The following is a 71839-nucleotide window of genomic DNA, read 5'->3' as shown; positions in this document are numbered from 1 at the left end:
CCAGCCAAGGAAATGCAAGTCTTTTCTTGGGAGGGTGGGTGGAGGGCAGCTGGGCTGACTGACTTTGATGTGTTTATATTTGGATCTGAGAACTTTGATTCCTCATACTTGCAAAAGGTGATACCAGGTGAGCACATCTGTAATCTTAGTACTTGGGAGGCTGAGATGGGAGGATAGCAGTTTTGAGGCCAGCCTTCACAACTCAGCAAAACCCTCAGTAACCTAACAAGATCCTGTTTCAAAACAAAAATAAAAAGTGCTAGAAGCGTAGCTCAGAGGTAGAATGCCCCGAAGTTCAATCCGCAGTACCAAATAAAAATAAAAATAGGGCCAGTGATGGAACTCAGAAGTAGAAGGGCCCTAGATTCAACTCCCCAGCACCCCAAAAATATTTTTAAAAAGCTGAAACACAAGAATTAAAAGGGAGGATTGGGCCAGGCATGGTGGCGCACGCTTGTAACCCCAGCATTCGGGAGGCTGAGACAGATTGAGGTTCGCGGACAGCCTCAGCTACTTACTGAGGCCCTCTGCAACTCAGTGAGACCCTGTTTCAAAGTAAGGAATAAAAAATAGGGCTCGGGGTGTAGCTCAAAGGTATAATTCCGCTGAGTTCCATCCCCAGTGCCTCAAAAAGAAAAAGAAAAAAAAAAAAACCTGTTAGGTTTGAGTTTGTGAGATTCAAAAGGGAGTGTCCAGGTGCAGGTGCCTGCGCGCATCTACAAGCCATCAATACGCTGGCGGGAGCTGGGACCTCTGGAGCCCTCAGCATCCAGGTGCCATTTAATGGCGGTGACGGGCTGAGTTAGAAGAGTGTGGATGATGAAGAAAGAAAGAAAATTTATTATTTAGAGGAAGGAGAGACTGATAGGCAGAAAGGGAGGCTTAGGGATGGTCACAGTCTCGTTACCTGTGATTGTCTTCGTTGCCCAGCTTAGTCATTATTTCAGTGTGGAACGTGAGCTTAGAAGCCAGTCTTGTTCTGCGGTCGTTCCTAGTACGTATTTCTTCAATTAGATTTGGGTTCCTTATACGCTACTGTTATACCCCGTGGTACCCAGCACAGAGCAGGTAGATAACCCCGCGTCTAGCTAAAATGATGGAGAACCCTTTATCAAGGTTCTTGCTAAAATCATGGATCCTGGGACCCACGGCTGACGGTGAGATGATTCCTCTCCTGGGCCAAGTGGCATCTGGTTTCTCTTTCATGCAGATGTGATTCTTGTATTTCCTTGTTGGCACTATCACACTTTTAAATAATCACAATTATATCTTCAAGGCCTTGTAGGCACCAAGTACAGTAGGAGCGAGAGAACCAACTAATCTTTGCTGTGGTGGGCTGACATTTCAAAACTAGCATTTAATTATTAATGCACCGTAGTATATTAAAAGTACATATCAGGGTGCATAAATAAATCTGTATGTATGTGCATAGAAAACTTTTTAATCACTCAGCTACCCACAGCTATTCTGGAGAGCTTTACCAAAGCCTAGGAGACCTTTTATAGTTTGAGAACAAAATACTTCACAGTAATCCATGCTTCCCCGAACCCGCATGCATTTTGCATACTGGTGCTGACTCGGTCTTTTGCAAGGTGCTGGGTTGAGTCCCTGGCTGCATCTGAAAAAGGACTGAGCAGCCTTAGCCAGTACTCGAGTCCTTGAAGCGCAGCAGAGAGCAGGTGCTCAGATCACAGGCCGGGCGGGCAGTGGTCTCCGGGGAGAGCGGCTCACAGGGTGGCCGTGGGACATGAGAATGAAAGCTCTGGAAGCTTGGTAAAGATGAGACGCCAGCACGGGCTCTGCAGAGGCTTCACCAGAAAAGCTTTGGCTGGACTAAATACATACATACATAGATGCACACAGCAGACAATCTTGGGAACTTAAATTCACCTTGACCATGAATCGATCTGACACTGTACCGCTGAGGTGCGTCAGCCATTTTGGCCTGTGTTCTAGCTCCGACTAGGGGAGGAAGGGAAATGGTAGCCAGCACACAGCTGTGGGCAGGGGCTGCTTCCCAAGTTCAAAACAAAAACCACCCTCCCCCCTTTTTTGTTTTGTTTGTTTGTTTTGCGGTAGTGGGGATGGAACCCAGGGGCATTGTACCGCCAAGCTAACAGATCTTACACCCAGCCTAACAGACAGATCTTAAGCTTAATTGCCAATTCCCCTAAATCTAACCTCCATGACCCTACCTCCCCACCACATACTCAGCACGTACCCATCTACCTCATTAGCCCAGCGGACACCTGGGGATCGTTCTTTGTGTGTGAGCACTGGGAATTCCACCGCCTAGCTACCTCCCCAGCCTGATTTTGAGCCAGGGTCTCCGGAGGTTGCAGCGGCTGGCCTTAACCCTGCGATCCTCCTGGCTCAGCCTCCCAAGTTCTGGGATTATAGGTGTGCACCGCTGGCTGGGAGTCGTTCTCAAATCTACCCCTCACATAGAACCATCAGCACCTCCCTTTATGTCTCATTCCCAAACATAAATCTCCCCACTTTTCTCCACCACAGCCATTGAAGTTACCATCTTCCACCTGGCCTATTACATTAATTTCTTTACGCCTATTTCCACTCTTGTTCAATCTATGTTCCACGTCGTAGACAGAGCGATTTTGCCAAGTCCAGTCATCTACATAACTTTCTTACTGAAAGCCCCTCAGCGTAAGCCCAGCGTAGTTGGTATGACATCTAAGATCTTGAACGTGGCACCTCGCTGATCTCTCACTAGCGACCTACACTCCAGCCAAACCACCCTGGTCTCGGCACCGCGTTGCCGCACACGCTGCCCGGCCCGGCCGGCGTGAGCCCCTCGGCCTGGCCGCCTGGCCTTTCCCCACGCCCTTCAACCTCAGCGAGTCTGCCGACCTCATCAAAGAGGCCTTCTCTAATTACGTATCAAAATCCCCACGCCCAACGCACGCACCTGGTCATTGGCATCGCAGCGTCTCTGCATCCAGCACAGACATGGTCTGGTACCCGTCCGCCTGTGAAGCCAGGAGCCCCGCTTTTCTTGCTCATGGCGTCCAGCACCGTGTCTGCTCTCAGAGGTCAGTAAATAGTTAAATGAGCTCGAGAAGAGAGGGATGGGTGTGAGCTCGGCGGGCAGGGAGGACTCCCTGGAACATGGGGCGGACTCTATGATAGGCTGGGATGGGGAGGGGGACAAAGAGGGTAGATAGCACAAAGAAGGGGACGGGCGGTGAAGAAAATCCAGCACACAAGAGTCAAAGTCAAGGTTCCACTTACGGGATGTGAGATAGGAAACGAAGCAAAGAACAAGGGAACCCAAACCAGGATCAGGAATTTCATCTTGCTGTGGGAAGTCACTGGGACCCATTCTGTAGTCTCCACCAAGGGAATCACATAAGCTTTTTATACATTTTATAAAATGGGTCCAGAGCCGGGCGTGGTGGTGCACACCTGTAATCCCTGCGCTTGGGAGGCTGAGACAGGAAGATCGCACAGGTTCGAAGCCAGCCTCAGCTACTTAGTGAGGCTCTCAGCAACTTAGTGAGACCCTGTTTCCAAATAAAATATGAAAAAGGTCTGGGAGTATAGCCCGGAGGTAGAAAGTCTCTGGGTTCCACCCCGTACCACCAAAATAAATAAATAAATAAATAAATAAATAAAATTAAATGGGTCCAGCAGAGATGTGCAGAGTAGACTGAAGCGGGAGTGCCAGATGTCTGGAAGAGCTGACCCATGGCTCTGGAGTTGAGGAGATGGGGCCCCAGAAAAGCCAAGAGAGCTGGGGAAAGACTTTGGGGGACTTTTAGACATTGGGGGGAAGCAAGGTAGGACTTAAACATGACACCAAGGTTTTTGTTTGTTTGTTTTGCAGATCTAGGGATGGAACCCAGGGGCGTTCTACCTCCGAGCTACACCCCCTGCCCTATTTTTTAGTCTTTATTTTGAAACAGGTCTCACTGAGTTGCGGAGGGCCTCAGTAAGTAGCTGAGTCTGTCCGCGAACCGTGATCCTCCGGTCTCGGCCTCCTGAATGCTGGGATTACAAGTGTGCGCCACCACGCCCAGCTGACACCAAGGTTTTGAGACTGAGCAACTAGATTTGAGGGGGAGCTCTCCAGGGCTGTGTGCACGTGTATCCTCATCACTCTGAACTTCATTAGGATGCATGGTTACTACGCAACAATAAAAGTATTTGATAATACAATAAAATACAGAGTATTCCTGAAAAAAAAAAGCTAGGACCAACCTCCTGCACCGCAGCGCACCTCTCCTTCAGCCACCCAGCAATGGACGGCTACTCCACTGGGTGTTCTAATATTTCAGACTCTGCTGCACCATGAATCAGGCCGCTTCTGGCCTTTTGTCCAAAATACTGGTCCCAATTCTTCTGCCCTTAGAAGCAGATACAGAATAAAGACAGCCCTATTCCACATGCCAGCCTTCCAGAGAGGTGAAAAGTTACTACGTCTCTCTTAATTATCTTTTCTCCAAGATGGGTCCCCTAGTCCATCAATCACAACCAGCTGAGATCAGCTTTTGAGTTTCCTAAGCACCCCCAGAGGTTTTAGTGTGTGTGTGGTGCTGGGGACTGAACCCAGGGGCATTCCACTTCTGAGCTACCACCCGGCCTTTTGATTTTTATTTGGAAACAGGGTCTTGCAAAGTTGCAAAGGGCCTAAGTCGCTGAGAGGCTGATGGAGAACCTGTCATCCTCCTGTCTCAGCCTCCCAAGCACTGGGATAATAAGCATGTCCCACCATGCCTGGCTAGGTTTATCTTGCTTGATCACAGTTTATGCATACATTGAATGAGGAACTAAAGAGAGTTTTTGGTGCACAGAGTACAATGAAATATTACCTCCTTTTATCCTTTTATCTGAATATGATTTTACTAATAAACAAAGGTTCCTCCTTTTTTAGGGATAGCTGTAGTGTTACACTGGAAATTTTGGAAATGAAAACCCCCAAAATCGTTTTCATTACTCAGCAGGATGCAGTGTCAATCTCCTATAATCCTAGTACTTGGGAGGCCGAGATAGGAGGATTGCACATGTAAGGTCAGCCTCAGCAATTTAGAAGACCCTCAGCAACTTAGTGAGACCCTGTTTAAAAAAATATATAAAGGGCTGGGGGTAGAATACTCCTGGGTTCAATCTACAGTACAAAAAAAAGTCCTTCCTTTTTTTTTTTTTTTTTTTTTGGTGGTACTGGGGATGGAACCCAGGGGCATTTTACCTCTGAGCTACACCCCAAGTCCTATTTTTTATACTTGATTTTGAAACAGGGTCTCACTAAGTTGTGGAGAGCCTCACTAAGTAGCTGAGGCTGGCCACAAACCATGATCCTCCTGTCTCAGCCTCCCAAATACTGGGATTACAAGCATGTGCCACCATGCCTGGCTCTTTACTTCTAATTTTATACTTTGTTTGGTTTGTTTTTTATTCTGTTTGGGGGGTTTTATAGTTATTTCTATTTAATTTCAATACTTATTTTCTGGTGTTCTAGATTTTTTTTGTGTGTGTGTGTATGGTACTGGGGATGGAACCCAGGAGCATTCTACCTCTGAGCTACACACCCAGCCCTGTTTTTTATTCTTTATTTTGAAACAGGGTCTCACTGAGTTACAAAGGGCCTCACTAAATAGCCGAAGATGTCCGCAAACCCAGATCCTTCTGTCTCAGCTTCCCGAATGCTGGAAGCATGCACCACCACGCCTGGCTTAGTGTTCTAGAATCTTTTTTTTTTTTTTTTTTGGTGGAACTGGGGTTCCTGGAAGCCCTTCTGCCTCTGGACTACACTCCCAGACCTATTTTATACTTTTTTTATTTGGAAACAGGGTCTCTTAAGCCACCGAGGCTGGCTTCGAACCTGCGCGATCCTCCTGTCTCTGCCTCCCAAGCGCGGGGATTACAAGCGTGCGCCACCACGCCTGGCCTTCTAGAATCTTAACATCTTAGAAACTTACTCTAACACGCTTTGCATTGGTTCTTCTAATTTTGTATCAAAAGCAAAGCTGTTAACAGTATTCATCCAAGTGACCAAAGAGCCTAGAATAAAGTTCTGAAGTTCACAATTAGAAGTACCTTTTTCACCTTTTTATTGTGGTTAAAAAAACTGCATATAATTTTCCATGTTAGCCATTTTTAAGCGTACATGAAGGTACCATGGCAGTAATTATTCACATTGTTGTGCAACCAGCACCACCATCCATCTCCAGAACCTTTTCATGATACTCAACTTCAGTTGAGTATCCATACGCATTAAAAAACTTCCTAAGCCAGGCGTAGTGGTGCACGCTTGTAAGCCTAGCACTTGGGAGGCTGAGACAGGAGAAATTGAAGGTTTGCACACAGCCAACCTCAGCAACTTAGCCAGGCCCTCAGCAACTTAGACTCTGTTTCAAAATAAAAAACAAACAAACAAAACACTGTACTGGTCGCCGGGCGTGGCGGCGCAGGCTTGTAATCCCCGCGCTTGGGAGGCCGAGACAGGAGGATCGCGCTGGTTCGAAGCCAGCCCTGCAGGCTTAAGAGACCCTGTTTCCAAATAAAAATATAAAAACTGTACTGGTGGTGTAGCTCAGAGGTAGAATGCCCCTGGGTTCAATCTCCAGCACCAAAACAAAACAAGACCCAGCTTCCCATTCTTTCCTCCCCAGACCCTGGCCACCACCTTCCTACTTCCTATGAATGTGACCACCCTGGGCACCTTGGCTGGGTTTGGCAGTTCAGGGCAAGGGAAGTAAGGTGGTAGTTAGAAGCAAGGCCAAAATAAGCAAAGGCTAAGACAACGGAAATACTAGTTTAAGACAGAGGAAGGAACTACTGGGTGGGAGAGGTTGGACACTAGAGAAGGCCCGCCCTCTATGGCAAGAATATTTCAAGAAGTGGGAAGGAATGGGAGCGGGCAAAGCGGCTTCGGGAGAGGAAGGGGCCTGGGGTGAAAGGACGCAGCTGCCACTGGGTGAGGAAGACCAAGGGGCCACGCCAGAGGAGGCCAGTGAGCAGCTGGGTCCGAGGCGGAGCCTCCTGCCTTTGACCCTGATCTCTGAGCATCACTTCAGGGGCCGCAGGTTCCAGTGAAAGCATTGCAGCTAACATACTGGTGCGTGCTTTGTAGGAGTTATCGGAGCCCTTTGGAGAGTCAGCTCGGTGCTCTCGATACAAGACAAGCGACTACTCTACTGAGTGGATTCAAAAGCGCTGGTGGTCCGGGCGTGGTGGCGCAGGCTTGTAATCCCAGCACTTGGGAGCCTGAGACAGGAGGATCACAGGTTCAAAGCCAGCCTCAGCTACTTACGCTCTCAGCAACTTAGTGAGACCCTGTTTCCAAATAAAGTATAAAATAGGTCTGGGAGTACAGCCTGGAGGTAGAAAAGCTCCTGGGCTCCATCCCCAGTACTACCATAAATAAAAAATAAAAGTGCTGGTGGTGCACGCTTGGGAGATTGAGACAGGAAGATTGCAGGTTGGCAACCAGTGGCAGCGACTTGGTAAGGCTCTCGGCAACTTAGTGAGATCCTGTTTCTAAATAGATCTTAAAATTAGGTCTGGGAGTGTAGCCCAGAGGTAGAAGGCCCCGGGGTTCCATCCCTAGTACAAAAACAAAACGAAACCTGACAAGATCCACTGGCTGGGTGTTGAGGGAAGAGGATCTAGCTGGAGTCAAAACTGTGTTTCTTGCTGGGTGTGGCAGCTCACGTGTAGTCCCAGTACTTAGGAGGCTGAGGCAGGAGGATCAGAGGTTCATGGCCACCCCCAGCAACTTAGTGAGGCCCTCAGCAACTTAGTGAGATCCTGTTTCCAAAGATATTTTTTAAAAAGGTCTGGGGGTGTAGCCCTGAGGTAGAAGGCCCCTGGGTTTCATCCCTTGTACCCAAAACAAACAAACAAACAAAACTTGACAAGATACACTGGCTGGGCATTGGGAAGGTCTAGCTGAAGTCAAAACTTGTGTTTCTTGCTGGGTGTGGTGGCTCATGTTTGTGTATTTGGGAGGCTGAGAGAGTAGGATCACAGGTTTGCAGCCAGCCTCAGCTACTAGGGCTGGGGGTATAGCTCAGAGGTAGAATGCCCCTGGGTTCAATCCCTAGTACAAAAAAAAACAAACAAAACAAAACTGCCTAGTATTTCTTCTCTCAGAAGGGAGACCCAGAGAGTTCTCTGGCTGCTCTCCTGGGGCTACGAGATGGCACAGAAAACCCTTACAGAAAGTGGTGACAGGGTGGAACTCCCAGATGGGATGGGGGCTGGGCGACAGGAAGTTTCCCCAGGCCACTGCTCCCCAGAGGCCCAGAGCCCGGTGCCCCAGGTGGGGATGGAGCCACGCTTTCAATAGGGTGACACTGGGGTCACCAGATTCCCAAGCAGCCCTCTCCTCCTCCTTTAAAGTTCAAACCATCAAATTAGAGGACCAAACCTCACTTCTGACCACATGAAACGCTAAATGAGGCCCTCCTCTGACTCAAACTGCTGAGAGGGAGAGAAGGGCGCTGGGGATCTCAGAACCCAGGCTCTTGGGTAGGCTGGGGCTGGCCGGGGCTTGACCCCACCTCGCTCGGGTTGGATGCCAGAGTAAGTTCATAGTCCACTGGCCACGGAGTCCCCGATTCATCCATACTCCACTCAGATCATTTCAAAGACCTTCCTTATATTGAACTCGAGGCTTCGTTTGCTCGTCACTTACACGTTCTGGCCCGAGTGTGGTCCTCGGGGCCCACATAAGTCAAGTGTTTGATATATCCGCTGTGCCCTCAGTCCCTTTGATCCCTCCCTTTGCATGGTTCTTCCGCAGCTGACGATTTGTCCATCTCTGCTATCATGGTCTGAACCCCGATCTGAGCACAGCTCCCCGGGTGGATCTGAGCTGTGCCCGTGAACAGGGCCATCGCGCCCAGCCTTCCAGGGGCCAGGACGGCCCCTGCACACTTAGGATTTTGAGTGACACGTCATGGTATTGATTCACCCTGAACAAATTGCTCCTTGAAACCCCTATCCAATTGTGGGCATTTGGAGGACCCAAGATTAGAGCCCTGCATTTATCTCTGTTAGGTTTCATCTTATACTATCTGGCCTAGGATCCAAAAACATCAGCACAAACGTATCTAATACACGGGTTGTCTATTCGTTCATTCATGGAGTTATCTGCTACACCCACCTGGGTGTAGTGGTGCACTCCTGTAATCCCAGCATTTGGGAGGCTGAAACGGGAGGATTGCAGGTTCAAAGACAACCTTAGCAACTTAGCAAGACCCTGTTTCAAAACAAAAAAATAAGCCAGGCGTGGTGGAGCACGCTTATAATCCCAGCATTTGGGAGGCTGAGACCGGAGGATCGCGGTTCACAGACAGCCTCAGCTACTTAGTGAGGCTCGTCGCAACTCAGTGAGACCCTGTTTCAAAATAAAGAATAAAAAATTGGGCAGAGGGTGTACTCGGAGGTCAAATGTCTCTGGGTTCCATCCCCAGACCCTAAAAAAATAATAAAAATAAAATAATAAAAATTAAAAATTAAAAATAATAAGCTACACACACACACACACACACACACACACACACACACACACACTTCTCGAAGTTCAGTGAATATGACCAGTCTGTACTTTATCTTTATTCAGTTATATTTAATACAAATCACTAAAAAAAATGGCAGAGGCATGAAACACCTCCCTGAAGAAACACGAACACCTTCATTAATTCATCAGATTTGTTCAGTAAGTATGTGTTGACCCCCTACCATGAGGCAGGTCATGGTGTCCATACACAGTGTGTCCACAGCTTACAACAATGACCAAACCAGACAGGGTGCCTGTATATCACAGAATGGGAGAGGATAATAAAAAATAAATAAGAGCTAACTAACATTTACTAAGCATTTCCGATGTGACAGGCATTGCTCTAAATACTTTATGTAGCCAGGTGTGGTGGCACACACCTATAATCCCAGTACTTGGGAGGCAGAGACAAGAGAATCACAGGTTCGAGGCCAGCCTCAGCAACTTAGAAAGACCCTGTTTAAAAATAAAAAATAAAGCCGGGTGTGGTGGTGCACGCTTGTAATCCCTGCGCTTGGGAGGCGGAGACAGGAGGATCGCGCTGGTTTGGAGCCAGCCTTGCTGGCTTAAGAGACCCTGCTTCCAAATAAAAAAATACAAAATCGGTCTGGGAGTGTAGCCCAGAGGTAGAAGGGCTTCCAGGAAGCCCAGTACCACCAAATAAACAAATAAATAAATAAACAAACAAACAAATAAATAGGTCTGGGAGTGTGGCCTGGAGATAGAAAGTCCCTGAGTTCAATCCTCATGACCATAAAAGCAAAAACAAAAGCACTTTATGTGTCTATTTTTCACAAAACCTTAAGTGGCGAATGCTATTAGCGTTCCCATTTTATAGATTCAGTGTACTGAAGCACAAGAGTAGTTAGTTCACATGCTCGACTCACATCTGTGTGGGCCTGAAGGATGGAGCCTCGGTATTCTGCCTCCAGAGCCGTGTGCTTACCACTGGGCGGATATTGTGTCTGCCTGAAAACAACTACTAAGTTAACCATGCACGTAACATTCCCATGTGAGAAAGAGCGATCTTTAAGTGGAGATCTGAATGCCATGGAAGGGTCAGCTTCCCAAGGTCTGGGAGAACAAAAGGGAATGTGATAGGGATGAGGTTGGAGAGGCCGCCGATCACGCGAGGCCCTTTATACACTAGGAATGTGGGCTATGGTATTCAATCAGTTCCCAGCATGCCTAATTTTTTCAGTATCCAGCCTACACATACCCATCTTGCCTAAATATACCATAAAAAGATTATTTTATGAGCTGGGCAGAGTGCCATATGCCTGTAAATCTTGGGAGGCTGAGACAGGAGGATCATAGGTTCGAGGATAGCCTCAGCAACTTAATGAGTCTCTCAGCAAACTAGTAAGACCCTGTTTCCACACAAAGAGAAGTTAAAAAAGAGCTGGGAATGCACCTGGGTTGAATCCTCAGTACCACACACACAAAATTATAGCATGAAATATTTCCTGCCGGGCGTGGTGGCGCACGCTTGTAATCCCAGCATTTGGGAGGCTGAGACAGAGGATGGCCAGCTTCAGCTACTTAGTGAGGGAGGCCCTTTACAACTCGGTGAGATCCTGTTTCAAAATAAAGAATAAGAAACAAGGCTGGGGGTGTAGTTCAGAGGTAGAATGGCCCTGGGTTCCATCTCTAGTACCGAAAAAAAAAAAAAATCCTGATTCCCACAGTAAAGGAAGGACACCCCCTTGACACTCCAAGTCCTTCTGGTCCTGGCCACCGATGGGATATAGCAGGACACACTGGCTTTATACCCACGCGGCAAAACTTTCAATCTCCATCCTGCTGTGTGGTCTTGGCCAAGTCACAGCCTCTCTGGTTTTCACTTTCCAGGGGGATTCTCCATTGCTCCTCTACTCCCTCCCTCCTAGGGCCTAGGCTCCAAACACTCCTCGGCCTCTCCCCTCCAGTCTCGGCCCTCCTCTTCGCAGGCCCAGGTGCGCCCGGTCTACCTTTTCACATTTGGCATCAGTTGCTAATAGCTGCGGGGGCCGCTCTGTCAACCCCCAGAAGCCCTGCTGGTTTGAGCCCATCAAGTTCTACTTACCCAAGTGTTATACAACCCTCCCCTTAATTACACACTCAATCGGTTCCTCCTGAGCTCGGCGATTTGTGGTCTCTGGGCGCCCGGCTGCTTTCGGAGGTGGCTCCAGGCTGGGCCGGTTCGGCAAGCCTCGGCAGCGCCGCCCGGGGCTCTCAGACCACGGGGCCGAGTTGAAAGCCTTAGTGCCATTTCATACTCTGTTTCCTTCCAAATTAATTCTCTGATGAATACTGCCCTCCGCAGTGATTCAGGGCGGCCCGTTTCCTTACATCTTTCCCTTACCTGTGAGACTTTGATTCTCTCTGTGTGAAAGGCTTCCTCAGAGAAAAACGCCCCACCGCCGGCCCGGCCGCACTCCTTCCCTTCTGCTTTAGTTGACTGTACCTTTGGTTTTAAAGCATCCACTCGCCTTCAGCATGTCCGCGCCACAGGAAGAGACCTGAGCTTCTGGGCATACAGTTCCAATTCCACTTTGCTTTGCTTTTCCTTGATTCTGGGATTGATTTTTCTTGGTTCTTGCGGTTGGTTTTCTATCTTCATCTGAGCTACACCCCCAGCCCTATTTATTTTATTTTGAAACAGGGTCTCACTAAATTGCAGAGGGCCTCGGTAAATTGCTGAGGCTGGCCTCGAACCTGTGATCCTCCACTTAGCCTCCCAAGTACTGGGATTACAGGTGTATGCCACCATGCCCAGCTGAACTGTAGTTTCTTTACACCCCAAATTCAAGATGTGGATTTAAAATAGGTAATTACACCCACCCTATGCCACCCCATCCCAACAGACAGCATCATCTCCCTTAACATGCAACCAAGACTCTGCCGATGGTGGTGGTGGGGGGAATTGCCCAGGGCCCAGAAAAGTGGTAGATCTGGAATTCAAATACCTGGCTTTTGACTGAGCAATACAGATATTTCTTTTGTCGACCTTGACCTTGTGCGGCTTTAACAACCCTACAACAGATGACCTATCAGTCCCAAGATCTTGCCACGGAATGGCACGCCATCAGGAATGGGTGCTGGAGGCCCAGAGCTGCCTGAAGAACGCTCAGGAGGAGCCAAAAAGAGGCAGATGGCACACTGCTGGAAACCTAGTACTTGGGAGGCTGAGACAAGAGGATAGCAGGTTTCAAGCAGCCTCAACTACTTAGCAAAGCCCTCAGCAACTTAGCGATACCCTATTTCATAATAAAAAAAATAGGGTTCAAAGTATATAGCTCAAAGGCAGAATGCCACTGGTTCAATCCCTAGCAACACACACACACACACACACACACACACACACACACACACGGGCTTCTGTGGCAATAGGAGCAGTACCGTATGTGTGTGTGTGTGTGTGTGTGTGTGTGTGTGTGTGTGTGTGTGTACGTACGTACTTAGGGGTGTTCTATCACTGAAATAGACCCCCAGCGCTTTTATTTGAGACCAGTGTCTCACTAAGTTGCCTAGGCTGGCCTTGAACTTGCCATCTTCCTGCCTCAGCCTCCCATGTAGGTGGGATTATAGGATGCACCACAGCACCTGGCAGTACCTTACATCTGTATAACACTTCATCTTGGGAAGCGCTTTATGTACCTAATGCATACGACTGCTTCCACTGTGACGGAGGTGGTATATTAAAGTCTCATTTTACAAGTGTGGATATATAGATTTTTACTTATTTTTGCAGTGCTAAGGATTGAACCCTGGGCCTCTACCACTGAGCTACACCTCCAGCTTTACACACTCATTAACAGGAAGTTAATGAACTTGCCCAAGGTCATACATTCAGTACATACAGGGATAGGTCTTGGGCTCATGACTCCAAAATCAGTGCTCTCTTGGGTTCTCAGGCTTAGTTTGGACCTTTGCTTCAGAAATGGTGACTCCCTCACCCCTAACACACACACACACACACACACACACACACACACACACACACACACACACTTACTTTTTTCAGGAAAAAGGTACATTTCAGGGCAGAGAGAAAGGATAAATGAGAAGGCATGCTTTCTATTTGGAAAATGTTCTCAGCTAGAGGCTGACAGGGTGGAGGGCCTGGGGCAAAAGGCCAAGGCTCCTCGGCCACTAGAGGGCAGGGCTTGGGCTGAGCACATTCTGGAGCAAGCGCTCCCCCAGCTGAAGGGCCCCTGCCTAGCAGCCCAGGAGCCACGGCTCTAGCTCCAAAGCGGAAAAGGATACCCTGGCATACAGTAAACAGAGCAGCGGCCCTTTACTCCCGGCTTTATTGCAGGTGGCTAGGCAGTGCCCCAGAGGACCCCGGCAGAGGAAGAGGGTGCCATGGTTTCTTACAGCGAAGGCAAGCAGGTCAAGCCGCTGGCCCCTTGCTCCCAGGCCTGCGGAGTCTCCCCCACTCTCTGGGTGGGCCCTCTGGGTTGTGGCACCTTGTTGCCCTCTTTATTCAACTATCCAGGAGCAAGTGCTCAGGGAGAATTAGTACAGAGCAGTGACTGGTCTTGTCTAGCGACGGTCACTTCTCTCCACTGACTGGAGAGCCACCCGCACTGGGGCTGACGTCATCACGCACGCCCAGGCCAGGTCAGCGTGTCTGGTGCGGAGCAGTGCACACTCTCCGCCCTCGGCAGTGCACACTCTCCGCCCTCGGCGCTGCCATCCGAGGCCAAACACCCTCTGAAGCTGAGCTTTGGCAGCGCTCTGTTCTCAGGGAAAGAGTCAAGGCCAGGGGCGGGTTAGGAGTTCATAAAGCGCTTTTACCTCCACCTCAGGCAAAGGATCATGGAAGTAAACGTTAACATCCCTGTGGTGTAGGTGGAAAAACATAAGCCCACGACAGTTAAATGACTGGCCCACTGCCACACAACCGGTGAGGGAAGAAGCCAGGGCCCGGACTCCAAATCACCTGCACAGGGGTGCACTGCCTAGGAAGGGTGGGCAGAGAGGAGGTGCCACCTGCAGAGAGTGGAGGACATTCCAGAAGGCTCCCTTCCAGATGAGGAAAGCTACCACAGCTAAGAATCTATTGAGAAGCAGGGAGAAATGAGAAAGGAGGAACAGAAGCACATTTGAAGGCGCTACCGTCTTCTCAGTTCTCACGAACCTGATCACTACGTACAACTTAACCCATTTTATGTGAGACAAAAAACAGGCTCAGAAACTCCCAGTCCAAGGTTCAGAGAAACAAGCACAGGTGGGAATTTGAACCCAGCTACTGTCCGGTGTTTTCCTTTGCCCCAGGCTTCCCCCTAGTGGCAGGCAGGGGAAGTGCACAGACGTCACCTTTCATTCTTGAGTCCGGAAACCATTTATTCTTTCAGTAGGTTTGCTAAAATGTACTTTGTACCAATCCCTGCACTTGACTCTAGATACACAATAACAGACAAGGATTCCCCCTAATGAAAGTAAAAAGACACGTGACAGACCTACAGACTCGCAGGGATTGGACAGGCAAAGAGAATGTGTCAGGGGCTGGGATAATGTGTGCCAAGAGGCCAGACAAGTGGAACTTGGAATTTCCTTTTCTTAACATATAGTTCTGTCTGGCCAGTGGATTGGTTTTTAAGGGTCCCCATAACCAAGCACCACAAACTGAGTGGCTGAGACAACGGAGATTTATTTCCTTACAGTGCTGGAAACCAAAAAGAAGTCCAAGATCCAATGCAGGCCACAAGGCTCTCTCTGGCACGTAGAGGGCGTCTTCATGAGGCCTTCCCTGTCCGAGCCCGTGTCCTCTTACAAGGGCACCTGTCATACCGGACCAGGGCCCACCAATACCACCTCATTTACCTTTGCTTCTTTAGTGTATCTGAGTACCAGGGGCCAGGTCATCAGCATAGGAATTTCTGGAGGACATTACGTGGTCCTCAGCACAAGGCGAGGAGGGCAAGGGGAAGGATCTGAGATATTTGCATAGGACACTATGCAGGATTGCTTCAGATGACAACGAGTGGAGATGAGGAGGGTCGACTCAGACAGGGGTGGTGGCTCACACCTGTAATCTCAGAACTTGAGAAGCTGAGACAGGAGCATCCCAGGTTCAAGGTCAGCCTCAGCAACTTAGCAAGACTGGTTCAAAGATAAAAATTAAAAGGGCTAGGGGTATAGCTCAGTGGTAGAATGTTCCTGGGTTCAAACCCCCACACAGAAGGGAGCAAAACGAAGCTGAGTAACGGGAGGACCGTCAAGAGTATTCGTCACGGAAGCCAAGTGACAACATTCCACGCATGCTGATGAGAAGCTAAGAAGACTGACAACCGGCTACTGCATTGACCACGCAGAGGCCACTGGTTATTCTGACAAGGGCTGTTTCTCTGGAGTGGTGAGGGGTGAATACCTAATCAGAGCTGGCTCAAGAAAAACTGGGAAGAATCGGATGACACTTTTTAAAAATTTTTTTTCTCTAAAGGAAAGAAGCACAATGGCTTAGTTCAAAGACATGGAGAAAAAAGTTGAAGACGAGATTTTACAGCGTATTTGTATGCTAATGGGAGTAAGTGGTAGGAAGAGAAAACTGACAATGCAGAAAAATGGTGATTGCAGGAGTCACGCAAAGCTGGAGGGCTGGCCTTGGGAAGGAACGGGGATGTGCATTCACAGTAACCCGAAGGAAGGCCTCCCGGGCATCCGCGCAGCCGGGTGATGGCGGCACTGCTGGGGAAAGGGAAGGTTTTTTGTCTGGTTGCTTTTCTTTTCTTAGTGAAATAAGTCACACCGCAGTCAGCAGAGTGAGGATGAGGGGGTGACACTGAACGCTGAGGATGGAGATGTGTAGAGGCTCATCAAATAAACTGGTAGTCCTGGTGGAATTCAACTGCTTAGACAGAGGGAAATCAAAGGGAACAAAGATCGGCCTGTGGCTTAGCAACTGGGTGGGTGGTGGAGCGGTCTTCCATCTGGACGGGGAAGCTGTGAGGAGGGGGTTCAGGCCTGGGAAGAAGCAGAGTTTGATTCCAACAAGGAAAATTTTGTCCCTGGGACATCTAGGTGGATACAGCTTATCTGAAGCTGAGACATGGCTTTTGAAGCCTCGCTCTCCACAGGTCTCCTCGCTGGGGCCAAGGACCCACCACTCACAGCTGCTTGGGCCAGGAAGAACGCTGAGATTACCCTCCAGTCCTTTCTTGCTCCGCTACCCTACACCCCATACACGGCCAAACCCTGTTTATCATAGTTTAAATCTGGAATGTCCAGAGTCCCAAGAAATCTCCGCTCCCCGATTTTGCAGCTGTCAATATAAAGCTGGCAGGAAGTAGAGAGGCGTTTGTGACGGAGTTCTCTCAGAGAGGTAAAGAGATGGGTGGCCTGAAATCAGGGGAGGCTCCGAACTGGTCCTAGGGAGAATGGGAACATCGACAAGGACGCAGGGGAACAGCGATCCCCAGCCCTGTCCCCAACCTTGGGCTTATCTTTGACCTACACACAATACCCTTTCCTCCTTGCTACCTGGCCAACTCCTACTCGCCTTTCTCGCCCAGATCGAGATAGAAGTCCCCAGTTTACTTGCCTTTCCCACTGAACTCAAACAACTTGAGGGCGAAACTCTTTTTAAACCTTTTTAACTACCACTGCTTGTTAGGGGTTAAATAAATGTTAATTTAGGGTAGAAGAACTGAAGTCCCAAACTGACGGTTCTTTTCTTTCTTTTGCTTTTGTACTGAGGATTAATTCCAGGGGCATTCTACCCCTAAGCTACACCCCTGGCCCTTTTAATTTTTTATTTTGAAACAGGGTCTCACTCAGTTGCTGAGGTGGGGCTCCATCCTGCAATACTCCTGTCTCAGCCTCCCAAGCCTTGGGATTATAGGCACGCACCGCCATGCCTAGCCCCAAACTAACGCAATTCTAAAAGGGTCATAAGGTCCCCGGCCTGAACCACGAGCAGATGCTCTGACCTGAAAAATGCAGCCAAGAGGTACGGGAAAATCCCTTTGGTCGCAACATGACACCTTTTTCTTCCAGAAAGAGATACTATACCTACAGGAAGGAAACAACCTTCCCTTAAGACCTTAAATCTTGGCGAGGGCCCCAAATACACGAAGCTGGAGGCGCGGTGGGAAGGCATTTTATTTAGAAATCAACGGGCTGATATAAACCAGTCACTCTCTGTTTCCAAGTTCCGCTCCCTGGGCTTGGGAGCAGAGCGTGTGATACTTCTCTGGGCTTACGGCGTAAATGGACAGGGTGTCCAAGAACTTGTCCAGCGGACAGAGCTTGTCGGGGCAACCTCTTGGCACCTGTTCCTGTGGAAGAGACACAGCTCAGCAAGTACATGGAGGAGCCCAACCTTCGGGTGTCTTCAGTTGAGCCTGGCAGTCTGAGAGGTTCTAACTCAAGTGGTATGCGCATGCACACATGCAACAGCCAAAAAGGCTACTACTTAATCAGCTTTCAACATCAAAAGCACTGCATACAAGCCAAGCGTGACGGCATGCACCTATAATTCCAGTACTGGGAGGCTGGGACAGGAGGATTATAGGTTCGAGGCCAGCCTCAGCAACTCAGGGAGACCCTCGGCAACTTAGCAAGACGCTGTTTCAAAATAAAAAATGAAAAGACTGGGGGGAGAGCTCAGAGGTAGAATTGCCCTGGGTTCTATCCTCAGTACCAAAAAATAAAAATAAATAAATAAAAAAGCACTTAGTGCTACTAAAAGCCACTTGAGAAACGTTTGTTGAACTGACTGGGAAGACACAGCCAAGTTATACTCAACAGTGACACGCCTGCGACGTCAAGGATGCCAATGGTGCACACCGCCCTCCAAACACCACGGCTCCCAGCCAGGCTGGCGCGTTCTGGCAGACACCGAGGAGAAGGGCAGGAGGGCGGCCCTGTTCCTACGAGTGTAACAGACCGAGGGCCAAGTCTCACCTTGCGCCACATGTCAAGTGTGCTCTGGCCCTGGGCATAGCTGGGAGTCACCCTGCAGGCCTCTGAGAGCTGAGGGGCCTGTGGAGACGGCACAGGGCCGCAGCAGGGAGACTTGGTGCTTAGTGGGTCGATGGCACCGGGGGAGGGTGCCTGGCCACCACACGGGCCCACCTTACCTCCCCTTGGTAATAGAGCTGCACAAACCACTCCTTCGATTTCTGATGCTGGTAGAGTTCCAGGGTCAGGTCAGCAGCAAACGGGGGCCACTTGTGGTCAAAAATCCCCAGGGCCATTAGGAGAGGTATGAGAGCCATGTCGTGAGTTGCATAGAGGTACAGCTTTCTGCAAGAAGGAAAACAGTTCTACATGATGCCTTGCCCTGGACTCTGGAGGCCAGGACACTGCCTGCCTCCTTTTATACTTCTATTGGTACAGTATAGCCCCACATCATCACGTGATAGTGACACACACACACACACACACACACACACACACACACACACACACACACGCACTTGGTGGTGCCTGCCTCTCTTGAAACAGACAGTGGGGAGAACGCCGACTCCTACGCCCTGTGTCTCCATGGGGAGGTCCACTAGAGGAACTCTCTCCGCCTCCCTATACCCACTCACACCTCCTGAGGAGTTCCAAGGAAGAGACTGAGCGTGTAGCTCAGATCCTGCCTCTCCTCTCTAGGTCTCGCCAGCCCGTGGTGAACGCTCTCCTCACTCCCAGCCATAGAATGCGCTTAGTAGGATGAGCTCCACTTCTTATTAGAAAAGCTCAGAGTTTTGAAGAATCAAGTTCATTTCAAAGGAATATTAATAATAGGCCAGTTTGGTCCTCAATGTAGTCTCCAAATGGCTTAACATGTAATAACAATGCCACTGTAATCTACATTTGCTTGACACCAGCCTCCACCTCTTGGGAACGATAGAGGACTTCATTTATTGACCCCCCAAATTAGAAGACTAACACTGGACCCTGTCGTATTCTACAGCTGCTAGGCAGAGTGGCAAGGAGGCAAAAGGCAGAAAGGAACGCAGTGTCCCGCTGCGGAGGGTAGGGAAGGGCATTCACCTGATTTGTGACTATTTATCTTCACCCAGAGTTCCTGATTGTTTCTGTTTCAACTCACCATTTCCTGGACCTCCTACACTTGTAAATTTCTAGCAGTATAATCTCTCTCCAGAAGGGAGCCTACATCAGTGTTTCTCCAATGTTAGAGTACATACAAACTACCAGGAGATCTTTGTGTGGGGGTCAGTACTAGAGACTGAACTCAGGGACATTCTACCTTTGGGCTTTATCCGCAGCCCTTGTTATTTATTTATTGATTGATTGATTGATTGATTGATTGATTTGAGAGTCTCACTAAGTTGCTGAGGCTGGTCTTGGGCCTGTGATCCTCCTGTCTCAGCCTCCCAAGTACTGGGATTACAGGCCTGCAACCACACCTGGCTCTGGGTGGGTCTTTAATTGTTGTTGTTTTTTTTTTTTGTACTGGACATTGAACCCAGCAGCATTCTACCTCTGAGCCATGCCCCCAGCCCTATTTTTTACTCTTTATTTTGAAACAGGGTCTCACTGAGTTGCAGAGGGCCTAAGGAGCTGAGGATGACCATGAGTAGTAGTCCTCCTGTCTCGGCCTCCCGATGCTGAGATTACAAGTGTGTGCCACCATGCTAGGCTGGGGGTGGGTCTTTTTAAAAGGCAGAGTATCTAACAAGCTCCCGGTGACAGTAAAGTCGCCTGCAGATCACACTGCTCCTCAAGTGCCTAGGACACACACATCCCAATCTGAGCCCCTAACCCGGGGCTCTAGGAGCCAGGAAGTGGCCAGACGCTCCTGAGACATCTCCGACATTTTAAAATAACTTATGGTATCACACCTTCCATACAGTGAATGGAGGTGTTTAGACTAAGCCTAGTAAGCAGTAACCTTTTTATTTGAACTATTAAAATAGCCCAGTACTTGGGAGGCTGAGATAGGAGGAACACAGGTTCGAGACAACCCTCAGCAACTTAGCAAGGCACTCAGCAATTTAGCAAGTACTGTTTCAAAATAAAAAATAAAAAGAGCTTGGGGTAGAGCTCAGAGGTAGAATGCCCCTGGGTTCAGTCCCCAGTAAACACACACACACACACACACCATGGTAGGAAGGCTGCAGGAGGAAAAAGGAACTTGTCGGGGACTTGCGGCCTCTGCAACATCTGCCCTCAGCCACTGATAGCTGGTTCTTGCGCCCTGCGAGGAAGCCTTTCCCCGGGGCCACTGGTTGAGACGCACAAAGCAAAGTGGCCGTGCCAGTACCTGGTCTTGCTGGGCGGAGTGGCAGGATCCGTGGCTTTCAGCAGATTGCCCTCCAGGAGGTGTAGAAATGGGCCCACTGCCATCTGAAGACTTTTCCTATGAAAAACAAGCGAGTTAAGCACCCAGCGTGCCCTGGGCACTCAGGGATGAGCCTGGTTCTGCCCTTCAGGACCGCAGGAGCCCGACCAGGTGGAGCTGAGCAAAAGACAAGGAATGAACACAGGAGGGAAAGCCAGGGGCAGGCAGGAGGAGACCGGTGCACATGGGAAGGTTTCCTGAACAAGGACTTCCACACCAAAGGCTGGTACAGACCAGCGGAGAGCAGAGCAGAGCAGGAGGGGCCGGGAGGTGTGGGAGTGGTAAGGGGATAGATTGTGAAGAGCCTAGCTTTGAGGAATAAAAAAAATATAAAGTTGAGAAGGACAGGAGTAACGACCTCCAGAAGTCCAACACGCCCTTAGAAAACCAGCCAGATGGAGCAGCATTCTAAACGGCCTGCCCTATGCTCCTTCTGGACTTGGATCACAGGGCATTTCTTTGTATCTTATTTCGGTGACTTACTGCAAAGAATCAGAGGTAGTGCTCCCTGGTGGGCTCTGTGGCTACACTATTTTCTTTCTTCTTTTTTTTTTTTCTTTCACTGTTCAAGGTTTATTTGGTATTTTAGTTGGTATGACACTTAGTTGCATTATTCCTAAGTAGGTCTTGTTTTTACAGTATGTGGCAATGTATACACTACTGATACATATAAAACACAAAATAAAATCCTTTGGAACAGTTATGCACAAGACACTCAGTCCTGGACTTAGGATCCCAGGAGTTGCCTGACTGGGAAGAAAAGCTGGGTGAGGCACGTTTGGTGAAGTTATGCTGCACATCTGGTTCCAAGGGCGACTGGAGCCCGTGAACACCGGCAGTGGGGTCTCAGCGGCGGTGGAACTACCTCACACTAGCCAGTTCGGGACTACACAAGCTAAGTACCATCCAGCATCAGGTCACAGCTCAGGGCTTTTTGAACCACTCCTATTTCTGACTGTAGGAAATTGGTGTTTCCCCCAGGTGATCATAATACTACTGCTTTGGTCACAGGTGAAAGGACAACATACACAACCACCAACTAAAATCCTGCCGTCGCCGAGAAAGCGAAGTGGCCTGACACGAAAGCCTTTAAAACTGCAGCTCCTTCTGGAGCCCTGAAGCGTGTCTGCGCTCTTCTTCAGGCGGGCCTCCTCCTCAGGAGTCAGGGTCACCTTCACGACATCCGAGATTCCGTTCTGTCCCAAGATGCAAGGGACGCTAAGGAAGATGTCATCCTTTATTCCATAGAGACCCTTAATCATGGTAGAAATTGGATGCACCCGCCTTTTCTTTCTTCTTTGACTTAAAATTTTTTTTTTATGACACCAGGGATTGAACCCAGGGGCATTCTACCTCGCCAAGTTGCTGGGGCTGGCTTCAAACCTGTGATTCTATCTTAGCCTCCCAAGTACTGGAATTTCAGGTATGCACCACGATGCTTATTCCCAGCACCATTTAGTTTCTTTCTTTTTTTTGGAGGGGGGGGGGTACTGTGGATTCAACCCAGGGGCATTCTATCTCTGAGCCACACATCCAGCCCTATTTTTTATTTTGAAACAAGGTCTAAGCTGCTGAGGCTGACTGCAAACCTGTGATTCTCCAGTCTCAGCCTCCCAAATCCTGGGATTACAGGTGTGAAGCACCACACCCAGTAACTCTGATTTCTGAGACAGTCTCAGTAAGTTAGCACGTACCCTCTTGTCCCAGGCTCCCAAGCACTAAGACTGCAGGTGTGCGCCACCGCTGCTCAAAGCACGCTCCCTCTCAGGAGTGAGCAAAGCAGGAAGGCAGAGGCTGGCAAGTGGCAAAGCTTCTGCGTCTGTGTGCGCCTCTCAGTTTTATCAGAGATACCAACGACAGCAGCACTTCTGGAAGTCCTGCGCCCACTCAGAGACAAGGGTAGCAAGGCTCCACGACTCGTCCTTATGCGCAGTGGCTGGTAGACTGCCGTGTTGCAGCAATGACGTGGGGCAGGCAGGCAGCCGACGCTGCCTGTGACAAATAAACCTCCAGAAGAATGTGTGAGGCTAAACCAAGTTAGACCCTGAGGCTGCGACCATTGGTCCTTACAGAAACATCAGTTTTATGAAACCAGGGCTATTTGGAAGGGAAAGGATGCTAGATCAGATTAGGTGACAGTAAAATCCACGGTGCCTGCCGGCTTTGTAAAGGTTCATTGGAACACAGCTGCGCCCTTTGCTTGCATACAGCTGTTTCATGTTATACGGGCAATAGAAATGGCATGGCCCACAGAGCCAAAAGTCCTTCATAAATATGTGGGTGTGTGAACTGGGAAAAGGGAGGCAGCCAGTAACAGGCTGAGTCTTGCGGGGCCACCTGCTGAGCAGCAAAGGGAAGCCAGCAAGTCCCGGGGAGAGGCAGACACGGAGTGGCTTCTGGGCACCCTAGGCTGGCGCCCAAGGGGATGTTCTGGCTAGGCACAGCCAGCGAGGTTGGGCAGGGGATGCTCGGCAGGGCTCTTACTCTTATGCAACAGACGGTGCAAATTCTTGAAATGTTAGCTGCCCCAGCACCCACTGCCACACACACACACACACACACACACACACAGACACAGAGTTTCCCAGGACTATTCTGCTATTTCCTATCTCCTCCCCTCTACTAAGTCACCAATTCTGAGTACAAGCTGAATGCTTTTAATCAGTCAGGAAAGGGAGGGCTCAGAAACATGGTATGAGAGGACACCCTACATTCTGGTAGTCAGGAAAGAGGCTGGAGGAAACCCAGACAGAGCAAACCCAGGACTGCTGGTCAGAGGAACTGGGTCCAGGTCCTGGCTCTGCTCCATGCTAGCTGGGCCAAGGCAAGGCGGCTGACCTCTCTCAGACCCAGGCTATTTATTTACGTCTGAGATAATGACACCTACTTTGCAGTGAGAATGGGAAACGGATTTGTAAACCGCACCATGATGAATAAAGTGAGAATAATTATTCTTCCTTCGGTTCCCCTACCCAAACCCTCTGGATCTCAAAGCAAAGAAAGAAGTGAGTGGTTAAGAGACCCTCGCGGGGTGACGGCTCCTGGTTCTGGCAGGTGGTCTCGGCAGGTCACCACCTAGCTCAGCAGCGTGCGGACTTGGGAGCCAGCAGAGTGGGGTCCAGCAGTCCCTTCACAGCGATGCCTGCTGGCTGGTGGGTGTCGGCTGGCCTGAGGGGCCCTTCTTCCCGGCCCTCCAGGGTCTGAGCAAGCGTGATGTCTTGCCAGTTTAGCTAACGTGCCCTCACCTGTCTTCCCACTGCAGGATGTATAGGGCTGTGTCCACAGCTCTCTGTTCAATCACCTGTGCAAATCTCTTCAGCAGGGGGCAGCTCGGGAGGCTGTGTACCTGAAACGACCACAGGCACAATTTTAGGAAGACATGCTTCTGGCCAACTGCACGTGGCAGCTGGTTGGCTCCCATGGCACCTGCCTCTTCCTGGGGAGGGCGGAACAGCTCAAAAACCTATGTCCTTGAGGCCCTCTGAAACTACATATTCCTAGAAATTTGAAGGCCTAGAATTTTAAAAATTGTTTTTCCTCCCTTTCTGATGGCTCCCATGCACTCCAACTCGTTTGTTTTTTGTGGTACTAAGGACTAAACCCAGGGGTGTTAACACCTCTGAGCTATATATACTCCTAGCTCTCCTTGTTTTTTTTTTTTTTTTTTTTTTTGGTGGTACTGGGGTTCCTGGAAGCCCTTCTACCTCTGGGCTACGCTCCCAGACCTATTTTATATTTTTGAAACAGGGTCTCTTACGCCAGCGCGGCTGGCTTCGAACCTGCGCGATCCTCCTGTCTCCGCCTCCCAAGCGCGGGGATTACAAGCGTGCGCCACCACGCCCGGCCCTCCCTCCTTGTTTTTTTAAATTTTGAAACAGGGTCTAAGTTGCAGAGGACCTTGCTAAATTGCTGAGGCTGGCAGTAAACCTGCAATCCTCCTGTTTCAGCCTCCCAAGTACTAAGATTACAAGCATGTACCACTATGCCCGGCTCCCAGCCCTGTTTTATTTTTTATTTTGAAATAGGCTCTCACTAAGTTGCCTAGGACCTTGCTACATTGTTGAGGCTGGCCTTGAACCTGTGATCTTCCTGTCCTAGCTTCCCAGGCAGTGGAATTACAGGTATGCACCAATACACCAGACTTAATTTTTTTTTTTTTTTTTTTATGGTACTGGGGTTCCTGGAAGCCCTTCTACCTCCGGGCTACACTCCCAGACCTATTTTATACTTTTTATTTGGAAACATGGTCTCTTAAGCCAGTGTGGCTGACTTCAAACCTGCGCGATCTTCCTGTCTCTACTTCCCAAGCGCGGGGATTACAAGCGTGCACCACCACGCCCGGCTAAATTGTTATTCTTTAACTTAAAAAAAAAATCCAGACATGGTGGCACATGTCAATAATCTCAGTATTTGGGAGGCTGAGACAGGAGGATTGCAGGTTCAAAGCCAGTTTCAGTAACTCAGGCTCTCAGAAACTTAGTGAGACCCTGTTATAAAACAAAAAATAAAGAAAGGAACTAGAGTGTAGCTCTGAGGTAGAAGGCCCTTGGGTTCCACCCCCAGTTCCCCAGTCAGTAAGAGCCGAGGAGAGTAGCACACACCTGTGATCCCAGTACTTGAGAGGCTGAGACGGGATGACAGGCCTGAGACTTAGCCTCAGCAACTTAGTCCCCAAGCAAGACCCTGTTTAAAAATCAAAAGTAAAAAAGGGTTGGGGATAGAGCTCAGAGATAGAATTCTGGGTTCTACTCCCAGGACCAAAATACAAGGCAAGGAATTCACAAATTTCCTCTTGACTTTCATTTCCCCTAGAATGACTTCTACAAAGTATGCCATCCAAAACTTTACAGGGATCCTTGCCTTATAACCTCAAGCTTATTTACACACGAGCACAAGGGACATTTCCACATCCGGACAACACTGTCCTTTTCACAAGGGAAGGCCAGAAGATCCACACTGCCTCTGGGAATCTGGCTTTTGAATCCAGAAAAATATTCCCCATTGTGTAATCTCCTTTATGTATTTATTACATAAAAACAAAGCTTCCCTGGCTAGATGAATTTGAGAAAAAGAGATCTAAAGATTAAGTAGATTTATTATGAGCAGCTCAGATTTTTATAATACGCTGAAATGCATATACTTTTGAAAAAGTGATAAAGAGGAACTCCAAAAATCTTAGACCCTAATGGATGCTAAATAAAAAATTGACACCTAGAAGCGGAGCCTTTTTTCCTACTCCTCACCCGCCCTATCCCTGTTTTTGTAACACACACACTCACATCTCAGGTATTCTGAGGGGCACACTGCAAAAATCGGACATAGAGTTAAATGTCTGTGTTACTGGGTGAGGAGCCTTGGATTTTTCCTGTCCCTCAGCGCCCAAGGGCACGGTCCCCAAGTCCTACCTGTCCTCAAGTCCTATCACAGCTGCCCACAAACCAGAGGGCTCCTCCCACTTCTCCACCCCGTTCTAAGTCAGGACCACCCACCTGCTCGGCAGCCACGTTGTCCAGGAGAGCGAGGAAGTCCGTCTCAACACTACTGGCAATGCCCATTTCTTCCTTCAGCTTCTTCAAGTCCTCTGAGATTCCTGGCTGCAAAGTAGCAGCCTCCTTCCGTCCTCTGCCGAGAGAGAGAAAAAAAATCCCTTATATTATAGAGCAATCGACAGTCTACAAAATGTGTTTTGTTTGACCCTGGAGATCTCACTTAATTCTTGCACTACCCAGTGGGGTTAGTTAGTGGGTTAGTTAGTGGGTTAGTTATGGGTTTGGTTTCCATTTTCTAGATGAGTCAGGTAAGGTGCCAAGAGGTCAAATGACTTGTAAGTTAGCAAGAATCAGGAGTGGGACAAAAGGCTAGACTTTCTTTTTTTTTTAGTCCTGGGGATTGAACCTGGGCATTCTACCTCCAAGCCATACCTCCAACTCTTTTTACTTTTTACTCTGAAACAGGGTCTCACTAAGTTGCTGAGGCTGGCCTCGAATTTTTTTATTTTTTTGGTGGTACTGGGGTTCCTAGAAGCCCTTCTACCTCCGGGCTACACTCCCAGACCTATTTTTATATTTTTATTTGGAAACAGGGTCTCTTAAGCCAGCACGGCTGGCTTCGAACCTGTGCGATCCTCCTGTCTCCGCCTCCCAAGCGCGGGGATTACAAGCGTGCGCCACCACGCCCGGCATCGAATTTGCAATCTTCCTGTCTCAACCTCCCAAGTGCTATGGTTATAGGTGTACACTACTGCACTTGGCTTAGCATTTCTATTGTGCCAAAAACAATGAGTAGTCCAGATCTGTGTGAAAACAGTGTTCTCTTTCTTCTATGGAATGCAAGTTCAGCCCAGAAGTCCCTGAGGACTACGATGTGTCACCAGCCCAAACCAGTCTACCCTTCAGGGCACACACTGGTCAGAGAAGGGACATGTTCTGTGCTTGCATACCTGGACTTGCTGTCTGGCTCCATCGTCTTCTACGTAACCCACTGGTGTCCACATCTCCCCCACTTGAGAGCCCAGAGTTGCCAGGAGGATAACATTTAAGGCAAAGCCCCACTCACACTGAAATGTCATCTGCCTGGCTAAGCTCGTGACTCTGCCTGGATTCCCTGCCTGCACCGTGAGCCTGCCTCCGTGCAAAGCACCCAGCTTCCTGGACAGCTGGGGCTGGGCTTAAGTGTGATTCAACTGCCCCCATCCCTCACCTGCCCCAGAGGGTGAGTCAGGTGGGCCTTCAGGCAGGGTCTGTCTCCAAGTGAGAACCTGGGGGCAGTTACCTGATTCTCTGCCTCAGGCCCTGGCAGCCTTGATAGTTGGGATACAGGACTTCAGAGCCGGCCTCGTCAGTGTGGATGACAACGGGTCCTGGAAGCACAGCAGGAGGGGCTTCAGCTTGACTTCCCAGCACCCCACCTCCACTTCCCCTCCTCCTTCCCCTCCTGCTCCTCCTCCTGTTACAGACAAAGCTGCTCCGTGAGGCAGTTCACAAGGCCACTCCGTAAGGACAGCAAACGCCTCCGCATGCCCTGGCCCTGCCAACTGGAGCTCCCCTACAGCCTGGGCATTGCAGGAGGCAAGCAGCAGCCTTGCTCTGTCTGGCACATGCCCTCCTCCTGGGCCACAAATCGACCAGAGCAGGTACAGACCTGCCCAGACCTAAATGCCTGTTCCAAACTGAGTGAGGAGTTCCTGAATGCTCTTACGCAGGGCTTCCCTGACCCACCCCAAGGCCCTGCCTCAGAGCACTGCTGGCACTTGGGTGTTCTCATCGACAATGGGCTATCCCTAACTTGTTCGAGACTGAGCTATTTTCTTGCTTCCCAAAGTTCAATCCCCTACGCCGTATCAGTGAGTTAGAATAGTAGAAAGGGGAAGGGTGGCTGCTGCAAGACTGCAAATCCTCTCAGACCCCACACCTTACCCCAAACAGAAGCTGGCCTTCTAGACGAACCAGTGGGAGCCAAATATTAGACACCACTGTTTCTTGTATCGCTGCTGCTCAGCATTCACAAGTATCTTTGTCTTCTCCTGGCCATGCCCAAAGCTCACCTTCCTGTGCGCTGCTCTGTGCCAGAAAGTGGGAGGGCCTGTGGCACGTTCTCCTTCCACTGAGCTCAAGAAACTGCTGCCACGAGCTGCACTTTAGAATTCATGGAGGCCAATCCACAGAGTAATCAGGTAAGTCTCAGTCCCAAAGAGCTATTTGCCCAAACAAATTCCTGACAGTCAGAAGCCCAGGACTTCAAAAATGCTCCAGCACCTTTACTACAGTATTAGAATTCAGACACTTTTTGGTCTGGACAGAAGGAGAGCAGGCTGAAAGTCCTGAGAGTTAAGTCCCGAATCCGCAACTAACCAGCGGGGCCAACTTGGGAAGTCACTTCACCTAAATAATTCAAACAAGTGACGCTCTAAAAGCAATTTTCTGTATTTTCTAAAGCAGTGGGATTCCCCTACCCTGCAACACTGCTGCATAAAATGGTAAAGTGCTAGCTGGGCGCGGTGACGCACGCTTGTAATCCCCGCGCTTGGGAGGCTGAGACAGGAGGATCGCGCAGGTTCGAAGCCAGCCTCAGCTACTTAGTGAGGCTCTCAGCAACTTAGTGAGACCCTGTTTCCAAATAAAATAGAAAATAGGTCTGGGAGTATACCTCAGTAGTAGAAAGCCTCTGGATTCCACCCCTAGTACCACAAATACAAAATAAATAAATAAATACAATAGTAAAGTGCTGATGTCAACTGGGCGTGGTAGTACACACTTATAATCCTAGTACTTGGGAGGCTGAGACAGGAAGATCACAGGTTTGCCACCAGCCTCAGCAACTTACTTAATGAGGTCCTCTTCAACTCTGTAAGACCATGTTTCAAAATAAGGAATAAAAAACAGGGCTGGGTGTAGTTCAGAGGTAGAATGCCTCTGGGTTCAATCACTAATGCCACAAAAAAGAAAAAAAACAATGTTCACAAAGTGAGGGTCCAAATCACAGCCCACTACCTTGTTCCATTCCCCTACTTTCCTGAAGTTCCCGCAACCCCTCTAAAGAATTCTGGGGTTCTGCAGACAATGCTGTGAAAAGAATACACCAAACCACAGAGGCCCATCCCTGTCTACCTGCGGATTCTCAGATACTCAGCTGAGTATCAGGTGAAGGGTACAAGTTCTGAGACCAGACTATCAGAGTTTGAAGCCCGCTTACACCATTTTCCAGTTTTGAGTACATGGGCAAGTCATTCGGCCTCTCTCTGACATATTCCTCTCTTTCTGTTTTTTTCCCCTTGATTTATTTATTTTATTGTGGTACTGGGGATTCAATCCAAGGGCATTCCATCTCTGAGCTACACCCCCAGCCCTTTTTTATTTTTTATTTTTACAGAGAGTCTAAGTTGCTGAGGCTGTTCTCAAACCTACGACCTTCCTATCTCAATCTCCCAAGTACTGGTATTATACGTGTATGCCAGTTTACTCAGCTTTCATCTCAGTTCTCTTATTTGTAAAAGGGGACAATGACATTTGACCTCACAGGGTTATCACAAGAATTAAATAATGTATGTAAAGTTAGAATGTTTGGTCTATACTAAATCTTTTTTGGAGGGAGGGTGGCACTGGGATGGAACTCAGGGGCACTCTACCTCTGAGTTATGCCCCCAACCCTATTTTTATTTTTTCTTTTGAAACAGGGTCTAAATCGCTGAGGCTGGCTGGGGACCTGCAATTCTCTTTCCTCCGCCTCCCAAGTACTAAGATTACACACTTGGCTCTGAATCCTTTAACTCTTGGAATAATAGTTACTATTCAAATTAAACCTATAACAAAAGCAGTAACACTGTAACCTTAAATATTCTATCTGCTTGCTATTCCTGTCTGAATACTAGAACTAGAGCTTAAGGTAAATAAGACACGCTTGAGTAGATACTCGATATTTACTGAATGAATGAATGACCGACCAAACAGGGCAGGCAGACTAGCTTCCCATGCAGCCCAGTTCTCTGTGGCTTACACATAACCTTCTGGCACTTCTCTAGGGTTTTATTTCTAAAGCGATACCACTATTGCACCATGTTCATTAATGGTGGCACTCTGTGAGGTTCCGTGAGCCCTTCAAGTCCCTTGATTCTGGAAAAGGCACAGAAGTAGCTGTGACCGAAGTCAAACTGAGTCCATGCTGCAGGGCCCTGTGTGGGGAGCTGTTATCCCCACTGAGGACGCGGGGGCAGCCTCAGTGAGCGCCTGTCTCTAGAAAGGGAGCCACCAAGAAGCATCTTCCCTCCTCAGTCACTCCTGTGGTTCTGGGAAGAGGAATTTGCCTATTTGAAACTAAGTAAGTGAAGAGCTTTCAGGAGAGCAGGCATTCTGTTCTTAAAATCAAGGGCTCCCAGCCAGGTGTGGTTGCGCACGCTTGTAATCCCAGCATTCGGGAGGCTGGAGGATCGCGGTTCGCGGACAGCCTCAGCTACTTAGTGAGGCCCTCTGCAACTCAGTGAGACCCTGTTTCAAAATAAAGAATAAAAAATAGGGCAGGGGGTGTAGCTTGGAGGTCGAATGCCCCTGGGTTCCATCCCCAGACCCACAAAAAAAAAAAAAAAAAAAAAATCAAGGGCTCCCAAGAAATAAGGGGCAGCGCGTCCCGTTCACTTTATGTTCACTAGACACACACATACATTTGTGTTTAGCAGCGCCAGCCCGCTCAGGGCAAGGCCAGTCCCCTCTGACCTGAAGGTTCATTATTTACACATTTTAAAAAGTCAGATGGATATTTTGTTTCTATTTGAGATACTTCTAAAGAAGCTGAACAAAATAACAGGAGCCTTCACTCTATGGCACCATTTAGTCATTTAATACTGGCAAGGTCTTGATGATCTGAAACTCAGACCGGCGATTAGATGTAAATTCAAATCAACTGCAAACCACAAGAGGCAGCCTCAAGTGATGGCCACAGGACCCAGGAAGGAAAAGAGATGCAGGCCCTGGCGGCAAAACCTTTGTGAGTTGTTGCCTACAACATCCGCGGGTTGAATATCAAAATCCAAGCCTGGGGTGAAGAGAACACTTGCTAATACCATCATCTGTTATTAATCCATGCTGTGGCTGCCCACCAAGATCAGAGCTGTGCTAGCAGTGCCGCGCCCAGGCCAGGGTGCCTCCTGCCCTCTGTTAATGCCTTCTGCGTGCACAGAAGCCCGGGGCCAGCAGGCAGGAGCCCGGAAGAGCTACTGCAGGAGAGGAGTCAGGGGGAAAGGCACCGTGAACGAGAGGAGGGCTTTGGAGGCAAGAAGAAAGGGCTCCTTGGGGTGGGGCCGACTCCCAGGCCCAACACAAACCTTCCTTCTGACGCTGGAAGAGCCCGGCCAGCAAACAGCGAGTAGACTCCAGATTCCGAAACATGTTAGTGGAACGGACGCTGGGAGGAAAAGGCAGGGGAGCTCCAGCAGGGAACTCTGGGTCACAGGAGCTCTACCTTACTCCACGGGCGCCAGGCGTCCTCCAAGACCACGAAGGGCTCGTGGCACTCGCAGAGTGCTTTGCCCCCAAGGGGCTCAAAAGGCAGTGAATGTGACCTCTACCGACCACCTGGCCACAGGATCCCACGACACAGGGTAACTGCATCCGACAAGTTGTCCCCCAAACCAGCGTGGGCAACAGTGGGAGCCGCCTGGGGGGCAGGTTTCCTCAGGCTCAAGACCTTAAATTAGGGGTGACATCTCCTTGGCTGGTGACTCACAAGACCTCCTGCGGGTTGAAGGCCGGCGAGATGAAGGGGGTGTCCTCCACGTAGTTCTTCCTCAGCCGCTCTCCCAGGGCAAACATCTGCTGCATGCCCACCCTGGTCAGCTGCCCAGCAAACATGCCTCCCTGCAGTGGGGAGAAGAGAGAGAAGATCGGACACCCGCTGAACTCGCCCAGAGAGAAGCGGCGTCTGCCCACCCCAGGGCAGGAGAGCAGGCTCACCTTCAGGGTGGTCTTGTGGTACAGAGAGTCGTAGGGAGAATGTGGCTTCGGACCACCAGCTAGATTGGTGACCGTGTAATCAAACTGAGTTTGGGGTGGGACCTCTAATAGCTGGGTGTTCCACTCCACCTGTTGTGACCATAAAAAAAACAACACGTTAAAAAAAAAAGGTTCTTGCCGGGCGTGGTGGCGCACGCTTGCAATCCCTGCACTTGGAGGGCTGACAGGAGGCAATCGCACAGGTTCAGAGCCAGCCTCAGCTACTTAGTGAGGGTCTCAGCAACTTTGTGAGACCCTGTTTCCAAATAAAATAGAAAATAGGTCTGGGAGTATAACCCGGAGGTAGAAAGCCTCTGGATTCCACCCCCAGTACCACCCCTTCCCCCAAAAAAGGTCCTTAGCTGGGCCTGGTGGCACACGCTTGTAATCCCAGCATTTGGGAGGCTGAGACTAGAGGACTGCAGTTAGCGGATGGCCTCAGCTACTTAGTGAGGCTCTTTGCAACTCAGTGAGACCCTGTTTCCAAAAAAAGAATAAAAAATAGGGCAGGGGATATAGCTTGGAGGTCGAATGCCCCTGCGTTCCATCCCCAGACTCACAAAAAAAAAAAAAAAAAGAAGAAAAAAAAAAAGGTTCTTGAAACTCACAGAAGTAACATCAAGTAGCTCTTGCCAACATGACTGTTAACTGACACTAGGCCCAGGAAGGGTGGGAAGAAGCTTTGACTCTACCCTAATTCAAGGGAAAAATGGCCAGGTGCAATGAATGGCCCACACCTCTAATCCCCCACACTGGGAGGCTGAGACAGGAGGAAAACAGGTTTACCATCAGTCCCAGCAATGTAGCGAGACTCTCGGCGAGCTGGGAAGACCCTGCCTCAAAATAAAAATTTTAAAATGGGCTAGGGCAGCAAGGCATGGTGGCGCACGCTTGTGATCCCAGTACTTGGGAGGCTGAGACAGGAGGATCACAGGTTCATAGCCAGCCTCAGCTACTTAGGCCCTCTGCAACTTAGTGAGACCCTATTTCAAAATAAAGAATAAAAAATAGGGCTGGGGGTGTAACTCAGAGGTAGAATGCCGAGTTCAATCCCCAGTTCCGGAGGGGGGAAAAAAAAGGGCTGAGGGTATAGCTCAAAAGTAGAATGCCCTTGGTTCAATCCCCATTACCAAAAATGCACTAATACTTCAAGGGCCGCTCTCACACCAACCCTACACTGCAGTAAAGAGGAACAGTGACCAGAATGCCTGACATGGGAATGACTGGTGAATGAATGAAATATGGCTGGGTGACTACATCTGTAAGAATTTCCAAGGATCCACCTGCAGGTTTCCATGCCCGCCCGCCAAGAGACTAGGCTTTCCGTCCCTCGTAAGTGCCACGTGTTTCCCTTCCTGTCCGGCAAATTCTGAAACAAGCAGCTGTCACCCAAGCCTCTGCTTCTTCCTCATTTTCTTATCCCTTGCAGTTATCTGGCTCCTGCTCTAGTTGTACCATCATGGTTTCAAAACATCCCAAGTGGCCACGGGTCTCAGAGCTCCAACTCCCCAGAAGACTCACTCACTGAGCCTGCAATCCCATCAACCAGCTCCTCCCCCCAATGTCTTTCATCTCCCTTGATGCCAGATTCTCCGCTCCATCCACCCCCACCCCGTTCTGGGCCAAGCCTACGGCTGGCTAGAAAAAAAATGGCACTGCCAAAGGATTCTCTGTTATCTTACAGTTAGACTGCAAACCTCAAGACCACAGCCAAAAGATACTATCTTCCTTCTTTCACAGTTCAGATCCTCTAACCTCCTGGGAGAAAACCCTGCCAGGGTTCAGAGCTCCCCCAGCACCCTCCACCACTTCTCCCCGCCCTACACACAACCAACCACACACCTTTGTCTCCTTTAGCACCATCTTCACACCTCTCAACCATCATGTGTTTCTGCCTGGAATATTTTCTCCTTATATCTGGAGAGCTGCATTCATTCCCTAAGACTCAACAACCCCAGCCACACTCCAAGCTTATGAAGCAGCCCAGTGGCTCTCTTGGGTAGCCTTTACCAAACTGGACAAGAAGAGTTCCTTTACTGGTCTGTCCTGTTCAATAGGTTTGGCTTCCTGAGAACAGAGACTGGGTCATGTACTGACCTCTATGTTCCGACTGCCCCACAAGGGCCAGTCACAGAGTTGGTACAATTAATAGCTCTGACAATTTTGCCAGATGCTGTAGCAGATACTGAGCTTGAAGTAACTTGATTCTGCTTTTCCTGGGTTTCAGGTAGTAGGAAACAAGCTCTGAATGTAGATAACAGCAATGCCACAATAAGAGTGGGTATGAGCCAGGCATGGTGGTGCACACTTGTAATCCCAGTACTTGGGAGGCTGAGACAGGAAAACTGAGGTTCCCTGCCAGCCTCAGCTACTTAGTGAGGCCCTCTGCAACTTAATGAACCTCTGTTTCAAAAGAAAGAATAAAAAATAGGGCTAGGGGTGTGGCTCAGAGGTAGAATGTCCCTGGGTTCAATCCCCAGTGCCACCAAAAAAAAAAAAAAAAGAGTGGGTATGTGCTATAAGAAACTATAGGAAGCCCATCATAGTTCAAAGGCAAGAAAGACCTTCTCTGGCTGGGGATTCGGGAAAGGTCTCATAGAAGAAATAGCATATGAGCCAGGCATGGTGGCACACGCTTGTAATCCCAGTACTTAGGAGGCTGAGACAGGAGGATCACAGTTCATGGCCAGCCTCAGCTACTCAGTGAAGCCCTCCGCAACTTAGTAAGACTCTGTTTCAAAATGAAGACTAAAAAATAAGGCTGGGGGTGCAGCTTGGAGGTAGAATGCCCCTGGATTCAATCCCCAGTAGTGCAAGTAGAAAGAAGAGAGGGGGGGGGGAGCGCGTGCGAGAGCACGCGAGAGCGCGCGCGCAAAGAAAGGAAGGGCAGGTGGGCATTATGAAGCAATGAAACAGGGCAGGACACTGTGGTGGTACATGCCTATAATCCCAGTACTTGGGAGGCTGAGACAGAGATTGTAGGTTTGAGACCATCCTCAGCGATTCAGCAAAGACCCTGTTTCAAAAAAAAAAAAAAATTAAAAAGGGCTGGAGGTATAACTCAGGGGTAGAATGCCCCTGGTTTGATCCCCAGTATATAAAAAAAAAACAAAAACAGAAATAAATGGTATATGAATAGTATTTAGACAAGCAAAGACCTGGACTTGTAAGAGGTAGACAGGAAGAGAGGGTGATATTCAGAATCCCAAGAATAGCTAGAAATCTATAGTAAAGTGGAAATGGAGAAGAATGTACACAGAAAAGAAATGGCTTAGTTCTCAACCTGGCAATGGCTTTTAAGCTCTTTAAGTAGCAAGTGCCAAACAAAGTTAAATTTTAGATTTGTACATACAAAGGCAAAACCCGGAGTTTCTCTAGTTGAAGAATGGAAACCCAGAGCCCCAGCCGCTCGGCACCCGCTGGCGGATGGCTCTGCACCTTACTTCAGAGGCCACCAGTTTATACCAGAGCTGGGATGAGAAGACCAGATACAGAAAACCAATTTTGCATTGTCTGCAAGAGCCTACTTGAGCACATAGGGTTTCATCTAAGGCAGTAGAAATAAAAGAGGGAGCTGTAAACCAGGCATGGTGGCCCACATCTGTAATCCCAGTATTTGGGAGACTGAGACAGGAGGATTGCAGGTTCAAGGCCAGCCTGAGCAAGTAGTGAGAATCTCAGCAAACTAGAGAGACCCTGCTTCAAACCCATATATATATATACACAGCTCAGAGGTAAAATTCCCCTGGGTTCAGTATCAAAAATAAAAAAGAAAATAAAAAAGAAGACGTAGACGTAAGACATTTGAATTAGACTAGTGAAGAGCGAAAATAAAAGCTTTATTTGGGAGTTTGGTTGGTAGGCAAAGAAAAAAGAACAAAGAAAAGAACTACTTTGAATCTGAGACTGTGTGCCTGCTATAGAGGATAGAGAGGTGCTCTTGGACTAAAGCTAAGACAAAGACAGAGAACAGCTGGAAAGCCGAGCTCAGTGTGGTCATTTTAAGTAAGAGATCCGTCCCACAAGCACCCAGTACTCTCCATGGTTCCCATAATTAAAATCTACCCTGTCTCTCTCCTTCACATCAGACTCCTCGAAAGCTGAGACTCGATTATGCATCCTAGCAAGTCCAGTCTAGCCCAAGGTCAGACATGTAAGTCTACAGGACCATTTAGCCTCACTAAGAAATCTCCTCCTGTTAGGAACATTCAACAATAGAAACCTCCTGCTTCCCCCCGAACACAACACCTGAGGTCCAAGTTATGTCAAGCCTACACATTTTCAGACTTTTCAAGTACAGATGACAAATCAGTTTCATATATGGGGAATCCACCTTACAGACATACTCATTCTGGTTCCTGTGTTCAGCTTCTGACTTAATGGTAAAGACCAACCTAGTAATTTCACTTGTTTTCTTTATACCCCATCTCCAAAAAAGCAGCTTAACGTAGATGCTAGCAATGCCTACCATGCAGTAAGAGAACACATTCAAAATAGGCAAGAAAGACAAAGGCAAACATGCACAGGGAAAAACAAATACAGTAGTAAGCTTCCTAAAAATGGACACCCAACGGATCTATAGACTAATCATGGGTGGGCCACAGAGCTGGCACTAAGCTTTCTGGCTTTTACATAAAGGAGAAACTTGATCAGCGCGACAAGCTTAAAGATAAAAGCCAGCCAACTCGTTCCAGAGAAGTACACCACTTCTAATGCTAACAGACAAATTCCCCCCGAGGGTCCTCCTAAAGAGGAGAGTAATACAACCAACGAACACTTTCCAGTAGTCACAGCAATGAGTTCTGTGTGATCGTTTCTCCCAATTCCCTCAACACAGAACGATAATACCTCACCAGAGCACATTTCAGGGAAGGCAACTCTATACCGGGATCAATATGTTACATCCTAGGTAAAAGAAAAAATCTACATAAAAGAAAACAAGAGCCAGGCGTGGTGGCCCACACTTGTAATTCCAGCATTCAGGAGGCTGAGACAGGAGGATTGTGGTTGGCAGACAGCCTTGGCTATTAAGGGAGGCCCTTAGCAACTCAGTAAGACCCTGTTTCAAAAGAAAGAATAAAAATAAAGAATAAAAAATAGCTCTGAGGTAGAATGCCCCAGGCCAGCAAAATAAATAAATAGATAAATAAAATAAAACAAAAGCCTTACAGGAATACATTTTGGAATACAGCAACAATTTTAAGCCTTGGTTACACACTAGTGTCACAGACATTTTCTAAAACATCACTGATGCCTAAACCCATCCTGGGATCATGGCATGTGGATTATCCTGGGGCAGAGTCTATACTTTTCAGTGATTTAGTCCAGATCATTCTAAAGTTTATCAAAAAAAGTTTTTACGATATCTGGATCTCCTGAGTCAAAATCATTCTCTGGGAGGAAGACCCAGGTATCCCCAGCTGAGTTCAATGGTCTACTAAGGTTAAGAACCACCAATTCAGAAGAATGAATGGACCTACTGAAAGGTTCATCATATAATGCTTCCTGAATACCACTTTTCTCAGCTGAGCTTTGGCTAATTAAGCAACATAGCATAACACTTCCCAGTTCATTCTTCTTGTCAAATAAGGACCAAGCTGCCTCGTAACAAAGGAGCAGGGGTAGGTTGGACTATATAAAAACAGAGGACCCTGCCTGTTGGGGCCATATTGCCATTGTCTGGAAGAGAGCTAAAGGAAGCCCGAAGGCAGGGCTACATCTTTTCTTTAGAAAGTGTACTTGGACCTACTCTAATGATTAGAAAAATGGACAATCAAGTACCATAAGTTTATTTCCCAAGCACAATCTTTTAGCAAGAAGGGCTAAACCAATAGCTACTCAAGCCATAAGAAAACAACTTGATAAGTCTAGTTTTAAACAGTACTACATTCTAAGGATTTGTAAAAATAAATGAAATAATTTGTCACATATGTTTATCTACATACCAGTCAGAAACCAGGAAACCAGTACCAAAGGCAATTTCAGGTTAGAAAATGTTGCTAGGCAGTCCCATCTGATGATAATTAATAGCAAAACCAGAAAGATTAGAAAGTCCCAATAACCATGCCTCGTCAGATTAGATAATTGAAAAGAACCTGCATGATGATATCCAGAAACAAGACACAGAAGGCTAATGACATTCACCCAAGGCTACCCTGAAAGGGAGTTGGTTCCTCCTCTGGCTTGCATGCAACCAATGTTGTTGTTTTATTGTGTGTGTGTGTGTGTGTGTGTGTGTGTGTGTGTGTGTGTTTTATTGGGATTTGAGTGCAGGGCCATTCTATCTCTGACCTACACTCCCAGCCCTATTTTTTATTGCTTATTTTGAAACAGGGTCTCACTAATTTGTGGAAGGCCTTACTAAGAAGCTGAGGCTGGCAGCAAACCTGTGATGATGCTATACTTGGGATCCCAGCCTCCGAGGTACTGGGATTACAAGCATGCACCACCATGCTCAACATAACCAATGACTTTTAAAGACTCTACCTAAGATCTGCAGAGTATGAACAGGCAGAAAGGTATTGTGTCTCCTCTCACTGCAAAATGAGGCCATGAAATCAGATGCTCCACGCTGCAGAGATGAATGAAGCCGGTATGTTAAGCAACAACAAGCCCTTCCACCACCACATCAGAGGACAGCCATCACAAACCCGCCGGCCCATCTTCTTCCAGGCCCTTCAGAAAGTACATATATGATATGTACTAGATCCAAGTCAAGACAGTCACACTTGTATTCTCTGCTACCACTGATAACTTTGTCTTTAACATGAATCCTATTTCTTTCTAGCCCTTCTGCAGCAAGAGTAAATGGAAAAGAATGGGAGTGGGAGTGCACATGATAGGCTGTGTGTGTACAAAATAAGGAAAATTTGGTGATTTCATGTTAAAAGGCCAGGTAAGGGAATGAAAAAGGTTAAAGCATCAAAAAGAAAGGAAATTCCAGTATCAGAGAGAAAACTAAAACAGCCATTTGAATGAGGTGCCTGCCAAAATATATGTATTTGAGACATACCTTAGAGGTTTGATTTCTTGAGTGGTCAGCTTTGAAAATCGGATTTCTGGTTGTACAATGTCAAGACACAACCCTCACTGTTTCCAACTACGATCATAGACCATACGGCAATTATGATCATACAGGTCTAGTACAGGGTTAAGACAACCTGTGTGACCTGCTCCAATAGGAACCTGTAACACCAACCATACAAAAGCACTCCGCGATTAACTGTGACACTTGGGGGTCTCGGGTTTCTGGAATTCTTCACATTCTGGAAGGCAGGCCATTAAATAATAATTATTCTTTTTATTGGAATTGTTTGTGCTTTCCGAAGTTACTTCCGAAGTTAACCAGGCAGAATTGAAGACATCCCACAGGCTGGTCAATTTCCTTTTCTTTTCTTTCTTTTTCTACCACAAATCCCTTCCTCTATAGATTAGAAGCCTGAAATGTAGGAGAACCCTAAGACACAACACTTGTTACCAATAAGCCTTCATGCGATTTCAAATCGCCTCCAGCAAACTCTGAGAAAAAGTGGTTGTAAAATCTGTTCGAAAGGGCAAAGCCTACCGTTTGCACTGTGACCCCATTTGAGGTGGTTCCTGTTACAAAGGCCCAGGAAACCGTGACAACCCTCAAGGCAGTGGCACACAAGTGCGTGCACCCGCCCCGGTCCTCAAGTTCACCCAGACGGGGAGAAATGCCGAATCTCCGGTCCTTCGGCGCTCCTGCTGCATCAGAATCTGCATTTCGGCGCGATCCCCAGGCATCTTAACAGCTTCACTGCAGCCCCGGGTGAGGTTGGAGGTTGGAGCCTGGAGGATCCGGGCCACGGGACCATGGGGCCCGGAGGGACAGGACGGGGGGGCCACCGGCCGGGCTCGGGGGGCCGCCCAGCCCCCTCCCCGGCCCGCCGCGCGGCCTCTCACCTGCTCCTCCAGCGGGAGCGGCTTGAGCGGGCTGCGCGCCCCGTGCCGGAACGCCACCTGCACCAGCTTCAGCTCCAGCGGGCTGCGGCCGTCCTGCGGCTCGGCCGGGGCGGGCCGGCGCTGGTGGGCGCAGTAGGCCAGCGAGGCGAGGACGCCCACCGGGGCCCAGGCGCGCGCGCGCAGGCCCGCCATGGAGGCGCCGGGCGGCCGGGGCTGCGAGTCCTCCGCGGGCGGCCCGGCGCATCCGAGCGGGCGAGGGCTCCGGACTCCGACCCGGGCGCCGCCTGACCTTCCAACCCGCGAGCCCAGTCCCCGGGCTCCTCGGCGGCAGCCGGCGCCAAGCACCAACCACTCGACCCTACTTTTTCTTAAACTCGTTCCTGCCCACCTACTTTTCCTCCCGGGACGGTCCCAAGAGGGTCCGCGCAGAGGATCAAGGGAAAACGAGTCCCGCGGAGCCGCCCGCTGCAGAGGCTCAGGCCGGGCGGACTACAACTCCCAGAGGGCTACGCGCCCTCCCGCCCCGCGTCCCCAGCCCGCCCCGGCCGGCAGCTTCTCTGCGCGCCTCGCTGAGGGGCTGCGGAGCCAGAGCTCGCCGGATGGAAGTGGGTGGAGTAGTTCAAACTTGGTTTTGAGTGTAGCCGACTTTCCTAAGGTCCTGGAAGTGGGGTTGCCGAAGCCAAGAGCCAAGAGCCAAGACAACAGTATCAGTTGCGAAGCTCCGCCCCTTCCCTGTTGAAAATTATCAGGGGTAAATCTTCTCAATCACGGAGAACCTCCAAGCTCCGTTGTGTTTCCTTACATCCAGAGTATTCTCGTGGAAAAATTTCAGGCCTTGTCTGCAGCTGCCCCAGGGACTGAGAACAAATCATTCACTCAGAAAAGTTCCAGCCTTTCCCCCTGCTTGTCTGGTACTGCTGATTAGAGTCAACCTAAACCTGAGTACGCAGCTCTTTACAACAGGACACAATCTAGAAATTTCTGTGTCCACGTCAAAGTACAAGCCAAGCGGAGAGGAGAGGCATGTGTGGACCCACGTTTCTTAATTCTCAATTCTGCCCTTGGGTAAAACTGGGACAGAGAGAAAGACAACCCTGAACTGACTCTAAACTCTGTTCATCCAACTGGAAGGTTCTGAATGTATTCCCTGGGAAGGAGAATCCTTTGGCACACTGCACATTGTTGAATTCTTTCTCCATGGCCTGGCCCATGAATTCATTTTTCAGAGTTTTATTGTGCATCCTGAAGTGATTAAAAACTGAACACTGAGTCAGGCCTGGTGGCACACAACCTGTAAATCCAGTACTTGGGAGGCTGAGTCAGGAGGATCGCAGGTTCAAGGGCAGCTTTGGCAACTTAGCAAGGACCTCAGCAACTTAAGAAGATCCTGTTTCAGAATAAAAAAGGGCTGGGAGGGTAGCTCAGAGGTAGAATGTCCCTGGTTTCTACTACCAGTACCCCCAAAACTAAAATACTGTTTACTATGGACTCCCTTGTGTCTCCCCCTAAAAAAAATTATATTTTGAAACCCTAAACCCTAGTGTTTGAGCATAGGGGTTTAGAGAGGTGATTAAGGTTAAATGAGGTCCTATGTGTAGGGTCCTCATATAACAGGATTAGTGGGCCTGTTAAGAAGAGGAAGAAAGAGTCCTCCCATCACACTTGGGTCCCAAAGAAATGCCATAGGAGCCCAGGAAAGGCGGGCATCCAGGATCCCAGAAGAGAACCCTCGCTGGAACCACACCATGCTGGCTCCCTGATCCTAGACTTCTGGCTTCCGGAACTGTGAGTAAATAAATTTCTGTCGTTTTTGTCACTCAGGCGATGCTATTTTCTTATAGCAGCACAGACATTGATAAACTAGTCTCTGTACCAGTATTGGGAATGGCCTAGGAAGATTTGAGAAAGCTCTGATTATTAATAAATATATTTCAAAAATCATTGTGTAAAAAGGGCAGAGCTGGGGAAGGACTTGGTTTTGGCCAGGAAGCAAGCAGCCATTGAAACTTAAATTAACTTAGCTAAAAGTAATTAGCAAGTCGACAGGAGAGGGGAACTAGGACTTCCTCGCTTGAAAGACAGGTTAACATGATAAGTGATTCGAGTTAAGAGGATGGGAGGAGGGGGTCGACCTTTGGGAAAGGAGAAATCTGGGCGTGGACCAGGAGTTTGGGCGAGGAAAGAGAGGGGAGAGAGTTTACAGGGACTTTCACTATGTCAGAGTTACGTGGAACAAGATGGAGAATGTCATGTGTATAAAAAGTCTGTTCCGTGTTTTATATTTGGGTGAATTCATTCGAACCACCCCCCGAGTGGCATGGGGCTGTAACTGTCCTCTGTATTTCTATCTTTTTAATAAACTCCTTTAAATCTTCAGCAAGAGTCCGGGCTATTGCATATCTATCCTTAGCTCAGGACAAGAACCTGCGGTTTTTTGTGTTAGAGGGGAATTGTTTCAGGGGGTCTAACAAAGGTCCCCAGGGACTGTTCCCCTAAACAGTAACCCTCACCCCCAAACGATAACATTCATCTTTCACCGTAACATCTTTAACTGTAACAGTCTCAATAAGGCACCAGGAGCTCAGACATTACTGCTTTGGAACCTATGTTACCTGATGTAGTCCCAGCAGTTGGGAAGAGCATTTCTCAACAGCTCAGGGTCCACACAGAGCAGCTTCGGCAGCCCTAGAGGTTTCAGCACATTGGGGTCCCTTCAAGGTGGTGGGCTGTTGGCATCTGGGGGGCCGACACCATCTGCAGTATTTGGCCAGGCAACACTAGTTTCCACCCTGCACTCTGGCAGCATCGGAGGCCACTGGGCAGGCATCCAGACACCATCTCTCCTTGTAGAAGCAGTAGCAGTGGCCTGCCCTGCCAGACAGCAGGGGAGGTGTGTGGGGTTGTCTTAGCAGCAGATCTCTGTGGAAGCCAGAGCAGGCGAGGTTGGAAAAGGAGACGCTCCCTGTGGTCATTAGAAGTACTTGTTGTCAGCATCGGTGACACAACTCTATAAATATTTTGTGTTACACATGGTTAACTGATGTTAAAAAGAAAGGCTAGGCCAGATTTGGTGGCACACACCTGTAGTCACAGTACTTAGGATGCTGAGGCAGGAGAATTGCAGGTTCGAAGCCAGTCTCTGCAATTTAGTGAGGCTCTCAGCAACTTAGCAAGACCCTGTTTCCAAATAAAAAATAAGGCCTGCGGGTGAAGCCCATAACACACACACACACACACACACACACACACACACACACACACACACACCAGTACCACAAACACAAAAATAAATACACAAATAAAAAGAAAGGCTAGAAGTCCTGAAATTATGCTGTGGGGAGCAGAGAGAACACTGAGGAACTGTTGTTTTGACCTTGTTTTTTCCACCAGGCTGGGACAGCTTGAGAAATCAGCCCTCCAAAAGGTCTTCAGAGAGTTGCATTTAGTATTATGCAAAACTCAGATTTGATCATGAGAAGAGATAAGAGACAACCACATTCACTGTTAAACTCCCAGTGGTGAGCACAGTGGCAGGCTCATAGAGAGTCTCCATACATACTTGCCAAATGAAATTATCAGATATATTGTGGGACTATTAGGCTGTTGTCCATCACCTCACTTGGTGCTTCCCATGCAAATCTCCTCCTGAGAAATTTGCTTTGGAGTACATTTTAGCTTCTCAACAAAGTTTTTTTTTTTTTTTTTAACCATACAAAACGATCTTTTATTTATTTATTTATTTATTTTTTATTATTATTATTTTTTTTGGTAGTACTGGGGGTAGAACCCAGAGGCTTTTCTACCTCCGGGCTATACTCCCAGATCTATTTTATATTTTATTTGGAAACAGGGTCTCACTAAGTTGCTGAGAGCCTCACTAAGTAGCTGAGGCTGGCTTCGAACCTGTGCAATCCTCCTATCTCATCCTCCCAAGCACGGGGATAACAAGCGTGCGCCACCACGCCCGGCTTATTTTTTTTAATTATTATTATTTTAATTTATTTTTTAATTGGTGCATTGTAGTCATATATCAATCACATTGGAGTACAAGACTTGAGAGGATATACAAGCACACATCATCCAATGAGCCCTCATCCAGCCCCCATCCCATTCCCTCCCCCTCTTTCGATCCCATGCTTGTTTGGTGATTAACCTTGATACATTTGTTTATGTCACATTAGTTGCTTCACTATAGAGCCCTTTCTATAGCTCAACCTCTTCCTGTTGATTAGGGGAAGCATCTGATTTATGTTTTCTGCTATATTTCTCTGTGCATGCTGCGTTGCAAGTACCGATCCCACTCTTGACAGCCCCAGTAGTGGCCTGGCTACCTGATGGACTGATCCAGACCTCGCTGGCTCAAGAAGTGGCCTTGCCTCATGGCAGGCCCCAATTCTGGTCTCGCTGGCTCCGACACCAGCCTAACCCCTCAGCTGGCTCCGATCCTGACCTCGGAGGCCGCAGTAGTGGCCTTGCCTCACGGCAGGCTCCGATGCCGGCCATTGGCCCCGGCACCGGCCTTACCTCTCGGTAGGCTCCAATCCCGGCCTTGGAGGCACCAGCACCAGCCTAGCCTCATGGCAGGCTCCGATCCCGGCCTCTCTGGCCCCAGCACCAGCCTAACCCCTCGGCAGGCTCCGATCCCAGCCTCAGAGGCCCCAGTAGCGGCCTTGCCTCCTGTCAGGCTCCGATGCCAGCCGTTGGCCCCAGCATCAGCCTAACCCCTTGGCAAGCTCCAATCCCAGCCTCGGAGGCCCCAGCACCGGCCTTGCCTCACAGCAGGCTCTGATGACGGCCTCGCTGGCCCCAGCCCCGGTCTAACCCCTCGGCAGGCTCCGATCCGGCCTCGGAGGCCTCGGCATCGGCCTTGCCTCACAGCAGGCTCCAATGCCGGCCATTGGCCCCGGCACCAGCCTAACCCCTCGGCAGGCTCTTATCCCAGCCTTGGAGGCCCCAGCACTGGCCTTGCCTCAAGGCAGGCTCCAATGCTGGCTGCTGACCCTGGCATTGGCCTAACCCCTTGGAAGGCTCTGATCCCAGCCTCAGAGGCCCCAGTAGCGGCCTTGCCTCACGGCAGGCTCCGATGCTGGCCATTGGCTCCGGCACCGGCCTAACCCCTCGGCTGGCTCTTATCCTGGCCTCGGAGTCCTCAGCACTGGCCCTGCCTCACGGCAGGCTCTGATGCCGGACTCACTGGCCCCAGCACCAGCTTAACCCCTTGGCAGGCTCCAATCCTGACCTTGGAGGCCCCAGCATCGGCCTAACCCCTCGGCAGGCTCCAATCTTGGCCTCGGAGGCCTAGCACCGGCCTTGCTTTGCGGCAGGCTTCGATACCAGCCTCGCTGGCCCCAGCACCGGTCTAACCCCTCGGCAGGCTCCAGCCCCAGCCTCGGAGGTCTCAGTAGTGGCCTTGCCTCATGGAAGGCTCCGATGCCAGCCATTGGCCCCGGCACCGGCCTAACCCCTCGGCAGGCTCTTATCCCGGCCTCGGAGGCCCCAGCACCGGCCTTGCCTCACGGTGGGCTCCGCTGCTGGCCACTGGCCCCAGCATCAGCCTAACCCCTTTGCAGGCTCTGATCCCAGCCTCGGAGGCCCCAGTAGCAGCCTTGCCTCCTGTCAGGCTCCGATGCCGGCCATTGGCCCCGGCACCGGCCTAACCCCTCGGCAGGCTCTAATCCTGGCCTCGGCGGCCCTAGCACCAGCCTTGCCTCATGCCTAACTCTGATGCCAGACTCACTGGCCCCAGCACCGGCCTAACCCCTCGGCAGGCTCCGATCCTGGCCTCGGAGGCCTCAGTAGCGGCCTTACCTCACGGAAGGCTCCGATGCCAGCCGCTGGCCCTGGTAATGATCTAACCCCTCAGCAGGCTCCAGTCCAGGCCTCGGAGGCCCCAGCACCAACCTTTCCTCACGGTGAGCTCCAAACCTGGCCTTGCTGGCCCTGGCACCGGCCTAACCCCTCAGCAGGCTCCGATCCCGGCCTTGAAGGCCCCAGCACCGGCCTTGCCTCATGACAGGCTCCGATCCCGGCCTCACTGGCCCCAGCATTGGCCTAACCCCTTGGCAGGCTCCAATCTCGGCCTCGGAAGCCCCAGTAGTGGCCTTGCCTCACGACAGGCTCCGATGTCGGCCATTGACCCCGGCACCGGCCTAACCCCTCAGCAGGCTCCAATCACTGTCTCTGGGGTTATTATTTCAAAGGTTCCAGGTGTAATGCATCAGATCTCTGCCTCCCCTGAGTACTTGCCACTGCCATTACCACTGCCTCCACCATTTCAAATCCTTCCCAGGCTCTTTTTCCACTCTGAATGTTGTCCAGTGTTCCTAAGCATGCGTGATGGCAGCATTTGACATTTGGTGTAATTTCTCCAAAAAAATAAATAAATAAATAAATAAATAAATAAGGTTGGTAGGATCCGGTTTCTGCTTCTTCTGAATACAAGTCTCCACTGCCATCACGGAGACCGCTTTCAACACTGCCTTTCTCCTTAGTCTCCGCTAAACACTCTCCTTACAGGTGATGTCCAAGATTCTTAACAATATAGAGAAACAGCAGTCCTCCTTCACGGGGAATTTTTCCATAAGTTCCGGTGCATTTAGATAATTTTTGTCTGCATCTCCAGTGTCCTGGCATCTGCAATGGCTTTCTTAACTCCTCTCTGATATTTTTCTTTTTCGTTTTCTTTTCCTTTTCCTTTTTTTTTTTTTTTAATAAGAGAAGACAGTATATATGCTTTGAGGAGGTAGTGGGATCAGGCACTCAGTAGCACTGTGACCCGGTCGGTTTCCCCATGGGTCCAGAGTGCTCTGCACTACTCTGCCTGGGGCCCAGGGTCCCGCGACCCGGGCCCTGGCTGGCGTGCCCTGCCTGACTCCCGCCCAGGACCCAGGATACTGGGCCCGGTTTCTCCAGGGGTCTGGCATGCTACGTGTGCTGTTTGGCCCGGGGCCCAGAGTCCCACGACCCGGCCCCCGGCTTGCATGCCCCGTGCGACCCCCGCCCGGTACCCAGCGTCTTACTGTGCCCGGCTTCTCCAGGGGTCTGGGGTGCTATGCGCGTTCCGGCCCGGGACCCAGAGCCCCGCGACCCGGGCCCCGGTTGGCATGCCCCGTGTGACCCCCGCCCGGGACCCAGGGTACTGGGCCCGGTTTCTCCAGGGGTCTGGCGTGCTACCCTCAACAAAGTTTAAGAAGTATGAGCCCCAGCCAGGCACAGTGGCGCACACCTGTAATCCCAGGACTTGGGCGGCTGAGATTGCAAGTACAAGGACAACCTCAGCAATTTAGCAAAACCCTGTTTAAAATTAAAAAAAAAAAAATTAGCCAGGCATGGTAAGTACATACTTATAATCCCAATAGTTGGGAGGCTGAGAGGAGAATCACAGGCTTGTGGCCAGCCTCAGCTACTTAGACCCTCCACAACTTAGTGAGACCCTGCTTCAAAATAAAGAAGAAAAATAGGGCTGGGGGTATAGCTTGGAGGTGTAACGTTAAAATTGAGCTGGGGAGTTGTGAAGGAGGTAAACACCAGCTAGGTTATCAATCAAACCCAGCGCCTTCCAGCAAGGTCTACTGCCCATGGGGAAAGGGACTGATGACCGAGCAGCAGAGCCACGTGGTCAAGCAGGGTCACAGTCAGTCGGCAGAATCACATGGTGGAGAGGAAGTCAGGGTATTATATAGCCAGGTCATGGGGTGGGACTAGAATGCCGGTCTCCTCTCATGACATCTGTAGTCTCGCTACCTCTGGAGTCTGCCTTGCTATGCCGGGAGTCTCAAGGCACCTGGATTCTCATGATATCTCCGCTTCTGGCTTCCAGGGTTCCAATTCCTCTCCCCACTGCTGGGTCCCATAGGGGAAGGGAGGGACCCAACCTATCAGGAGGTAGAATAGAATGCCCCTGGGTTCCATCCCCAGCACCACACACACAGACACAAAAGGAGTGTGAAGACTACATTCCCTTCATTTTTACCTGAACTGCCAGGAGGCTTAGGACCTTATTGTCAGCTTAACTATAGCAAATATTTAGAACCTAATGGCCATTGTAACTGTGACCTTTTCATCCTTGGTATTACGCTGGATTTAAAGGGAGTAAAACTGGAGCAGGGTCAATTACGAGGCTGTTGAAACCCAGGTGGAAGTTAACAATACAGAGGGAGAGGGAGGAAGGAGTCAAGGGTGACCTCTCAGGTGCTGGCTTGGGTAACATATAGGCCATGCCTTTCACCTGGGAAAGAGGTGAATCAGATGTTATCGCATAGCTGGGCATGGTGGTGCATGCTTGTAATCCAGTACTTGGGAGACTGAGACAAGAGAATTGCAGGTTCACAGTTAGCCTCAGCTACTTAGTGAGGCGGTCTGCAACTTAGTGAAACCCTGTTTCAAAATTAAGACCAAAAAATAGGGCTGGGGGTGTAGCTCGGAGGTAGAATGCCTATGAGTTCAATCTCTAGTACCAAAATTAAAAGATGTTACCAGGTTAATTTTGAAAATGTAAATTATAAGGTACTTGTGAGGCACCGAAGTCCGAGTGCTTTATAGACTGTTGACTATGTGGATGGAAGCTCAGACTCTGTTGGGACTAGGTATTGTATGGGGGACCTCTGCACACATTGAATCATTGAAACAATGGAAATGAATAAGAAAGTCAGAGTGAAGCCAGGTGCAGTGGCACACACCGATAACCTCATCTGTTCAGGAGGCTAATGCGACAGGATCACAAGTTCTAGGCCAGCCTGGACAATTTAGTGTGACCCTGTCCCAAAATACACACACACACACACACACACACACACACACACACACACACACTTCTCAGGGTAAGTGGTAGAATGGGAAGAGAAAAACCTGAGAAAAACAGTGAAAAGGAATGGCAGGGAAATGGAAAGTAAAGATTTAGGGGCTGGGTGTGGTGGCTCACCCCTGTAATCCCAGGACTTGGAAAGCCAGACTGTAGGATTACAGATTCAAGGTCAGTCTCAGCAACTTATTGAGACCCTCAACAACTTCGTGAGACTCTGTTTAAAATAAAAAATAAAATAGGGCTGGGGAGCATAGCTTGGAGATAGAATGCCCCCCAGTACCACAAAAATAAAAAGGAAAGGTGTAGAAGTGAAAGAAGCCAATAATATAAGGCCCAAGTACTCATGGGATTTAACAAAAAGTGACCTTGGGCCACTGAGAGAGCCGTCTCAAGTGAAATGGTGTAGTGGAAATTAAATAGAAGTCAGTAGGACTGAGAAGTTTGGCTGAGAAGAGGTGGTAAGTGCAATAGTTGCAGGTGTTTGTTGTTACGGATCGGGAGAGTATGGTTTTGGGGAAACTGTTCCCAGGGACCCCTGTTAGGGTCCCAGACACACTTTCCCTCAAACCACAACAAAACCCCAAACGACCAAAAACAGGAAAAAAAAAAAAACACGGGTTCTTGTCCTAAGCTAAGAATAAATATACATATCTTGGACAGTTGCTGAAGATTTAAAGAAGTTTATTAAAAAGATAGAAAAATACAGGAGATAGTTATAGCCCTGTGCCAAAGGATGGCACAGGGGGGCAATTCGAATGAATTTACCAAAGAACCCCAGTATGCTGAGTGTTTTTATCCTGACCAAGTCTGTGGCAGGTCCTTTGATATGTAGATATGCTGTCCTATCTCTTAGCCCAGTTTTCTGCTGTCTCCATCCCAGCGGATTTGCCCTAGAAGGGGGGAGGGCACAGACCTCTACACCTTTTGTTACCCTCCCAAGATGTGTTAAATTGCTTCTCCAGGATCTGGGATTTCCTCCCATTCTCCCATCCTTTAGGCAGTATGTCTCTCTTTAGAAATGTAAAGAGATCTCTTCCCTGGCTCTGGCTTTCTTTCCTTCTCTTTAGAAATGTAAATTACAAGTCCCTTCTTCCTGACAGTCCTGGCTTTCTTTAGTACAAACGATATATTTTCAAAATTGGAAATCTTTCCCAATACTGGTACATAAATCATTTTAAAACCTCTTCCCAATACTAGTACATTTGTGTCATGAATCTAAGGGACAATTGTCTTTTGAAGAGAATTTTGTGTATATGTTTAAATATTAGTTGACAAGCCAAGTGTGGTGGCGCACGCTTGTAATCCCCGTGCTTGGGAGGCTGAGACAGGAGGATCACACAGGTTTGAAGCCAGCCTCAGCTACTTAGGCTCTCAGCAACTTAGTGAGACCCTGTTTCCAAATAAAATATAAAAATAGGTCTATATAAGAATAGCCTGGAGGTAGAGAAGCCCCTGGGTTCCACCCCAGTACAATAAACAAACAAACAAACAAACAAATAAATAAATATTAGTTGACAGGAGGCTGTAGGCAGGGAGAGGTTGAGTTGTGGATTAGGATTCAACATGGATTTTGGAGGGGCACAAACATTCTACAGCATAGCAATGATCAATTTTTTAAAAAGTGCTGTTCCTACAAAGAAGCAAAGTATTGCCCCCTCCCCCAGATCTCCTAAAATGTGTCTACCAAGGGCTAAGATTGAAGAGCTTTCTCTGGTTTGGGCTGCTCTGACAGACTTCCTGAGACATGATTAATGTATTGGCTTTTGGAGGCTGGGGAATCCAAGATCAAAGAGGTGACTCCCAGCAAGGGCCACCTCACCCATCATCCTGTGGCCAGAGAGAGGGCGGACCACAGAGAACAAGCCGGCCAAACCTGGACCTTATTTTTCTTGTATTGTAGATTGAACTCAGGGCCATTCTACGTCTGAGATATACCCGCCCAGCCTTTTTTTTTTTTTTTTTTTTAATTTTAAAACAGGGTTTTGCTGAGTTGCTAAGGATCTTACTAAATCGCTGAGGCTGGCCTCCAGTCCTCCTGCCTCAGTCTCCAAAGCACTGGGATTACAGGTGTGCACCACCATGCCCTAGCCAAACTCATCCTTTTATTAGGAGTCTGGTCCCACAGTGACAACATCGGTCCATTCATTATAAGGTGGATGAATCTCCCCTTCAGAGTCCCACCTTGAGACACAGCTGCACCAGGGATGTGGTTCTAAGCACCTGAACTTTAGGGTACCAAGTCAAAGCATCGCAACAGGCTAGAGAAAAAATATTCAAAACTATTTCCTTATTATTCCCGTATCCAGCATAGATTCTGAAAGAAGTTTTATTATTTTTTTTAATTTATTTTTTATTGGTGCAATGTATTCATACATCACAGTGGTATAAAGAAAATACTTTTGTAGACATACATGCACATACTGCCCAGTTAGCCCCTACCCGATCCCCACCCCGTTCCCTCCCCATCCCTCCTTCCCATGCTTGGCTTAGTGGTTGAAATCTAGTATTATAGCAATTTATCCAATATTAACATTGATAATCTCACATACCAGTTTCATTTGTCTGGTACCAAGCTTTTGATGACTTAAAGATAACATTTCAATATTTCTTTTTGCTTTCTTTCTTACCAGAGAATATTTTTTTTAGGTGAAACTATCATATATTTATATATTTATTTTTCAGAAAAAAAATCTATCCTAATATGGAATATGGACTCTAGATACCCAAAACAATCTTGAAAAAGAACAAAGCTAGAAGATATATATTTTCTGATTTCAAACCATATAAAGCTACAATAATTGAAACAGTGTAGTACTATTCTAAAGGCAGATATATAAACCATTGGAGTTAAATAAAAGCCTAGAGCTAAATTCTTCCCTATATTGTCAAGTTATTTTTGACAAGGTTTCCACGAACATTTGGTGGTGGAAATAATAATCTTTTAACTAAATATTGTTGAAACATAATAATTACATGGAAAAGAATAAAGTTGGACCCTTACCTAATCCCATATACAAATATTAACTCAAAATAGATAAAAGACCTAAATATAAATCTTAAGACTATAAACTTTTAGGAGAAAATCTGGGTCATAAAACCTCACGACATTGAAATTGGCAGTGATTTCTTGGATATGATTTCAATGGCACAGGCAACAGAAGAGTATACAAACTCCCTAAAAAATAAAAAAAAAATATTGTATATCCAAAGACAATGTAAACAGAGTTAAAAGTTACTAATAGAATGGGATAAAATATCTGAAGGAAGTTTTAGCAACTAGAATTTTTTTTTTTAAAGTTCAATGGTGACATCATTGATGAAGTATACTTTAAAAAAGATTGCAATTTTACATCATTTTAACCTCAATTTTATGTCATATTTTCTTTCTTTCTTTCTTTCTTTCTTTCTTTCTTTCTTTCTTTCTTTCTTTCTTTCTTTCTTTCTTTCTTTCTTTCTTTCTTTATACTGTGAATTGAACCCAGAGGCATTCAAGCTACACATCCAGCTATTTTTATTTTTCATTTTGAAACAGGCTCTCACTAAGTTAACTGAGGCTGGCCTCAAACCTGTGATCCTCCTGTCTCAGACTCCCAAGTACTAAGATGACAGGCATTTGCCACCATACCCAGCTAGACAGTGCTTCTGAAAAATATATTCCTCATAGCCGTCTTTACTCAGTATTGCGAATTAGGGAAGCATGCTATATGCAAAAGCCTTATAAAAGCTGTGTGAGTTTGTATTATTATTGCTAAGGTGTTTGTTCAGAAAATAAGCATGAAAATTGGAAAATAAGCATAGAAATGCGGACCCAAGGAAAGGCGCCACCAGCGCTCCCTCCCAGGAGAGACAGCCCAGGAGGGTGATGTTGGGGAGGCAGCTCAGCCAGCTCGTCCTCCTGCTGGGGCCTCCCTGTGACTGCTGAGTGGGGCTGGCCTCACTTTGACTCTGGGAGGGACACTCTGGGCAGGCTTGCTCTCAAAGCCCTTGGTGAGGTGGCAAAGGCTTCCTGGTCTGTGCTGCCGTTTAACTTCCTCTGCTTAATCCTTCGTATTCTCCTTTCCTTTCACAATTGTTGACCCCAAATAAACACCCAACACCCAAATTCCAACTCGGTATCTCCCAAAGATCCCAACCGGTGGCAAGTGATTTTAGAGATGACCTAATCCAAACCCCTTTTGAAAGAATAAAGCTTTTTTTTTTCCAAATTCAAAATATTCTCAGATGCCTACAGAATGACTATTTAGATAGAAAAACAAACGTCTCACAATGTTGGCAGCCATCTTTGGGGATCATTTGCCATGATCTTAACTTACCGTTCCAACCTTTTTTTTGGTACTGGAGATGGAACCCAGGGGCATTCTACCTCCCAGCGACACCCCCAGCCCTATTTTTTATTTTTTTTTATTTTGAAACAGGGTCTTACTGAGTTGTAAAGGGCGTCACTAAGTATCTGAGGCTGGCTTCGAACCTGTGCAATCCTCCTATTTCAGCCTCCCTCTTGAATACTGGGATTACAAGCATGCGCCAGCACACCTGGCTTCTGTTCCAACCTTTGTTTTTTTTTTGTTTGTTTGTTTGTTATTTATAGGGCACCTGGTAGCACAGGATGTATGACCACCTGCTCTGTCTTCTACTGAATGGCTTCTATTGGCTCATCACCTCTTTTTATTATTTTTTTTGCGTCAATTATTTATTATTATTATTTTTGTAATCATACATCACTTTGGAATACAAGACTTGAGAGGACATACAAGCACATATCATCCAATACGCCCTCATCCATCACTTTGGAATACAAGACTTGAGAGGACATACAAGCACATATCATCCAATACGCCCTCATCCAATCCCCATCACATTCCCTCCCCCTCCCTCGATCCCATGCTTAATTGGTGATTATCTTTGATATAATTGTTTACGCACCTCATGAGTTTTAAAGAGATTCCATCCTCCTCCATCCCCTCCCCTCTGATTGGTCACCTTAATTGCTTTTCAATAGGGCCCTTTCTACTACTCAACCTCTTCCTATTACTCCTTTCCTCCTAGTTCTTGATAATTAGGGGAAGCATCTGGATTTTATTTTCTGTGCTATTTCTCTGTGCATGCCACATTGCGAGTTCCGATCCCACTCTTGATGGCCTCAGTAGTGGCCTGGCCACCCAGAGGACTCTGATCCAGACCTCGCTGGCTCCAGCACCGGCCTTGCCTCATGGGAGGCCCCGATCCTGGCCTTGCTGGCCCCTGCACCAAATTAACCCCTTGGCTGGCTCCTCTCCTGGCCTCAATGGCCCCAGTACCGGCCTAGCCTCACGACAGGCTCCGATCCCAGCCTCGCTGACCCTAGCACCAGCCTAACCTCTCGGCAGGCTCCTACCTGGTCTCGCAAGTCCCAGCTCCATCCTTGCCTCACCGCAGTTTCCGATCCCGGCCTCGCTTGTCCCGGTACCGGCCTTACCCCTCAGCAGAGTCCGATCCCGGCCTCATAGGTCCCAGCACCGGTTTTGCCTCATGGCAGGCTCCAATTCCAACCTTGCTGGCCCTGGCACCGGCCTAACCCCTCGGCTGGTGCCAATCCCTTCCTCGGAGGCCTCAGTAGCGACCTTGCCTCACGGCAGGCTCCAGTCCCTGCATTGTTGGCCCTGGCACTGACCTCACCCCTCAGCAGGCTCCGATCCCGGCCTCGGAGGCCCCAGCACTGGCCATACCTCAAGGCAGGCTCCGATCCTGGTCTCACTGGCCCCGGCACCGGCCTAACCCCTCGGCAGGCTCGTATCCAGGCCTCGAAGGCTCCAGCACCGGCCTTGCCTCACAGCAGGCTCCGATCCCGGCCTTGTTGGCCCCGGCCCTGGCCTAACCACTCAGCAGGCTCCAATCCCGGCCTCAGAGGCCCCAGCACTGGTCTTGTCTCACAGCAGGCTCTGATCCCAGCCTCGCTGGCCCCAGCACTGGCCTAAACCCTCAGCAGGCTCTGATCCCGGCCTTAGAGGCTCCAGCACCAGCCTTGCCTCACAGCAGGCTCCGATCCTGGTCTCGCTGATCCTGGGACCGGCCTAACCCCTCGGCAGGCTCCGATCCCGGCCTCGGAGGCCCCATCACCTGCCTTGCCTCACAGCAGGCTTCCACCCTGGCCTTGCTGGCCCCGGCATCGGCCTCATTCCTCGGCAGGCTCTGATCCGAGCACCCTCTTCACCCAGCATGTTGTCCCACGTTCCCAAGAGTGCATGGTGGTAGTATTCTGTCTCTGAGGTAATTTCTTCAAAAGTTCCAGGTGTATTATGTCAGATCTCTGCCTCCCCTGAGTACTTGCCACTGCCAGTGCGACTGCCTCCACCATTTCAAATCTTTTCCAAGCTCTTTTCCCATACCGCATAATGTCCAGTGTTCCTAAGCATGTACGGCAGTAGCATTCGACCTTTGGGGTAATTTCCGAGGATCAGGGTGGGTTGTCTGCCTCTCCCAAATCCAAGTCTCCACCGCCATCTCAGCCACTGCTGCCACAACCGCCTTCCTCCTAGGTCTCCGCTAGACTCTCTCCTTACAGGTGATGTCCCAGATTCTTAACAATGTAGAGAAGCAGCAGTCCTCCTTCGGGGGGAATTTTCCAAAAGTTCCAGCTCAGATGGATATGTTTTGTCTGCATCTCCAATATTCTAGCTGCCACCGTGGCCATCTTAACCTCTCTCAAATATTTTCCTTTTTTCGTTTCCCTTTTTTTTTTTTTTTTTTTAAATAAGAGAAGAGAGTATGTGTGGTTTGGGGAGGATGTGGGATCAGGCACTCCATAATGATGAAACTTTTTTTTTCTTTCCGGGTGGGAGGGGAGTCTCCTAAGGGTGCCCTGCCCATGCCCGCCCACCCTCCCAGGGTCGGGGGCCATGAGGCCCGGACATCCAGGGGCATTCCAGGTGGGGGGGGGTTGCCTAAGGGTGCCCCCCTGTTCCAACCTTTGACTACATCAGAATTTACTTATCAGCCGGGTGTGGTGGTGCAGGTTTGTAATTCCCGCCTTGGGAAGCGGAGACAGGAGGATTGCACAGGTTCAAAGCCAGCCGCACTGGCTCCGGAGACCCTATTTCCAAATAAAACAGTATAAAATAGGTCTGGGAGTGTAGCCCAGAAGTAGAAGGGTTTCCAGGGACCCCAGTACCAGCACCAAAAAAAAAAAAAAAAAAAGATTTTACTTATCCCTTGGATGATTATTATTTTTCCCTAGTTTTTCACTAGTCTATGTCATAGTTCAGTAAATGTCTTTGTTAATAAATGTTTTTATGTCTTCTAAATTATTTTCTTAAGCTGTGGATTACCAGGTATAGAATTACTGGGTTAAATGGCATGCTGTTTTACAGGGTTTTAACCAAGAGTTTCCCAAAGGGTTGAACTAGATTTTACTATCAACAGTACAAACAGGGCAGTGGGGTGCCCATTTAGTGCTTTTACCCTTTCATTTTATAGAAGAGATAATTATTGGTTAAATGCTAATTTGCAGCAGTGTCACTTTTTTTGTGTCTGAAGTTAGATTAATTCCCTTTGGCCAGATGTGTATAAAACCTGGAGGTGTCAAGGAGCCCTTCTAGAACATCAGCTCCCCGTACTCCTGACTCTCAGGCAGGGAGCGGCAGCTCTCAGGAGGCGATTGTGGGGGAAAGGTGAGCAGGTGGATGGTAAAAGTGCAGAGAGGGCTGAGGATGTAGCTCTGCTTGTCTAACATCAGAAGGCCCTGGGTTCGGTCTCCAGCACTGCAAAAACAAATTTAAAAAGAGGCTGTGGAGATTCTTCCCTGAGGAGCGGGGGAGCTCCCAGGTGGTATTGAAGAGAACCTGCAAAAGTACCTTGGGGGCCAAGGGCCACGTGGGCCCGCCCGTTCCAGGGTGGCACTGGGCGTATACAGTGGAAACGGATCCGGACACTTGCAGGGAACTTGAGACACCCTCACGGTGTTATTCCATTTACAGACTGATGACGTCTGGTTATACTTCCGTAATGCTTTGTTTTTGGTACTGGGAATTGAACGCAAGGGCATTCCACCTCTGAGCTACATCCTCAGCTCTATTTTATTTTTTTATTTTGAAACAGGGTCTCACTAAGTTGCTGAGGCTCTTTGAGTTGCTGAGACTGGCCTCAAACCTGTGATCCTCTGGTCTCAGCCTCCCAAATACTGGGATTACAGGCATCCGCCCCCATGCCCAGCTTCCATAACCTTTTTTTTTTTTTTGGTGTGTGTGTGTGTGTGTGTGTGTGTGTGTGTGTGTGTGTGTGTGGTACTGGGAATGGAACCCGGTGGCATTCTACCTCCAAGCTACACACTCAGCCCTATTTTTTATTATTTCATTGTGAAACAGGACTTCACTAAGTAGCTGAGGCTGTCTATGAACTGTGATCCTCTTGTCTCAGCCTCCCAGTACTGGGATCACAAGCATGTGCTACCATGCCCAGCTTTATAACCTTTTAAAATCTAATGTAGAGCCTAGTGTGTTGGTGCATACTTGTACTCGGAAGGCTAAGACAGGAGGATCTGGGTTTGCGGCCAGCCTGAGCTACTTAGTGAGGCCTTCCATAACTTAGTGAGACCCTATTTCAAAATAAAGAATAAAACATTGGGCTGGGGGTATAGCTCAGAGGTACAATGCCTCTGGGTCAATCCTCAGCACCACAAAAAAACCTTAATGCATTTTTCCATGTTATTAGATATGTCTATGCATAATTTAATAGTATACATTGTGTCAAATAAAATAGATTCTGAGATAGGTGCTGACACTTTCATCTTAAAGATGAAGAAAAAACTTCTTCAGGTCCTACAACTATGATATGAAAAACTTATATTTAAATCCAGCTGGAGCCGGGTAGGCCTGTTGACGCATGCTTGTAATCCCAGCACTTGGGAGGCTGAGACAGGAGGATCGCACAGGTTCCAAGCCAGCCTCAGCTACTTAGTGAGGCTCTCAGCAACTTAGTGAGACCCTGTTTCCAAATAAAGTATAAAATAGGTCTGGGAGTGTAGCCCGGAGGTAGAAAAGCCCTTGGGTTCTATCCCCAGTACCATAAATAAATAAGTAAATAAATAAATATTTTAAAAATCCAACTGGGTCTGAGTTGGACACCCAGAATTCTCCCTTGACCATGCTGACCCGCATAACATTAAAAAAAAAAAAAAAAGAATGAAACCCAGCACCATCTGTCTTCTTTTGCTATCTGGCAGCTCTAGGGAGCAGAGCATCAATGAGAATTTGAAATACAGCCCCAACCACAACCCCCTTGAAGATTTTCCATTGTTTTCAAGCTAACAAGTTTATAGCAACTTCAGTTCAGGCACATGCGTGGTCTCCAGGAGCGCGAAGGCACACAAGGCGCCGGTTTAGACAAGTACATCAGCTTCGCCACATCTCAGGGCAGGATGAAGGGGAGAGGCAGGAAGGCCTGGCCCTGGACCCACGAGAGCCACAGAGCCCGCCTAGGCTCAGACCCACTCGGAGGGCACCACGTGCGCTTCCCGCACACACTGCCGCCGCTGGAGAGGTGTGGCCGGGTTAAAGAGGCACAGCCCTCTTGGTACCGAGGGGAGCCTGTTTCTCTGGGTTTCCAGGACGAAGATCCCAACTGCCTTTTTTTCTTGGCATCCTTTTGCCAAGTCGCTCAGGCAGGTCGAGAGAATTTGCCTCTCAGAGAGATGCCTCAGGCTCCCGCTAGAGGGCGCGAGCGGCCAGCTCTGCGCTAAGGGCCATTCCGGGGGATGGTAAGTGTCATCAGCCCGCCAGCAGTCCGATTCACAGAAGGCTCCTGGCGCTTGGTTGGTGTGTTCTGGAAAGCAACCAAGTCAGGTTGGTTGGTTCTTCTGGTTGGAGAGAGTTCCCTTAGGCAGCTGGGAAAGGAGAAGGGAGGGTGAGAGGATTCCCCACCCACCTCCATCTCCCTTCCTGCCCTGATCTGGTCTTGACAGCAGGCCCTCCTGGGGACAGAGGGAAGGCTGTCACCTGCCATCATGAACAATAACCAACCATGCTCCAGCCGCTCAGAGCCTGCGGTGTTTGCAGGAGTCGGCTAACCATGGAGGAGTTGTGGAACTCCCAGCTCGGCACACCCAGGAAGAAAGAGGAGAACACGGAGACACAAAGATTTATGAGGGAGAAAGAAATATGCAAGAAAAGGAAATCAGAAAGCAAGCAAGCAGAATATTCAAAAGACAACCACACGCCACGCATAGCAATGAAGTTTCCATGACTCCCTTTGGGTCCGTCAGTCTGCTTAGTAATTAATATGGCAACTCTTCCTTCACTCTGCTAATGGTGGGGTGGGGGGGGGCTCACCAGACATTTCCTTGTCGTGCCCTCCACTGTCCCTGGAGGAAGATCAGGTGCCCCAAGGATTTCTTAGATGGAGCAACAGGCTCCAAATGCCTGACATTTGCATAAAGTCACAGGTTAGCTGGTGGCAGCTAGTGAGTGGGTTTCCTCATCAGGGCCACATGGCACCTCAGGAGGGTGGGATCAGAACTGAGTGTGGGCAGCTGTTAGCCGAGGAGTGAGCTGGGGAATGGAGCCAGTGCCCAGACCATGGGGGACACCTGTGGAAGAAGGATGCCAGGGAGACCCCTTCTCCGGTTGGGTCCTGTCCAGTTGACTTGCAGAGTGTGTAGGGGTATGTGGTATGCTCTGCCTCCGGCCACCACCCTGCCCAGGCCCAACCCCCTCCAGGCCTGGGCTTGCTGCTAGTTTTTCCCGCTTCACTGTCTCCTTTCCAGTCTGGACTTTGCACACCGCTGCCAGAAACTTCCTGCCACGTCCCTCCCCAGATAGAAAACCTCCCATGGCGGAAATCACAAGCAAATCATGTCAGTTCTGCAGATATGCTTTGTTTGACCTCTGTGTTTTTTTAATATTTTGATTTGTTTCCAACATTAAGGAAAGGAAGATTTAAAAAATCTGAATGTCTAAGGCTTTTGGGAAAACTCAGAAGACTTGGCAACGGCAGGACTGCATTTCCACATTGTAATTGATTGGCATGGAGGAGCTACTGCTGTCTTCAGACAGGGCACTAATAGTGTCGTCCAAAGCCGGGCGTGGTGGCGCACGCTTGTAATCCCTGCGCTTGGGAGGCTGAGACAGGAGGATCGCACAGGTTTGAAGCCAGCCTCAGCTACTGAGTGAGGCTCTCAGCAATTTAGTGAGACCCTGTTTCCAAATAAAATAGAAAATAGGTCTGGGAGTATAGCCCGGAGGTAGAAAGCCTCTGGGTTCCACCCCCAGAACCACACACACACAAAAAAATAGTGTCGTCCTGTCACGTGTGTGCTACCAGGCCCTGTCTTCTTTGGTGAAGTCTCGACTCAAGTCCCTGCCTATGTAAGAACAAATGGATTGCTTGTTGTCATTGAGTTGTCAGATTTCTTTTGTGTGTGTGTGTGTGTGTGTGTGTGTGTGTGTGTGTGTGTGTGTGTGGTATTGGAGATGGAACTCAGAGGCATTCTACATCCAAACTATACCCTCAGCCCTATTTTTTATTCCTTATTTTGAAACAGGGTCTCACTGAGTTGCAAAGGGCCTCACTAAGTAGCTGAAGCTGTTCACAAACTGCAATCCTCCCAAATGCAAGGATTATAAGCATGCACCACCACTCCCGGTTTCTTCTCTACTGTCACCTAAACAGTTCCTCTTTATTCTAATCTCCTCTTAATGCTTTAAATTATCAGCATTATTACTATTGTTGTTGTTATTAGTAGTAGTAGTAATAGTACTAATACCAGTAGTGTTAGTAGTATTTTGGGACTGAAGATTGAACCAAGGGGCATTCTACCAATCCTATTTATTTTTATTTTATTTTGAAACATGGTCTTGCTAAATTGCTGAGGCTGGCCTTGAACCTACAATCATCCTGCCCATCCTCCCAAATTCTGGGATTACATGTGTGTGCTTCCATGCCTGGCTAATTCTTTCAACTTACCCTGTTCAAATTGCTAGGTGACTTGATTCTGATTTTTTAAAGTGGCACACAATCTTTATTCTCCGGTAAACTGGAAGGAATTACAAAACAGAAATAAGAAAGACAAGACTCTTTGAAGCAAAAAGCAGACATGTTTGCATGTGGCTCTCAGTTTTGCCGCTTCTTTGTGGTCTTAGATGAGGCCGTTAACCTCTCTGAACTTTCATTTATATCTGTAAAATAGGATATAATGCCCACAGGATTAGTTTAGGATTAGAAATAATATAAAGAGGGATTAACATGTCACAGAGATTAAGATTTAGTAATGAGTCAGTCTCACAGCGGCAAGTGATCAAGAGCTGGAAATATGCTTTAGCGTGTGTTTTTGTTGTTGATATATATATTTTTGTTTGTTTGCAGTACTGGGGATTGGACACAGGAGCATTCTACCACTGAGCTACCCCCCAGCCCTTTTTTATTTTTTACTTTGAATCAGGGCCTCGCTAAATTACTGAGAGTCTCACTACATTGCTCAGACTGTCCTCACATCTCAGCCTCCCAAGTTCTGGGGTTACAGCTATGAGCCACTATGCCCGGTGTGTTAGTATGTTTTACAGGTAAGAATACTACTATTCGGTCATGCTACACTTGTCGGAAAGGTCCTTGTTATTTAGAGAAAAGTGTCCTTAACTGGAACTTGTGTGCTGCTGTTGCTAAAAAGATGCGAGAGAGAGAGAGAGAGAGAGAGAGAGAGAGAGAGAGAGAGAGAGAGAGTGTGTGTGTGTGTGTGTGTGTGTGTGTGTGTGTGTGTGTGTGAGTCCAGGTGATGGTTGGTCTGAAAACTCCTCATGCACCGGGGACCCCATGGGAGCTCATCGTGAACAGAAAGACGGGTCTGCAGCTTCATAGGGCCCATTTTATCATGACCCCAGACGTCAACAAGCTTTAGAAGGCTGAGTCATGGCAGCAAAATCACGTAGTTATGTTTTTAGGATAACTGGTGTGACTCACTTTTTCAGGAATCGATTACTCAGGCACTGCCTGTCATGAAGGTTAAAACGTGATTATTCTCCTATTCAATGCAACTATATATGGAAATGTAGCCTTTAACATAATTAAGCTTCTATTGAAAAGGCAGAAATGATAAAATATCAGAAGCAACACTGCAATGCTTACGACAGTAACTATATGGCTTACCAGTTCTGACATTTTTATGTGTTCATGGTTTGCGTGTAAGGCTTTAAGCTGCCGTAGAGAATCAGGAATAGACACAATGAAGGAGTCGTCAGAGGTAACTTGTAGGTTGCCAAGTCGAAGGTAAGTCTGAGTGTGGGTGGAGCTGGAAAACTGCCAGCTGGAGACTGGTGAGCGGCCCCTGTCCTTGAGCCTGGAAGCAGGTTGGGAGGACCGCCTCAGGTTCTGAGCTGTCCTCTTTGTGGTTTCTTTGGTCAGGCAAATGGGGTGAGTATCTGCTTGTCCTTGGGGAAGTCTGCACCAGACACCTTAAATGTTCCATTTGGACCTATTATCTGGAGTGTGGCCAAGTATCTGCAGAATTAGGACTTTTTTCTACACCTGTATTTGAGCTTTGGTTTCAGTTCTGAAAATTGTGTGTGCAAGAAAGTTATGGGGTTCGTGGATGCGGTGGCACATGTCTGCAGTTCTCGTGCTTGGAGGGTGATATGAGGATCTCAGGTTTATTTTAGGTCAGCCTCAGCAACTTAGCAAAACTGTATTTCAAAATTAAAAATAAGAAGGGCCGAGGGTGTAACTCAGCGGTCGAATGCCCCTTGGTTTAATCTGGAAAGAAAGAAAAAGAAAGGGAAAGAAAGGAAGGAGGGAGGGAGGCGAAAAGCAAGGCATGGGGTTGTAGCTCACCATCTGCAGGCATGGCAGGTGTGACCCTGGGGCCGACTGGACGGGTTTAGTATGCCCCACAGTTTCATATGCTATGGAATAGGCCATTTTTAATTGTGAAATAAGGGCCATAGTGTACTCTGTAAATGACAGTAGATGTTTCCATCTATGCAAAAAGAGAAACAGGAGGGCTCTGGAGAAGGGAGTCTTTTGTGTCTGCTGGCGGTGGGGCCCGGGCTCTGGGCGTGGAGAAGTAATGACCATTGTCAGTGACTGTTGGCCGCCCTGTCCCAGGGCCATTACTTCATGTACTCTTAGGCCCTGGCCGTGTCTGGGGAGTTAGGGACTGTGGTAATGTGCATATTTAGGCGGCGTACATGGAGGGAGTCCTGTTCCTGGAGGACTGAGATACAGGTGAGAGGAGATCAGGCAGCGCTCGGCCCCTTGGCGTTCTAGGACAAGGGCTCCGGCCGAGAGGACACGGGCGGGCAGAGGACTCGTGGGACACGTGAGCTTTTCTCGGTGACCCTGGAGGAACTGAGAAGGGAAACCTGACGAAAGGCTGGACTTTCTGCAACCACAGAGGACGGGGCTTGAGTTATTGTTAAAAAGTGAACAACCAGAGAAGTAGATTCCGTAGATAGGACAGAATCGCCAACACCTTCAGAAGCGGGAGCTCAAGCCGAGGATGAGGTTAATGCTTTTTAGTAGTGGGCAGCAACACAAGTAGGAAATTCTCTCCCCTCCGTTCTGTCCTCCTCTTTCTATACTGAAGACTCTGAGTGGGGTGGGACATCCTTGCCCATGTTCATGTCCATACAGGACTCTCCTCTCTCGAGCTCCTTTTTTATTTTTGCATTCTACCTCCAAGCCATACCCCCAACCTTTTTTATTTTTAAATTTTGATATAGAATCTAACTAAGCTGCTGAGGGTCTAGCTAAGTTGCTAAGGCTGGTCTCGAACCTTAGATCCTCCGGTCTCGGCCTCCCAAATACAAAGGCAGGGACACAGCGCTTCCTAATAGCACACCTCGCTTCATGGCTCCTGCAGTTCGCTAGGTCTGACTTTTGCTTTGCGCCACACTCTTCACTGTGAAGAAATGGCCATCCTCTCTGGGCTTTCACGACTCTCTTGGACTTTTAGCAGCCTCTGCGTTTACTTGTTGAAAGGTTGAAAATAGAGTTAGGGAGTTTAGGAAGGAGGTAAAAACACCAACTGGGTTATCAGAGACCGCTGCTTTATCCGGACCCAGCCCACCACCCTCCTGGTAGTCAGCCGGCCGTGGGGGAAGGGACCGGCAGGCCACACGTTGGAGAGCTGCGCATAGTCCTGACCAGCTGGCCAAATCACGTGGTGGATCGGAGGCACCGACGTTTTATAAGCATGCCGATTCTCGCGACGTCTGTAGTCTCAGGATCTCAAGTATGTCTCGCAGCACCTGTAGTCTTGGGATATCTACGCTTCTGGCTTCCGGGGTTCCGCCTCCTGTTCCCACTGCGAGTTCATGTGGGGGAGGGGAGGGACCCAGCTATCACGTGTCTTCTCTCTTCCTTTCTCTTTCTTATTCTAGAAAAGGATTGAAAGTGCTGATAAAGTTAATCAAGAACAAATTAAAAGTAGATGAATAGAAGGAGAAAACAAGAATGGGGATTAAGAAGAGATAAAAACCACATCCTAGGAATCCCGCTCATGGTTACGGGCAGGTGGGCCAACTCACTGGGGGTCGCCAGGAGGAGGAAGCTTACTCAGAGCCCCGGAGGTAAAGGCAAGCACAATGACCTGCTTCTGATACTAAAACTAGGGACAAAAGTTTTCTCTAAAATCTTGTGTGACACCATGAAAAAGAGCCTCACAATCCTTGTGGCAGCGCAGGTGTAGAATTTGTCAGGGGTAACCACACCAGAGCTCAATTCAGTGAAGGTCTTCTGAGGGGGGGGGGTGCAGCTCGCTAAGATCTGCTCCTCTGACGTTTTGTTTGGTTCGGGTCCTGGGGATTCAATCCAGGGCCATTCTACCTCCAAGCTACCCCCAGCCCTTTTTATTTTGAAGCAGGGTCTCACTCGGTTGCTGAGTGTTTCACTGCATTGCTGAGGCTGGCCTCATACCTGCAATCCTCCCATCTCAGCCTCCCAAGTACTGGGATCACAGGTGCGCACCACCACACCAAAAGTCACCTGACTTTCGATGTGAGTGTCCATGGTGTCAGAGCTGGGAAAAGACAGGATCCTCTGAGGTCTTCCCAAGAGGGTACCCGCATTCTACATCACCACCAAAGTCACTGCCTCCCTTCACTTTCGCTCACACCCAAGCGGTGCCCTGGATTGAGTTGGCACATCCTTTTTTAGTAGTGGGACAGTAAGAGGCTTCCCTCTTACTAGCTCTGACTAGGAAAATGGGCAGTCATTAGCTCCCACTGCTCCTGGCTCCCCTGAGGCTCATTACGCCTTTGTGTGTGTGCGGGGGGGGGGGGGGGGGTTCTGGGGGTAGAATCAAGGAGCTTTCTACCTCCGGGCTATACTCCCAGACCTATTTTCTATTTTATTTGGAAACAGGGTCTCACTAAGTTGCTGAGAGCCTCACTAAGTAGCTGAGGCTGGCTTCGAACCTGTGCGATCCTCCTGTCTCAGCCTCCTAAGCGCGGGGATTACAAGCGCGCGCCACCACGCCCGGCTTCATTACACCCTTCTCACACAGGGTGACAAGTGGCCCTCAGTACCCTGACGCTTTGCCTGCTCGAGCCCCTAAACAGCAGCTGGCTGAGCTCTGCGCCCTGGCCCTTCCCGCGTCCCCTTTATCTCACAAACTCAGGGGAGGTGACTCTTTTATGAAGACCCATCTAGGAAGAGTTAAAGAGCTTGTTGATTTCTCCTAGACACTGTGGGTTGTTTTCAAGTCTCCTTAGGTGGCGCTGGTCGGTGGCAGGAAGAATGCTTGACTCATGTTTGCGCATCGTTCTACAATAAAGGGAATTAAAAAAAATAGTTTCCGTCTGTGTGACTTTCATTCACCTACAAAGCTTCTCTTTAAGGAAAAAAAGCTGTATTGTACTAACAATGTGTATTACGAAAGCCTTCAAATTAAATAGGAAGAGAATTGAGGGAAAAGGACTATTAAATACTTGAATTACTTACTGAAGTCAAGCGGTGAGGAAGAAAATAAAAGGCTGCTTCCTCTGCCTCCTACTTCTAGCCGGCTTCTCTGTGTCTGTCAGGTGCTGGCAAGGGAAACGGCCTTAGAGAATGGTCCGGGGGTCCTTGGGAACATGGTGCCGCCCTGGCTGTATGGACGGCCATCCGACCTCAGGTGGGCTGTGGGTCCAGCCGCCGTCCCGCCCTGCTCCTCCTCTCGGTAGCATTCCCAGGCCCGTCCATCTGTTCCGCGCCCAGCTCCTACTAGGCCCACAGCACATGATGTATGACTGGGGGAGAGGAGAGGCTTTAAAGAACGGAAAGACATGGTCTTCTTAGAAAGAAAAGCCCCACATGAAACAGGTGGAGTGCTAGATTTACCAAGTCTATGCACACATGCCATGTTGAAGGAGAGGAGGGGATGAGATTTATCACTGCCTCCTATTTGCCAGACACTTTTCTTAGAGGATTTACATATGATCTCCCCTCCCACAGCCAAACCACCACATAGACGGTTCCCTTCTATGTTGGTGGAGAACGAGGTTAGAAAAGATGAGGGGCTCAGCCCAGAGGAGGGAGAGGTCACCTTCAATGAGAATCCATGAATAGGGTGGCATCCGCAGGGTCGAAGGGAGGGAGAGGGGAAAGTGACCCAGGCTGGGCTGGGAACCCCTGGAGCCCCACCACTGGACATCGTCCAGGCCAGGACCGTGGAAGCCTGACAGGGCCCAGGGAACAAAGGCAAGAGTCGCCCTCCCCCAGGACAGGGCCCGTTGTGGGGTAGGGTCCTGTGCTTACTGGGAAGCACAGGAGTAATGACATCCGGGAACTGTCAGGGAGAGGCATCTCAAACTTGCCACTGTCCCATGTCTGTCAAAATTCCAGACCAGCATTTAACACAGATGAACCTGGTTCTTGTCTCTAAGTCTAACTCCTCCACTCGGGTCTTCCATCCATCCCTCTCACTTACTCAGGAGTACCACGCTGGCCACTCTCCTGGCCTTGTCCCTAGCCTCATCACTGGGTCATTCTCAGCATACTCACATGCTGGTATTTCTCCCATCTAGAAGATACATCTTAGCCGGGTATGGTGGCGCACACTTGTAATCCCAGCATTTGGGAGGCTGAGATAGGAGGATCGTGGTTTGCGGACAGCCTCAGCTACTTAGTGAGGCCCTCTGCAAGTCAGTGAGACCCTGTTTCAAAATAAAGAATAAGCCGGGCGTGGTGGCGCACGCTTGTAATCCCCACGCTTGGGAGGCAGAGACAGGAGGGTCGCATGGGTTCAAAGCCAGCCACGCTGGGGCTTAAGAGACCCTGTTTCCAATTAAAAATATAAAATGGGTCTGGGAGTGTAGTCTGGAGGTAGAAAGGTTTCCAGGAGCCCCAGTACCACCAAAATAAATAAATAGAATAAAAAATAAGGCTGGGGGTGTAGCTCAGAGGTAGAATGCCCCTGGATTCCATCCCCAGTACCGCAAAAATAAATAAACAAACAAACAAACAAACATCTTTTCTTGACCCTACTTTCCTCTGTAGCTACACTTCTTCCTCTTGCCCCTGAACAGAAAACCCTTTGAAAGAGCTGCTGCCTCCAATGTCTTCCTCCCAGGGTGCTTACCTTGTAAATATTCATCTCCATCAGTTTACTCAAACTGCTTTTGTCCAGGTCACTGATAACTCCTTGAAGCTCCAGTACTCATGTCTCATTTCTTTTTTAAAAAAAATATGCCTCTAGCCGGGCGTGGTGGCACACGCTTGTAATCCCCATGCTTGGGAGGCAGAGACAGGAGGATCGCGCAGGTTCGAAGCCAGCCGTGCTGGCTTAAGAGACCCTGTTTCCAAATAAAAAGTATAAAAATAGGTTTGGGACTCTAGCCCAGAGGTAGAAGGGTTTCCAGGAACCCAAGTACCACCACCGCCAAAAAAAAAAAAAGAAATATATATATATATATATATATATATATATTTCTTTTTATACCCATATATATATATATATATATATATATATATATATATATATCCCTCTATGGGTGCAGTGTAATAATACATACATTGAGGTTCAGTGTGACAGGAACGTGCATGCCCACGACCACGTGTGTTTCCATCCAGATCCTGCCCGCTCTCACCTCCTCCCATTCATAATATTGAGATTAGTATTGATAATTTCACGTATGTACGTAGGATTGCTTGGACTCTTTTCTTCCTCAAGTCTCTCTTCCACCGGCATCTCAGCTCATCCTGTCTGAAGTCCCTTTTGTTCTCCAGTTTCTCTAGCTTCTAGTGATATACACATAGCCATGTTGCTGGCAGCACCGTTCACAATAGGCAAATTATGGAACCAGCCCTAGTGCCACTCAGCAGATGAATGGATTGTGAAACTGGTATGTACACACAGTGGAATTTTACTCAGCCATAAGACAAACCAAATAATGTCATTTGTGGGAAAATGGATGGAATGAGATTAACATTATGCCAAGTGAGATTAGCCAGCCTCAGAAGGTAAAGAGTTATGTGTTTCCTCTCATTTGTGGAAACTAGAGAGAAATTGGGAAACAGAAGGCAGGAGAGATTCCAGTAAGATGGTGAGAGGGGACTGCGGGAGGGAGGTGGGCGGGGGAGGGGGACTCGATAGAGGAAACAGTTCAGATGACGCCATGTGCACATACCATCTCAAGAGTGTGCTGGGAAGGGGGGAACAGGTGTTTTCCAGCATGAAATACACCAAATGCTATGTGCATGTATGTTTCTACCACTCAGAACCTTGTTATGATGTATAATTATAATGTACCAATAGAAGCAGATGTAAAATATTTGATGTTTGTCTTTCTGTGTCTGGCTTATTTCACTTAACAGGAGGATCTCCAGTTTCATACATTTTCCTGCAGAGGACATGATTTCAGTCTTCTTTATGGCTGAGTAGCACTCCCTTGTGTTCATATACCATATTTTCTTTACATAGTTACCGTTGATGGTCACCTGGGTGACTGGCTACAGTGGATAGTACCATAACAGAGGTATCCGGGCACCTCTTTTGAATACTAACTTCATTTCCTCCAGGCATATGCCTGCAGTGGGAGAGCCGAATCATAGAGGTCTACATTTAGTTTGTGTGTGTGTGTGTGTGTGTGTGTGTGTGTGTGTGTGTATCTGGGGATGGAACTCAGAGGCATTCTACCTCCAAGCTACACCCCCTGCCCTATTTTTTATTCTTTATTTTGAAACAGGGTCTCTCTAAGATGTAGAGGGCCTCACTAAGTAGCTGAGGCTGTCCGCGAACTGCGATCCTCCGGTCTCAGCCTCCCGAATGCTGGGATTACAAGCGTGCGCCACCACGCCCAGCTCATATATAGTTTTTTGAACAGCCTTCATACCGTTTCATCTAGTAGCAATCCTAGTTTACATTTCCACTAACAGTGTACACGGGTCCCTCCTTCTACACAGCATCACCCCCATTTTTATTTATTTAGTAATTTTTATACCAGCCATTCCGACCAGGGATGAGGTAGAATCTCAAGGTGGTTTTGATTTGCATTTCCCAGGTAGCTAAGGATGCTGAGCATTTTCTCGTGTATTTGTTGGCCATTTGCACTTTTTTTGTGTGGTGGTGGTGGTACTGGGGTTCCTGGAAGCCCTTCTACCTCCGGGGTACACTCCCAGACCTATTTTATATTTTTTTTAATTTGGAAACAGGGTCTCTTAAGCCAGTGAGGCTGGCTCTGAACCAGCGCGATCCTCCTGTCTCTGCCTCCCAAGCACGGGGATTACAAGCGTGCGCCACCATGCCCGGCCCATTTGCACTTCTTTTGAGAACTGTCTGTTTAGATAATCTGCCCCTTTTTATTGAATAGCTTATTCTGTTGAGGTTAAGTGTTTTGAGTCTTTCGTATATTCTGGATATGAATACTCTGTCAGAGGAACTGCTAGGGAAGATCCCCTCCCATTGTGTCGGTTGTCTCCTTGCTTTTTCTGTTTGTTTCCTTTGTGTTGCAAAAGCATTTTCATTTTATATAATCCCATTTGCCAATCCTTACTGTTATCTCCTGAGCTACTGGTGTTCTCTTAGGAGATGGTTGTGTGTGCCTCTATCTTGAGGCGCTTTCCCTGCGGCTTTCCCCCTCCAGTAGTTTCAAAGTTTCAGGTCTTCCTTTAAAATCTTTCATCTATTTTGAGTTGATTTTCGTACAGGGTGAGAGATAGGGATATAGCTTTAATCTTCTACATGTAGATATCCAGTTTTCCCCGCACTGTTTGTTGAAGAGGCTGCCTCTTCTCCATCGTGTGTTTTTGACACCTTCATGTTGAATCAGATGTCTGTATGTGAGTGGGTTTCTTTCTGGATCCTCCATTCTATTTCACTGGTTTACATGTCTGTTTTTATTTATTTTTTATTTTATTTTATTTTATTGGTGGTATTGGGGGTGGAACCCAGAGGCTTTCTACCTCTGGGCTATACTCCCAGACCTTTTTTGTATTTTATTTGCAAACAGGGTCTCACTAAGTTGCTGAGAGCCTCACTAAGTAGCTGAGGCTGGCTTCGAACCTGCGCGATCCTCCTGTCTCAGCCTCCCAAGCGCGGGGATTGCAAGCGTGCGCCACCACGCCCGGCAACATGTCTGTTTTTATGCCAGTGCTATGCTGCTTTTGTTACTATTGCCGTGTAATATACTTTGAAATCGGGCATTTTGATGCTTTCAGAATCACTGTTTTTGCTCAGGATTGCTTTGACTATTTGATTTTCTTGTTTTGTTTTGTTTTGTGGTCCCATATAAATTATAGAATTTTTTTCTAGTTCTTTGAAAAATAGCATTGGTATTTTGATGAGGATTGCATTGAATCTGTGAATTTTTTGGTAGTATGGCCAGTTTTATAGTATTAATTCTCCCAATCCATGAACATAGGTGGTCTTTCTATTTTCTAGTATTTTCTTCAATTTCTTAGAGTTTTATAATTTTCATCGTAAAGGTCTTTTACCTCCTCAGATAGGGTTATTCCTAGGTTTCTTCTTCCTTTCCTTTCTTTCTCTCATTTATTATTTTTTGAGGCTATTATGAGTGAGATTGTTTTCCTGACTTATTTGTCAGTGAGTTTGTTAGTGTATATAAAAAGTTATTAATTTATATATCTATTGATTTTGTATTCTGCTACTTTAATGAATTTATCCATTCTAAGAGTCTTTAGGGTCTTCTAAGTATAGAATTGTATCATTTGCCAACAGAGATCATTTGACTTCTTTCTCTCCTACTAATTTCCTTTTTTTCCCCTTTGTCTTGCCTGATTGCTCTGGCTAAAATTTCAAGCACTATACTGAATACTAGTTCTGGGAGTGGATACCATTGTCTATTTCCAAATTTTAGAGGAGTACTTTCAGTTTTTCCCCATTTGCTATGATATTGACTATGGGTTTATTCTATATAATCTTTATGTGGAGGTATGATCCTTCTATACCTAGTTTCCTCAGGGCTTTTACCATGAACGGATGTTGAATTTTATCAAAAGCTTTTTTTTTTTTACATCTATTGAGATGATTGTGTGATTTTCTTTGTCCTTGATTCTATTTATGTATTATGTTTATTGATTTGCATAGGTTAAACCATACTTGCATCCTTGGAATAAAACCAACTTGACCATAGTGTATGATCTTTTTAATAGGTTGCTGAATTCAATTTGCAGATATTTTATTGACAATTTTTGCATCTATGTTTACAAAAAATATTGGCCTATAGATTTCTTTGCTGTTGTGTATTTACCAGGTTTTGGTGTTAGGGTGATACTGGCTTTGCAGAATGAACTTAGATGTATTCCTTCCCTTCCTATTTTGTGGAATAGTTTGAGGAGCATTGGTGGGGTTTTGTTTGTTTTGTACTGGGGAGCAAGACTCTCAGAAACAGTGTTAGTTCTTCTTTAAAAGTCCAGTGAAGCCGGGT

The 71839-nt window shown here is 48.2% G+C and overlaps 1 protein-coding gene across 1 annotated transcript; it reads right to left on the bottom strand.

Moving 5' to 3' along the window:
• Positions 1–17643: 17643 nt before the first annotated feature.
• ACP6 (acid phosphatase 6, lysophosphatidic) lies at positions 17644–40402 on the bottom strand (the record flags this gene model as incomplete). Its single annotated transcript, XM_080691162.1, has 10 exons — positions 17644–17787; positions 18592–18757; positions 20730–20825; positions 24053–24153; positions 26297–26429; positions 27579–27666; positions 31621–31700; positions 32022–32152; positions 32249–32377; positions 40211–40402. The coding sequence occupies 10 exons, from the start codon at positions 40400–40402 to the stop codon at positions 17644–17646; spliced, it is 1260 nt and encodes a 419-aa protein (XP_080547288.1).
• Positions 40403–71839: the final 31437 nt, after the last annotated feature.

Source organism: Muscardinus avellanarius, assembly GCF_963383645.1.
Source record: "Muscardinus avellanarius genome assembly, chromosome: 3".
NCBI lineage: Eukaryota > Metazoa > Chordata > Mammalia > Rodentia > Gliridae > Muscardinus > Muscardinus avellanarius.
This window is presented reverse-complemented; position numbering and strand designations above follow the sequence as displayed.